The sequence below is a fragment of the Canis lupus genome, chromosome 34 (genome assembly GCF_011100685.1).
Source record: "Canis lupus familiaris isolate Mischka breed German Shepherd chromosome 34, alternate assembly UU_Cfam_GSD_1.0, whole genome shotgun sequence".
Lineage (NCBI taxonomy): Eukaryota > Metazoa > Chordata > Mammalia > Carnivora > Canidae > Canis > Canis lupus.
In genome coordinates, this window is record NC_049255.1 from 4,571,486 (window position 1) to 4,643,574 (window position 72,089).

The 72,089-nt window shown below is 42.8% G+C and overlaps 2 long non-coding RNA genes and 1 pseudogene across 3 annotated transcripts; 1 reads left to right on the forward strand and 2 right to left on the reverse strand.

The window, feature by feature from the left end:
• The first annotated feature begins 22,198 nt into the window (after nt 1-22,198).
• LOC111093882 lies at nt 22,199-43,696 on the forward strand. Its single transcript, XR_005383671.1, has 4 exons — nt 22,199-22,356; nt 23,405-23,552; nt 38,675-38,864; nt 43,133-43,696. It is a non-coding gene; the product is annotated as an uncharacterized LOC111093882 (long non-coding RNA).
• LOC606906 (nucleophosmin (nucleolar phosphoprotein B23, numatrin) pseudogene) lies at nt 34,375-35,554 on the reverse strand (annotated as a pseudogene).
• Nucleotides 43,697-60,623: 16,927 nt separating the features above from the next.
• Nucleotides 60,624-71,705, reverse strand: LOC111093931. Of its 2 annotated transcripts, XR_005383673.1 has the most exons (3): nt 71,154-71,705; nt 67,831-67,980; nt 60,624-61,066 (listed from the first exon to the last, which is right to left on the reverse strand). It is a non-coding gene; the product is annotated as an uncharacterized LOC111093931 (long non-coding RNA). The 2 variants fall into 2 exon arrangements; XR_005383672.1 differs by lacking the exon at nt 71,154-71,705 and having other exon boundaries at nt 67,831-68,018.
• Between the last annotated feature and the right edge of the window lie 384 nt (nt 71,706-72,089).

Below are 72,089 nucleotides of genomic sequence, written 5' to 3' on the forward strand. Positions count from 1 at the left end.
GAACTACCTTTTACTGATTATCTCTTAACACCACAGATAGTATTGAGTTGTTTTGCAAACAATGATTCCCTAACATGGGTGTTTTATTCCCTTTTATCTTTACTTACCTTATGTAACTCTTAATTTCTACATTGTAGCTCAGTACATGTCCCATCTCTGTGAACTCACTATGACTCTCCTCCCCAAAAAATCCTACAAAGGAAAAAAATGCTTCCATTCTTATCAATAGCTCTACTTTCTGCTCTCTCTTTTCAAATTTTCGTCTGCTGAGCATGGGTGGTCCTCTGCAGAGTCTCTTGGCGGCCTTCACACTCTCCTTGTAGACAGGCCAGAGGAAAGTGGGCTTCGTGAGGGTGGTCTTTAGTGCTGTGCCATCCCCACCAGCACAATGAAGAAACTTGAGCTTCTCCCTTTTAGCTGTGGGGTCATCTTTCACTGCTGAGAACATATGGTTGGATTTGACGTAAAATGGATATTTCAGATCAGAATATCACTAGTTTAGAGATGAAACGTGGAACTAGGTGAAGGAAGAAATATCATAGGGGGGCCTTCATCCTCTTACTCCCAGTGAATCCAATTTTTTGTCTCCCAAAGTAGAAGCCAAGATTCATGTACAGATGGGTTTTTTCATTATGCTTACCACTTTCCCCATGAGATTAATGATCACTGCCACGCTTCCTCCTCCAGTGTCAAGCAGGAGTAGGCATTAGGGAATGTCCCAGAGATGTAGTATTGACACCTGAGCAAAGAAATATGGGCAAGCCAACATTCATCCTCACTTTTGAATTTTTTAGTCCTTTTGGATGAAATTTTGGATGAATTTTTTATCCTGTTGTCAGTAGCTCCAGTGAAAGTGATTTTTTTCACTTCAAAAGTCTGGATGATTGTTGCCAACATTTGTAACCCAACCTAAGATGGTTAGGCATTTCAAAGGTAGGATATATGAAGAACGTCTACTTGTTCCAGTAATGATGCCATCCTCTCCAGCATTTATATTTATAGACACCCAGACAGGACGGTGGGTTCACTCCATGTTTATGACTCTGACAACACAAGAGGCTTTTAAAAATGGCAGAGATTCACCATCTCCTCAAAATTACCACCTGTGATTATGAGTCTTCATGCATGTGTGTGTCAACACGCACATGTCTGAAACTCTCTTAAATTGTACTGCTTTAACTACCTGCAGAAGCAAGTATTATCGATCATGTATACGTAGTAAAAAGTCCTTAAATGGACAGAGAGAAAAATGATAATAACAACAAAACAAATAGCATTCCAAAATCCTGCCCACTTGTGGTAATATTTTTACTGCTTATTTTCTAATGTAGTTTTAGGCTTCCCTTACATAGAACCACACATGTCACCATAAGATGGAGACATAAATTGGAAGCTGAAGAAGACAAACCAAATTCAGATAATATATCCTCTTATAAGTTCATTACGGTGTGGAAATAAAAAATTGCCAACCTCCCACCCCAACAACAGCAACCCTAGATGTACTTGAAAAATACTTTGTGGAAGCCAAACTTAGTAAACTCCAGCGCCTCAAGGAATCCAGTTGGAAACTCCTAATTTTGGCTTGTTTACCCACATTCAAATGATATAAGGTAAAAGGCAACCTCTTTTTTTTTTTTTAAAGATTTTTATTTATTTGAGAGAGAAAGAGAGAGATAGAGGGAGGGAGAGCATGAGCAGAGGGAGAGGGAGAAGCAGACTCCCCGCTGAGTGCGGGGCTCAATCTCAGGACATTGAAATCATGATCTGAGCTGAAATCAACAGTCAGATGCTTAACCGACCGACTGAGCCACCCAGGCACCCTAAGCCAATCTCTTTTTAACTTAAAATGATCAATAGCTCTTTAGAGGGATAAAATGAACTAAAAACCATTCTAAAAATGTGTCCAAAAAGTAACACCTTGTCTCTCTATGGCACCTTAGGAAGCTTCAGGTCATAAAGAGCAGTTCTGTAAACCTCAAAAAGTATGGAGGGAAGACAGCAAGTGGCAGTTATTACTTTTAAGCCCATTTTAACAAAATGGGGCACTGAGGCTTGAGGGCATTTAGCTGGTTTATTTAGGAATTAAAGAAGAGATAATCCGAGTCTTTGGACTTGAAGTTAGTGTGGTTTCCTCACATTAGGTGTGGATGGGCTGTTTACACATGACATTGCATTCATATCAAATCCAGAGTCATTATGCTACTCTGATCCTAACTCCTGTCATCTCTAAACCCTATGTAACACATCTGTCTCTCTCCTGCCCCTAATTTGGGACCTATGCACACAGTGGCCCCCATGAAGGTGAGGACACTGATGCTCACAAGAGAGCTTGACGGCTCTGCTCCTAGCTCACACATAGACCTTCCTTCTGTGCCCTGTTGCACGCAGACCTCTGAATAGAAGCCCACCTGTACCCCATGTTAGTCAAGTGTTTGGTTTGGATACCCCAAACCAAATGAATCTCTGAGAGTGAAGCCCAGATATCAGTATTAAAAAAAAAAAAAAACTTCTCCAGGTGATTTTCATGTGTGGCCAGGGTTGAGATATCCAATCTGTCCTTGTCACCACACTCATCTTGTTGAATGGAGTAACCTCTGACACTCTCCTCTTGCCCCATATGCTGGAGCTCCAGGATGCAGGGAGGAGTGGGGAGGCAGCCCATTGTCTCCATGATCTGCGTGCATGCAGGTATGTGTGTGTTCACTCTGGTAGGGGGCACTTACAAGCTATGACACCAATGTCACTTAAAATACTACTTACCACTTAAATGGGCATGAGATCATCTGCAGATTTTGTTAATGTTCCAAGTCAGTGCGTCTTGGTTGCTGTGGGCAATTTTGCATTCCTAACCAGCAACCCAGGGGCATGAATAGCTCTGAACCACAGACTACACTTTGAGAAGCAAAGATGCAGAACATTTCAGAACTGATCACCCAATCTCCTTTTATACACAGCTACCACCAAATATCATATTTCATTGATTTTAATATACCTTTTTTTCACATCTCAACAAATGTGCAGTTGAAACACGTCTTCCAGATAATGATGTCTCAACACTTGGTGTTGACCAGGAAACAGCCGACACAGTTCCCATGGCCAGAGTGTGAGCAGACTTAGTCTTGGCTGTCACACTGATGGTGCTTCAATAAGTCCTGAGTGTGTTGGTAGCTCATGAATGGGCTTAAATGACACTTAAAATACCTCCAAAAATCACATATAATTTTGCATTTAAAGGAGAAGTTATGAAATACATAGAAATGTGTTATTGGTAGAGCAAATATTGCTCTTTGGTAGAATGATCATAGTCCCTAATTTCTTGCAAAGTGACCACCAGAGGTATATTGACAGATTATAATATTTGTTCAAAAGATTCGCTCCCCCTCCATTGGACCTCTCCCTATAGGGCCCCTCCTTCTAGTATCCACCTGTGGGAGGCACAGACTCCACACCCAAATCATGTCATGAGCCACTGACATGTCAGTAGAGTCATGTCCATAATTCTGAGCAGAATCCACAGGAGCCACCACACCCCTCTGCCCTTTCTCTTTCCTGCTGCTCTGAGGACAGTGTGGACCCCAGGATGAGGATCTGGGGAGCAGAGGTGCAGCCAGTCTGCAAAGCACATTTAACACAAATGAGAATGAAACCTTTGTTGCATTAAGCCTTTGTAATTTAGGTGGTGCTTGTCAGCATGGGATGATTTACTGAAAGCTGACTAACACAAGGACCTAGGAAACAAAGGAGGTGAAAGGGAATTAGCACTGTGATATATGCAGAAGGATTGCCTAGTGCAGGGTGACCAATGCAAGCAAAGACAGGAGAAATCCCTGAGGAAAGAATAAAGGTGCTTTGTTTTGCTTCTTAAATATGAGTGAAATCATCTGGTATTTGTCTTTCTCTGACTGACTTATTTAGTTTAGCGTGATACTTTCTAGCTCTACCATGTTGTTGCAAATGACAAGATTTCACTCTTTTTTTATGGCTGAGTGATATTCCATCACACACACCACACACACACACACACACACACACACACTTCAGCTGCTCCCATAATTTGGCTATTGTAGGGCAGCCCCGGTGGCTCAGCGGTTTAGCACCGCCTTTAGCCCAGGGCGTGATCCTGGGGCCTGGGATCGAATCCCACGTCGGGCTCCCTGCATGGAGCCTGCTTCTCCCTCTGCCTGTGTCTCTGCCTGTCTCTCTCTGTCTCTCATGAATAAACAAAATCTTTTTTTTAAATCTGGCTATTGTAAATAATGCTGCTATAAACATCAGGGTACATGCATCCCTTTGAGTTAGTGGTTTTGTATTTAGGGGGTAAATACCAGAGGTGCAACTACTGGATCATAGGGTAGTTCTGTTTTTAACTTTTGGAGGAGACTCCATACTGTTTTCTGCAAATGGCTGCACCAGTTTGCATTCCCACCAACAGTGCACAAGGGCTCCTTTTTCTCCACATCCTCACCAACACTAGTTGTTTCTTGTGTTGTTGAATTTAATTTTTCTGACAGTTGTGAGCTGATACTTTATTGTACTTTTGATTCGCATTTCCCTGAGGATAAACGATGTTCATCATCTTTTCATGGATCTGTTGGCCATCTGCGTATCTTCTCTGGAAAGATGAAGACATGAACAAAAAACATTTTTTAAAAAAATCTATTTTTAATTGGATTATTTGTTTTTTAGGTGTTGAATTGCAAAAGTTCTTTATATATTTTGAATACTAACACTTTATCTGGTATGTCATTTGCAAATATCTTCTCCCATTCTGTAGGCTGCTTTTTAGTTGTACTGATTGTTTCCTTTGCTGTGCAGAAGCTTTTCATCTTGATGAAGGCCCAATACTTCATTTTTTGCTTTTGTCTCCCTTTCCTCAGGAGACATATCTAGAAAAAAGTTGCTATGGCTAATGTCATAGAAGTTTATGAACACTGCCTGTGTTCTTTTCTAGGATTTTTATGATTTTGGATCTCTCATTTAGGTCTTTAATCCATTTGAATTTTTTTTTTGTTTATTTAAAAGATTTTATTTATTTATTCATGGGAGACACAGAGAGAGAAAGAGGCAGAGACATAGGCAGAGGAAGAAGCAGGCTCCATGCAGGGAGCCCGACGTGGGACTCCATCCCAGGACTCCAGGATTATGCCCTGGGCCGAAGGCAGGAGCTAAACCGCTGAGCTACCTACCCATGGATCCTCCACCCCCCCCCCAACTTTTTAAAAAATATTTCATTTATTTATTCATGAAAGACACACACACACACACACACACACAGGCAGAGACACAGGCAGAGGGAAAAGAATTTATTTTTGTATATAGTGTGAGAAAGTGGTCCAGTTTCACTCTTTTACATGTTGCTGTCCAATTTTCCCAACACTATTTGTCAAAGAGATTTTTTCCCCATTGTACATTTGACTCCTTTATTGAAGATTAATCAACCATATAATTGTGGGTTTATTTCTGGTTTTTCTGTTCTATTCCATTGCTCTAGGAATCTATTTTTTTTTTAAGATTTTATCTTATTACTTATTCATGAGAGACACACACACAGAGGCAGAGACACAGGCAGAGGGAGAAGCAGGCTCCATGCAGGGAGCCTGATGCGGAACTTGATCCCGGGGCTCCAGGATCACACCCTGGGCTGAAGGCAGGTGCTAAACCACTGAACCACTCAGGGATCCCCTTTATGAACCTATTTTTGTGCCAGTGCCATACTGTCTTGATGGCAATAGCTTTGCAATATAACTTCAAGTCTGGAAATGTGAGGCTTCCAGCTTTGCTTTGCTTTATGGAGATTGTTTTGGCTATTTGAGGTCTTTTGTAGTTCCATACAAATTTTAGGATTGTTTGTTTTAGTTCTGTGAAAATACTAGTGGTATTTTTTTAAGATTCTTAAAATTTATTTATTTATTTATTTATTTATTTATTTATTTATTTATGAGAGAGAGAGAGAGAGAGAGAGAGAGAGAACGGCAGAGACATAGGCAGAGGGAGAAGCAGATTCCATGCAGGGAGCCTTGATCCCGGGACTCCAGGATCACTTCCTGAACTGAAGGCAGACACCTAACCGTCAAGGCACCCAGGCATCTCACTAGTGTGGTATTTTGATAGGATTGCACTAAATGTGTAAATTGCTTTAGGTAGTATAGACATTTTAACAATATTTGTTCTTCCAATCCATAAGCATGGAATGTCTTTCCATTTCTTCATGTCATCTTCAATTTATTTCATAAGTGTTTTCTAGTTTTCAGAGTATTGGTCTTTTGCCTCTTTGGTTAAATTTATTCTTAGATATTTTATTTTTGGTGTGACTAAATAGGATTGTTTTCTCAATTTCTCTTTCTGCTGCTTCATTATTGGTGTATAGAAATGCAACATATTTCTGCACATTGATCTTATATCCTGCAACTTTGCTGAATTCATTGATCAATTCTAGCAGTTTTTTTTTTTTTTTTTTTTTTTGCAGAGTCTTTAGGGTTTTCTGAGAGCTTTTCCACTAAGGTCAAAGACAGGGACATCCACTCTCACCATTTTACTCAACATAGTACCGGCAGTCATAGCCACAGCAATCAAACAAGAAAAAATAAATAAAAAGCATCCCAATTGATAAGGAAGAAGTCAAACTCTCACTATATGCAGCGATATAGTACTATGTATGGATGGCAACTCTATTTATTTATTTATTTATTTATATTTTAATTCAATTAGTCAACATATAGTACATCATTAGTTTTAGATGTCGTGTTCCATAATTTTTCAGTTGTGTATAATACCCAGTTCTCATCATATCAAGTGCCCTAAATACCCTCCCAGTTATCCCATCCCCTCACCCACCCACCCTCTAGCAAACCTTAATTTGTTTCCCAGAGTTGAGTCTCTAATGGTTTGTCTCCCTCACTGATGACTTCCCATTCAGTTTTTCCTTCCTTCCGTTATGATCCTCTGTGCTGTTTCTTATATTTTATGTATGAGTGAAACCATATGGTAATTGTCTTTCTCCACTTGACTTATTTCACTTAGTGTAATACCCTCCAGTTCCATCACATCAATGTAAATGATATTTATCCTTTCTGATGGCTCAGTAATATTTCATTGTGTATATAGACCATATCTTCTTTATCCATTCATCTGTCAGTGGACATCTTGGCTCCTTCCAGTTTGGCTATTGTGAACATTGCTGCTATGAACATTGGGTTGCAGGTACCCCTTCAGATCACTACATTTGTATCTTTGGGGTAAATACTTAGTAGTGCAATTGCTGGGTTGTAGGGCAGCTCTATTTTTAACTTCTTGAGGAACCTCTGTAACATTTTCCAAAGCAGCTGTACCAGTTTGCATTCCCACCAACAATGCAAGAGGGTTCCCCTTTCTCCACATCCTCTCCAACATTTGTTGTCTCCTGTCTTGTTAATTTTAGCCATTCTGACTGGTATAAAGTGATATCTCATTGTGGGTTTGATTTCTATTTCCTGATGACAAATGATGTTGAGCATTTTTTCACATATCTGTTGGCTATGTGTATGTCTTCTTTGGAGAAATGTCTGCTCACGTCTTCTGTCCATTTCTTGACTGGGTTATTGTTTTTTTGGGTGTTGACTTTGATAAGTTCTTTATAGATCTTGATAGTAGCCCTTTATCTGATACGTCGTTTGAAAATATCTTCTCCAATTCTGTAGGTTGCCTTTTAGTTTTGTTGAATGTTTCCTTTGCTGTGCAGAAGCTTTTTATCTTGATGAGGTCCCAATACTTCATTTTTGGTTTTGTTTCCCTTGCCTCTAGAGATGTGTCTAGCAAGAAGTTGCTGTGGCTGAGGTGGAAGAGGTTGCTGCCTGTGTTCTCCTCTAGGATTTTGATGGATCCCTGTTTCAAATTTAGGTCTTTCATCCATTTTGAGTTTATCTTTCTGTCTGGTGTAAGAGAATGGTCCAGTTTCATTCTTCTGCACGTAGCTGTCCAATTTTCCTAGCACCACTTAGGGAAGAGGCTGTCCTTTTTTCATTGGATATTCTTTCCTTCTTTGTCAAAGATTAGTTAACCATAGAGTTGAAGGGTCCATTCCTGGGTTCTCTATTCTGTTCCTTTGACCTGTGTGTCTGTTTTTGTGCCAGTACCATGTAGTGTTGATTATCACAGTTATGTGATACAGCTTGAAGTCAGGCATTGGGTTTCTCTTTCAACATTCCTTTGGCTATTTGGTTTTTTTTTTCTGGTTCCATACAGATTTTAGGATTGTTACAGCTCTTGAAGAATATCAATGGCATTTTGATAGGGATTGCTTTGAATGTGTAGATTGCTCTGGATAGCATAGACATTTTAACAATATTTATTCTTCCAATGTATGAGCATGAAAAGGTTTTCCATTTTTTTGTGTCTTCCTCAATTGCTCTTATAAGTGTTATGTAGTTTTTAGAGTAAAGCTCCTTTGCCTTTTTGGTTAGATTTATTCCTAGGTATATGATGGGTTTTGGTGCAATTGTAAATGAGATTGATTCCTTAATTTCTCTTTCTTCAGTCTCAGTGCTAGTGTTTAGAAATGCAATTGATTTTTGTATCCTGACATGTAGAATTCCTGTATGAGTTCTGGCAATTTGGGGGTGGAGTCTTTTAGGTTTTTCACATAAGTGAGGTGGCAAATCTTCTTAGATGCTATATGCTTCATGGAGGTAGGAAAAGTTGGGCAAGAGGATAGTATCTGCTAACTTGTTGCATTTTCTTTAGAGTAGGAAAGGACAGGTAGTATCATTATGAAATCATGATACATATAGGACATTGAGATTTAGGGTACATGGGTGTGTGTATAAATGCATTTGTTGTCCATGCATGGCCCTTGTGTATGGGTCGAGGAGGCAATAATTAATGAGACCATACTTCCTTCTTTCTTTTCTTCTCATTTTTTCCTCTATTTGGTGAAGAAAACTTACAAAGAAATTTTTTCTAGTTTTAGAACACAAAATATTTTTTTACTTACAATTTCCACTCTGTATTCTTCTCTAAAATAAGCCTAATAGCTTTGAATGAGTTGTATGATGTTCAGCTGAAATTAAGCCACTGCTACACAAGACTCACTTTTCCCTCTGAGATGTAAGGCAAGACAAAGAGAACTATGATTATGTTTTCTTTGGTTCCTAGCTCCTCCTTTATCCCCCCCCCCTTTTTGTTAAAGAGACACAGATCTTAATAGAAGTGCTTCTCTCACATACCTGTTGGAAACTCTTTACATTCCAAGAACTAACTCTGGAAAATTTTTGGGTCAAAGATAAGGGTCGACCAGACTTGGTGAGCGACAACAAAATAACTGGATGCCGGCAGGGATTACTTGGTGGCTTTGAACCATATTAGGGATGCACAGTGGGAGCAACTGGATATGGACCATTCGTACAGCTCCAACTTGACTTGCCCACGTTGATAGAATCAGTTATCTCTAAGCTGCCCTCTAGGGCAAAGAATCAAATGAAATTCTGAAAATCAGCTGGTGTGTTTGGACAGTATAAATAGCCAATTTAGATTATGCAGGCAGAGGACGCCAGTTTAAGCTCCCACATTGGGATTGGACATATGTATACCTATTCATGTGATTCTCCAGCAAGAAACCATTATGCTTTCTGGTCCTAGTTTCTCTACAGTATGATGGGCCTGAATGAGATGATCTCTTAGCTCCCTCTGAATGCTGATCACCCCACAATACTGTTCCCTCCTCACCCTGGGTGGCTGTTGACAGCCCTCAGCAGGCTTGCCACATGCTTGGCATAGCAGAATTGCCTGGATTGTACCACATTAAACTTGACAGTGTACATAAAACATCTGCCATCCAGGCTCTCTTGGTCAAATTGCTGTCATTCTGCAAAGTCTAATTCAGAGTGCCACACGATTGCAAGAAACCCCCAACAAGAACTCCATCTTTCACAACATGTGCCGCACATCACTGGAGAACTTTGCCCTTTGCTTTGGCACCAGCACCATTTGCTCAAGTGCAGATACTCTCCAGGGGCCTCTTTCAGACTTGATTGTTTGTAAGGAGTTCTGACAGTGTCTCTTGTGAAGTTGCTGGATAGAGTAGCCTGAGGGTTGCTTAGCACACAGGAGATGCCAGGTCCTTAATTGTCTGGGAAGACAGTCAAGGAATAAATTACCAGGTTCTGGTATTTCTGAAGTGTCACTGCCATTTGGCTACTGAGCTTGCAAGAAATTGATTAGGGTGGGCAGCCAACATTTGCAGCTACATGTTAGAGGGCATTGCAATCTCCCAAAAGGAAGGGGTTTCTTCTGTAGGACCACTTGTAGAAACTATCTTGTGTTTCCTTCAGGCTGGAAAAAAATACTGTGGCTACTAGGACATCTTTATGTTACTTGACGTCCTACAATAAGAACAAAGGGGGAAAATGCAAACAGATTTATAAACACCATATAAGATACAATTAACTTTATATCGCCCCCTTTCCCCATAGTGTTCTCCTTTAAGCTTTTGGGTGCAATCATTAACAAAGCAATTTTTTTTCTTAAACGTGCATGCCTGTCACTCATACTAAATGAGTAACTGATGCATGCTTCTTACCCCTGCCCTGCTCCCAGGCTTCATCTTAAACTCATTTACTTTGGTGTTTGTGATCACCAGCTACTGGCCTAGGAAATGGGAACTCAAAATGAATGGGGCAGCCGCTTGCATTAATTTTTTTCTTTAAGACTTATTTGAGAGAGAGAGTGAGCAAATGGTGGGAGGGCAGAGGGAGAGGGCGAGAGAGACTCTCAAGCAGATCCCACACTGAGCATGGAGCCTGATGTGGGGCTAAGTTCCAGGACCCTGAGATCGTGACCTGAGCCAAAACCAAGAGTTGGCCACTTAACCCACTGAGCCACTCAGAAGTCCTGCAGTCTCTGTTTTTATGGTGACTTCTAAGGTCAAGTGGAGAGGCATGCACAAAACACATCATTAAATGCAATCCAGTGGGTCCAGACCTTAGGGGATCATAGGGAAGTCTCACTGAGATGGACCTCTTAGGCTGAACTGCAAAGAATGAGCAGGAGTCATTTAGGGGAAATTTCCTGGAAGACAGAAATCAGCAAAACAGCAGAAGGAAAAAGTAAGGTGGTTAGGTGGCGAAAGTTCACTTCCCCTGCAGCAAGAGGGCGCAGGGAAGCCCCGGACGGAAGGCTGAAGAGCAAGGTTGGGAACAGACCATGGAAGGCTATGTTGCCACACAAACGAAGCTATTTCTCACTCTCAATCTTATCTTTTTTCGTAGACAGCCCTTCTAATTTTTAGCAAATGTTATCTCTTCCAGTTGAATCTTCTAGGGATGTGGGTCTCAGCCTCTGCTGAAGGTTAAGAGCCACATGAAGAGCTTTAGAGACTCTCAATGCTCAGGTGCATCCAGCAGCAATTAGTTGAGATGCGGGCATCAGCTCTCTTACAGCTTCCCAGGTGGTTGCAGCGTTATCCCAGGCTGAGAAGCGCATCACTGTCTGCTATCTAAGGAAGGTAAGAAAGGCAAATTCTAGACACCACTCACTTTCCTTTGAAATTCACATCCCGTCCACTCAGCATTTGTCACAGTCACACATAAATTAATTGACAACTAAAGGAAACATAGACTGCAATGGAACTTTCGTTTGGGGTTTTTATCAAAGACTCTCGATGATCTTTCCAGGAACGACACTGCTGGGGAGGGCGGGCATGCAGAGGGGCGTCCTGGTATAATTTCCTAGGTCACCGCTGTCCTACCCCAGTTCAGTGCCTGGTATCCCTGGCTTCTGCCTCTCTCACCACTTCCCGATGACCCACTGCCCAGTCGCGTGCGAGCTGTTTCTCTTCCGTCCTTCAAAATTAGACCCTTACGTGTGACACATGTGAGTTGAAAGTTAAATCAACAATTTAAAATAAGCAAAGGAGGGTTAGAGCAGTTCTCTGCAGGATGGCTGGGGTCGTGGATTGGCTGAAATCATTTTTTTGGTCTGCTTCATTGCTTTATCTGTTTTTTTTTTTTTTTTAGGTTTTTGTTTGTTTGTTTGTTTGTTTATTCATGAGGGACACACACATAGAGAGGCAGAGACACAGGCAGAAGGAGAAGCAGATTGCCTGAGGGGGAGCCCGATGAGGGACTCGATCCCAGGCCCCCGGGGTCATGCCCTGGGCCCAAGGCAGGCGCCACACCGCTGAGCGGATCCCCCGCTTTGTCTGTTTTCAATGGTCATGACATTTCGGAGCATGGATTTGCAAACAGGCACATCTCGACTTGCCGAGCCAGTTCTAGCAAAGGAAATGCTGTCTCTTACGAAAGCAGGTGCGGAGGAGAGAGATGGTCTTGGCGGGTAAACAGACGAGGGTTTGAATCCCGTCTATCTGCGAGCTGCACAGCTTGGGGCTCAGCCCTCCGAGCCCGCGCTTGCCCGCGGGAACATTCTGACGCCGTCAGGCTGGTGGGGTGACGGATGTGATGGCGTGTTTAGAGCACTGACGTGAGCCTCCGGGATGCTGGAATGTCGGTGTCCTTTCTGGGCAGGGGTAGCTTCTGCCCGCGGCGCGGGTTCTGCAGGACCTTCAGCTGCGGCGGAGAGCGCGTGCCTGGCCCACACGTGCTCCCATCTCGGTTCCCCGGAAACAACGCGCCCGCCCCCGAGAGTCTTGAGATAAACGCTTAATTTTCAGCTAATGTCCACGCTGCAGAATATATCATATGCTCATTAAAAATAGAGACTTAGAGGTTTCTTAGTAAGTTTGGATAGCTTCTGCCCGATGCTGCTGTGTGAGAAAAGCAAGATTCAGAAAAGGCACCTGAAACGCTCTTAAAAAACAAAACAAACAAGCAAACAAAAACAGCGACAAAACCCTCCCCGGGACATGCACATTCACGTGAGTAGAGACCTACAAAGACGTGCGCAGGAGTCTTGGGTAGGTAGAGGCAGGTTGAGGACCTCCGCAGCCGGGTGTCAGCAGAGCTCGCCGCGGGGCGCAGGGTGGGGGCGCGGAGCACGGAGGCCTGGAGGATAAGCTCCGCTTCAGGAGAGGGTTACCTGCGCGCGCGGTTTCGGGAAGAGACGCCGTCGTTCGCTGTTGACAAGCTGCAGACTCCCCGGCTTCACACACGCCGTCACGGCTGAATCGCGTCTCCCAGAAACTCACACTGAAGTCCCGGCCGCCCGCGCCCCGGGCTGTGCCCTCGGGGACGGGGTCGCAGGTGCACAGGTGCACGCGCTGAGGCGTCAGGAGTGAAGGCGGCCGCGCACCCCCGAGGCCCGCGGGGGCAGGGCCAGGCAGGCGGGAGGGCGCTGGGCCTTGGGGGCAGCCCCGCCCTGCAGACACGGACTCGGGGCTGCGAGCAGATACACCTCCCCGTTCGCAGTCACAAGGTGGGTGGCGCTTTGTCACAGCCGCCCTGAGAGGCCCACAGAGACGCAAGTCTTGATTCTGTTCTATGACCTGGCTTTTTTATTTAACAAAATATTGTGAACGCCTTTCCGTGTCATCGAAGCTTCGGCCGCAATAGCCAAGATTGAATTTTATTTCAACTCTGAATGTGCGACTGCATTTTGCATCCTGTAAACCGACCTTACAAAGGAAACCCGACCTGGCGGCTCCAGTAGGGCTTCCCGAGGGCTGTCTGGGGGTTCGTGGCCGGGCGGGCGGTGCCCACAGGCCGGTGCGCGGTTCTCCTTTGCCTGCATTGAGCGCGGGCCACTCTCCGGGCCTTCTGCACACTAGTGGGAGGATCCCGCACGTGCCACAGTGTCCCACGTGTGCCCCGGCATGTGGCTTCTTGGGAAACCCGACCAGAGCCCAAGGCCCACACCAGCACGGGAGCCCTGGACCCACCTGCAGGTTGGGGGCCTAGCAGGGGTCTGTGTGGACAGACCCACTGACAGCCCAGCGCATCAAGGGCTCTTCCTTCCCCAGAGGAACCTCTGAAGACCAGAGCAGGTAAGCTTCCTGCTAGCCTGTTTAGACAGATGCTCAGAATCCCAATTATATTTACTTATAGAAAATTAAGAACTAGAGGTGCCTGGGTGGCGCTGTTGATTAAGCATCCAATTCTGATTTTAGCTCAGGTCATGATCTCAGGGTCTTGGGATCAAGCCTCCCCCATTGGGGCTCTGCGCTCAGCACAGACACTGCTTCATATTCTCTCCCTCTCTCTCTCAAATAAATAAAATCTTTAAAAAAAGAAAATTAAGAATTAATGTTCATAGTAGACTTTTCTATGGCACAAAATGTTTAGTACTACCTGTATTCTTAGTTTATTAGCTTATTTAACCTCATGTTATGCTAATGCCCTACATACCATTATCATCCTCATTCTACTGCTAGATAACTGAAGCACAGAGAGGCTGAGCCACTTGCCCGAGGTCACAAAACTAATAAGGGATAGACTGGGAATTTGAGTGCAGGCAATCTGGCTATACGGGCTGGGTTTGCAACCACGTGCCTATGTGTACTTTCAACAATATTCTGGGCTTTCTAATGTGCTAACATACAATTTTGGTCTTCACATTTTAAAGTGGTAGAAATAACCAAGAGGAAAATATAAAAGGAAAAAATGCAATAATGTTATTTCATTAAAAAGGTACAGAATAATTTTACTCTGGAGGAAGTCAGGCTAAAAGCTTGTCCAGTAATTTGAAGTGCAAAGGGGAGGGTATGGGCTTGAGGAATTTAGGTCAGACACGGGGAAGGACTTCCTGGTGGGCTGGAGCCAAAGGTCATTAAGTAGAACCCGGGGCTCCCCAGCCTGGCCAGCTGAGCTGAGATGGACACCCTCGAGGCCATCTGGTTCTGGAAGAACGAGTGTAGCTGGGGCGTTCTCCAGCCCCCGTGAAGCTGACCAGATGTTCTTAGGAGCAGCTCCTGTTTCAAGAGCCGGCTGGGCCAGTGGATGTCATGGCCTTTCTTACCTGCCAAGGAGCCACGGCAGCATCATCGACATTGTCTCTCCAGAGGTCTGCGTGAGATGAGTTGAGTGTGCGAGGAGCCACAGGACGTCCTAACGGTTCCTTGGGGTAAAGGGGAGCTAGGCCAATGTGAGCATTTAAATGGCTGGATGTAAAGGCTAACCAGGTGCTCAGAAGCCACTAGGGCGAGGAGGAGGCGGAGAAGGCAGCGGGGCTGCAGGGAGGGGACTTGGCGAGGCTGGTACAGGCCTCCTGCGTGGCCCGGGGTGGAGGGTAGGGGAGAGCAGTCCACAAGGTTGCACTAGGGCCCCCGGAGCTCCAGGCTTGCTTAGAAGCTCCTGCCTCCCCCTGGCCTCCTTCTGACAGCTCGTCCTGCCTTTTACTGCCGCTTGTAAAATATGGCCCTATTGGTTTCCAGATAAGAATCTCTCCCTCTTCCCCCAAAGGAATTTTTTTTTTTAATAACTAGGAGTCCTTTTCCTGGACAGTGCAACACTGAGTTCTAGCATGAGAGAGGGGAGAGAGGGCTTGTGCCTTCTTGCGTGTTAGGGAGTCATGGGTGAGGTGGATGTGAATTCTGTTACACGTAACGTTAGTGTCCGGCCAACACGCACATGGGTGTGGGAAGGCCGAGGTCCCGGTGACCCAAGTAGGAGCAGCAGCCAGACCCGCGGTTCTCGACCCACACCCGATTCGGCTCCGTGGTGCTCCCCGATGTGCCCTGGGGGCCCACGTCTCAGCGGGGTCCTGCCCATGCCCGCCTGGGAGAGGTCAGCCTAATGTGAGCATTCGGAGTGGAAGCGGAAACGGTGGCCAGGGGACATCCATGAACTGGTCACTGTGTTGTTAAAACAGTGCTCATTTCAAAATCTTCCAGAAACCAGCCGAGCCCAGCTCCCTGTGCTGGGGGAAGAAGCTGATGGGAGAGCATAAGTGGGAGCAACTGGGTCCCTTTTCATCTCTGAAGACCCCCAGTGGTTGGAGAAGCTCTGCCGTGGTCTGAAGGCTTGCGACACCCCAAATTCACGACCCTAGTCCCCAGAGGTGACGGCGATAGGAAATAGGGCCTTTGGGAGGCACTTGAGTCGTGAGAGTAGAATCTCATGAACGGGATCAGTGACCGTTAGAAAAGAGGGTCTAGAAAGATCCCTCACCTTTTCTGCCACATGAGGACAAGGTGAGATGTTTGCGACTCAAGCAAGGCCTTCACCGGACCGAGCCGCCTCGGGCACCAGACTCCATTTACAAGCCGCGCACTCTCGGGTTCTGCTGCCCCGATGCCGATGCGCTAAGACAGTGCAGAAAGACCAACAACTATATTCTATGGGGAAGGTAGACGGTGCCTGTAATGAGAGCACATGGTGCCAGTGAGATGGCTGTGAACCCCAGGAAAAGTGAGAGCAGGGTGACGACGGTGGGGGCTGTGGCCGAGAGAAATAACATGCTCCCGGGGCCTTGCTGGGACAAGACATTCAGGCAAAGGGCACCTGGGTGGTTCCGCGGTTGAGGGTCTGCCTTTGGCTCAGGTCATGATCCCGGGGTCCTGGGATTGAGTCCTGCTTTGAGTTCCCTGCAGGGAGCCTGTGTCTCCCTCTGCCTGTGTCTCTGCCTCTCTCTCTGTGTCTCTCATGAAATAAATAAAATCTTAAAAAAAAGAAAAAGACATTCAGACAAAGACTTGAAGGAAGCAGGGAGTTAGCATGTGGGGATCTGGAGAAGAATGTCCCTGGCAGAGGGAATATTCTGGGGTGCAGGCCCTGGATCACATCTGCTGTATTTAGGGAACATGAAGGCTCAGTGTGGTGAGAGTGGTCCACACAGAGGGCAGAAGGCAGTGGGGTCAGTCAGGAAAAGGGGATAGCTTCCTTGAGGCTGGCGGACCATGCTGAGACCTTCCCTCTTATTCTGGGCACAACACGTAGACATGGTGTGATCCACAGCAAAAGAATGGCTTGCCCCGGGTTGTGCAAGCACTGCTTCTGGGTTGAGATCGGAAGTGAAGGTGGGAGCCCTGAATTCAGAAGCTACTGCAGCAGTCCCGGGGAGAGGGGATGGGGCTGGGGGCAGAGGAGGAGGCTGAGGAGGGCAGGGGGCAGGGAGAGCCAACAGGACTGTGAAAGAGACTGTGGGCTGTGAAAGAGAAGCGTTAAGGATGACTCGGAGGCTTTGAGAACCGGGGACTGGGAGGATGGAGTTGCCGCCGAGTGAGGTGGAGAAGATTCAGCCTTGAAGGGATCCTTGTGTTGGATATCCAAGTGGAGGTGCCGAGCAGGCAGGTGCATACACAAGTCTGGGGTTCAGAAAACTGACCTGGATGAAAAATAGGAATCTGGGGGTCATGGCACATGGAAGGTGTGATGGTTATTTTGCATATCACCTTGGCTCCCCTACAGGATCCAGTTATTTAATCAAATGCTCACTAGCCGTTGCCATGAAAGTTTTCTGTAGATATAGCTAGACATAGCTGTGGTCACCCTTGGTACTGTGGGTGAGCCTAGTCTGATCAGTTGAAGGCCCTAAGAGCAAAAACAGGTTTTTCGTAGGAGAAATTCTGCCTCCAGACTGCAGCATCAACTCCTGACTGAAAGTTAGCTGATGTTTTATTCTTCTGTAGGATGAGATGACCAACAGCAAGTTTTTCAGGCTGATGGGAGTGAGCTCACAGAGAGGGTGAGGTTGGTGATACAGGAGCAGAAGGTGGCCTTGCTGGAGCGGAGAGGGGTGTAGGTCGGTTTCTGATTGAAATGTGGACTTGTCTCCCGCAGTAGTTGTCAAATTTGCAAGTGCATCAGAACTGACCCGAGGGCTTGTGAAAACACAGAACTGTGGACTCCACCCCAGGGTTTCTGGCCTGCGATCTGACCTGTGAATCTGCATTTCCTCCAAGTTCTCGGGGGGCCCCTGATGCTGTGGGTGCAGGACCACACGCTGAGAACCACAGACTTCCAGTGAGAACACGGGAGGCGGAACAGTAAACACAGATGCTCGGCAGCGAGGTGTGGTGGGGGCTGACGTCCCTCGGGGGCTCCCGATTTCCCAGTCAAGTAGAAAGCCGGGCCACTCGCTGGGCCGGGGGCACGAAGAGAAGGTTGTGGGAGCCTGAGGAGACAGGAAACCCTGGGGCAGAGGTCACTGAGGAGAAGCGGGACAGAGAGTAAACCGGGGCAGATAGATAATATGCTTGACCTCATGACAGTCCACTGGAGTGGCTCCATCCTGGATTTCAAGTGAGCTCGCAGCGCGCTGTGGTCTCTGCAGCGACATTCAACTGGCGGAGGGCTGCGTTTCAGAGTATGGCTCTGCTGAGTGAGAATGAGCGAACGTGATGAAGCATGAGGGCCAAGAAGAATGGCAGTGGGTGCTCCAGGAATGGGAGCTAATTAAGGAATTAAGGAGCGGGGAGGAGAAGGGAGGGAGGGAAGGGGGGGAGGGAAGGGAAGAGTGAGGGAAGGGGAGGAGGGAGAGAGGGAAGGGAAGAGTGATGGCTGGGCGGCGGTAGTGATGGAGGGCAGTGTGAGTTGCTCGTTGCTGGGCAGTGGTTCCTTTGCGGGTCGTTCCCTGCCTCTAGGGCAGGAGACGTGCCTGGAGGGGGGGAGGCTGCCAGGCTCTTGCGGGCGTGGGTCTGCGATTTTGCTGTCTGGTGCTTGCCGCCCGAGCGGATGGGCTGCGGCTTGAGCGTCGGGGAGGGGGCGGGCCCTCCCTTCTCGGGGGGCGTGCAGCCCGTGCGGAGGGACGGGCTGCTGGTGAGGAGGAGGGGGGGAGCGCAGTAAGGAGGGGGAGGGCGGATTGGGTTGGGGGAAGGGCAAGAAGAGCCAGGGACGGGGGGGAGCAGGGAAGGTGGTAGGTGAGGCCACCGGGAGGGAGGAGTTCAGGGAAGTAAGCAAGACCTGGGGGCTGGAGGCAGGGCCTCTGCAAACACCGAATCAGCCCAGAATGAAGTAGGAAGGAGCGGTTTGGGACCGGTGACACTGATGTCGGCCGGAAACTGCAGGAAGGGTCGGCAGCCTGTCTGGGTCAGCGGGTAACATGAGCGGGTGAGGTGAGAAGGGAGGCCGGGGAGGAGAGGGCCACCACACACAGCAGGGACGCGGAGGCAGCGCCCGGCCCGCGCAAGTGGCAGGGTCCCCGCAGGGCCCTCTGAGCAAGGGACATCTGAGCGCTGGGAGGAGGCGGCCGGGTGAGGACGGCAGGTGGCCTGGGCAGCAGAGAGGCGCAGGCTCCGGGAGGCAGCCGTGGGGGGCTGGCCCGCAGGGCAGGCCCGTGGCAGGTGGGCTCCTGCGCCCCAGGAAGCCGCGTGGACACGATGCTCCAGGGCGGGGAAGCCAGGCCGGGCTGTGAGGCAGGGAGCCCTGGTTCGGGGGGCCTGGCCCCGGCTGCGCAGAGGGGGTGCACTGTGAGGGGCCAGAGGACGCACAGAGCCATCCGCAAGGCCGCTGAAGACCAGGAGCCCTGGGGACGGGGCTCCCTCTGTGCCCCCATCGTGCTTGGGCCTGTCAGAACCTGGGAGATCCCCAGCTCACAGCTGGGGAAACGGGGGCACAGAGATTTTCCTCCACTAAGTGGCAGAACCAAGGCTCACGCCTGGGCCCACAGTCAAGAGTCGGGCCCCCAGCGAGGCTGCATCTCATGGGCTCAGATGAGGGAGGAGAGAGGAAGGCTGGCCCGGAGACAGCAGGGGACAAGACGTTTTGAGGACAGGTCCGGCCACTGTGTGGGTGGTGCTGCCACCAGCCAAGGATAGGAAGTGCAGTGAAAGGAGCAAATTTGGAGGAGAAAATGATTGGCTTTGAGTATGAAAAGGTAGGAAAAAAAAAAGAAAAAAAAATAGGAAAATAAGAAAAAAAAAAAAAAAGAAAAGGTAGGGATGCCTTCCAGAAACTTACGTGCATCTGCGGGGTAGACAGTGGGATACGCTCCCAGAAGCTGGGGAGCAGCAGGTGCTGGAGAGGGGGCCTGAGGCATTGCCGGGTGCGGGCGGGGGTGGGGGGGTGGGGGGGGGGGCTGTAGACTGTGGGAAGGGAGGGGCGTAGCAGGAGAGCGGAGAGGAGGACTGGGCCTGAGCACCACTGGCCTGAGCCAGGGACGCGAGGGGCTTTCAGTCAAAGACAGTGAGGAGGGGTGGCCAGGCCGTGGGGAGAAACCAAGGGACGACTGTGAGCTCCTGGCCCTGGCCAGCCCGCCCCACCCCGTGGGACTTGCTAACTCCCTGTGTCTGTGCTGTCACCTCTGCCGAGGGGCCCTCCAGCGGCCCAACTGCGCCTTTCTGGCCGTGGCCGGAACAGACAGCAAGGGCCACCGAGCGGAGTGGAGCCTCCAGGGGCAGCCGTCGCCAGAACAGAAGGGCAACGCAGGCTCGGGCCCACTGTGGGCATCAGCCAGTGTGCAAGGTCTAGCCCACCTGGGGAAGGCCGCCCTGATGCGTTTAGCTGCCTGCCCTGTTATGGGGGCCACCGCAGGCTGCAGGATGGAGACTGATCCTTGATCGTGGTCTCACTGGGGGTCCTGAGACCCTTCCCACCAAGGTGGATCCTGGTATACTTTGAGGGGTCTGGAGGAAAATCCTGCATCATGGGCTGTTTCATGTTTATTTTCTGCCTCTTACCTTCTTTCAACATCTCTGTTTGTTTTCCATGAAGAAATCCCCAGCGAGGAGGGCCTGAGGTCTGCTTTCGTCTTGATCCTCAGCCAGCTTCAAATATTCAACAATATTCTAGACCACTCTTCCCTACATGTTTTGGTTTCACATATAAGCTGATTTGGAATTCAAAGTAAGCATTTGTGAACATTTATTTAACATTGTTTTGGGTTAAAAATATTAAACACCTACATAGTCAAGATTATCTACATTGTTGAAGGTTTTCACTGACAGAATTTAAATATTCCATTATGTTGCTTCTCTGGATGGATGATAATTATTTACTCCAAAAAAATACATAAGATCTTTGGCTTTTGTGCTGCATTCCTGCATAAAGCTTAACTATTTTATTTGGAAATGCAGAAGAATAAATCTGAAAGGCTAAGTAGCATTCTGGCTATGAACAGTTCAGCCCTCTGTGATCACAGAACCCCAGACAACAAGAAATGCATTCAGAGAAAATATTAATAGAATGAAAAGAAAACATATTTCTCATCGCCTTAGGCCGCCTCTACGTGCATTTAACACACTGATGCTTCTGTCTTAGGGTGACCTAGTCTGTGTCCTTGTGGGACATGAAAACACAGTTTTAATGATACGCTCTAAATTTATTTCAGAGGTACTGATGTGATAATTTGCTATTGAATTAGGTGCTGGATCGTTTATTCTTGTATTAGGTCTTCCATTATTTTCATCTGTTTGTTTTGCTGTGATGTTTCCACTCTCGCCATGAAGGATCTCTTCATTGCTTTCCACGCCGCTAGCATCCATCAACAGGAGGGTTGTTTCCTGCATTTGGAAGCACCTCGCACATGGGAGGGGGTGCTACAGATCCACAGTGTGGGTGAGATATTTCTGTGCAGACAGAGAAGGAGCAACTGAAATACTCATCTGGAATGGGCTTTTTTTTTTTTTTTTTTTTTTGACAGATCACTGACTACTTCCATTGTAAGTATTTAGATTTGGCTACAGAGTATTCATACCTACTTTGTGCTAGAGTTGTATTCGGCACTTAAAATATGTCATTTTAATTGAATTATTCCACGTAATCTCATCCCAACCCAGGAGACGTCTATTCTCGCTTGAGATTCAGGAAAGAGCGATGAACTTGTCTCTGTCGATGCAGGAATATGTAATGGTCTCAGATCCAGGTTCAGTGTTGTTCAAAGCCTCACGATGGGCACTCCATTTGTGTTTTGTTTAAATAATTGAATACCATTTTTATTATTATAAAAGCTACATTATGCTCATTGTAGACAAATTTTAATGGTATAAGAGTAAAATTAAAGTTGTATTTCTGCCACCCAGAGACAACCACTGCTAACTCATTTATGTATTGACTCAGGCTTGTTCTAGGGGTGTGTTTTTGTGTGTATTGGGTGAGTGTGTGTGTGTGTGTGTGTGTGTTATTTTAACGTGTTTGGGTTTGTACTGTAAACAAATTTTATATTCTACTTTTTAATCACTTGAATCTGTATTGTGAGCATGTTTTCATGTTGTTAAATTTTTTCTAAAGCATGGCTTCTATAAGTAACTTCATGGCTATGTCATGATTTCTTAACATTCCCCTTGCTGATGATTGTTCAGGTGGTTGCCCGTTTATTTTTTGATTTTAAGAAGCTCCCATAAGCATATCTACCCATAAATCTTGGTCGAAATCTCTGGTTCCTTCTCTAGGTATGGTTTCTAAAACTCGGATTCCTGGATTCTATGCCATGTGGTCTTGTTTGAGACATCTAGAAAAAATGTTTATCATACACGATACTTCTCTGAGTTTGGACAGAGAGGCTGTGAATGACCTGGTGTTTTCTCATCTTCCTGGAGGTGGACAATGTTTGCATGTACGTTTACACATGTAAGGGACATACATGTTATGAACAGGCTAATTCTTCTCAGATTTCCCTCTTAGCAGAAATTTTTTCTAGACTGAAGTCATAAGCTGACTGTGAGTCTTCGTTTTGTTGGAAATGCAAGTTTTGCCTCAATAGATGGTCTTTGCAGGTATTTTCATAAGATGTTGGGAAGAGCTCAAAAACTCTAGCCAGAAATTATTTTAATCTTAAAAACCCCAATCCTACCAGGGCACTTTAATCTGAAAGATACTTTCAAAGGTGATCTTTGAAGTTTCCATAGAACTAAGCATTTTCCTAAAAAGCAAACATGTGACAAATATGAGAAGTAAGTCCTAGAAGGGTACAGAAAAGTGACTGGCACACTGACACACTTCTGTGAAGATTTCAGACACATAAGTGATATATAATCCTTCTGGAATTAGGGGAAAATACGATGAACTTTTCAAAACCTTTGTCTCCTGTACATTCTCTATCATCCCCGTTTTCCCCAGGCCCTTTGTTATCCTTCCTGTCTGACTGGTTAAACACATAACCTTTTAATTTCTTTTTAAATAAATCCCTATGGACCTCTAGGAAGGATAAAGGCTAGGAGGTCATTTCAATTTTCTCTTCAATCTTTGTGCCTTCTCTTTTATCCTCCCTAAATTGTAAAGTAATTAGATTCTTGCATTGTTTTGCTTTTTGAACTTCTACAAACATTCACTTTTATTTTCCATATTGTTTTACTAGCTACACAATGCCTCTCTAGATTGGTTAGGAGTGCACAGCAATTCATTTGAAAATGGCCTGTTTTATGTTTATTTCCTCCTCCTCTTTTCCTTGCAGAGTCTAATGCCCCATCACTGTGGTTTTCATGGCTTTAATTCTTTGTGGTATGCTGGGGTTCACAGCACTTTGCTCTTCCCCATGCTTTCCTTTGTTCTGGTGCTTGCCTTTGCTTCCCACTCTGCCCCTTGGCAGAGCAGGTTTTCAGCTGTTGTTGCACATCTGGTCCATTTATAGACAATAACTTCCGACTGTTTGTTTCCTTTTCTAGGTTTTCGTTGGGATTCATGGAGTCATAGAGTGAATGCTGGGGTTGCTGTTTTCCCTCATACATAATATTTCTCACACCACTTTTTGTGACTTTCTTGATTCTACTTCTTCAATTTAAGTTTAAATCTACAAAATGAATCCTCCAAAGGGTAAGCTTAAGCAAGATTTTGATATGGGCATTACTTAGGGAGAGGGGCAATTTATACTTGCTCCTCAGTGGCTTCCTTCTGTTTTTACAAGTTCGTATACTTTTTTCTGTGATTTGGCTATGTATGAAGAAGGTTCCTGGAATATTATCTTTTGTTATCCTGGTGTGCATTTCTACAAGAGTATTCCATTGAGAAAAGGCAATAGGACATATTTTTTTCTTTCTTTTTGATAGGAATTCCCCGAAGAGAATTCTTTTCTGTTTCCAATTCAGACAAAGCCTCTCATCCCTGAGGAAATATTTCCTGTGCAAGGTTAGAGACAAGGAACTCTCACAAATTGCAATTCATTCTCCATTACCAGAAGGGTGTTTTTTGAAAGACATCCTCTCCCCTAGTGGTGTGAAGTTTGTCACCCTTTCTTTTCTGGATTCCAACAAGTAGGTGTCAAGCCTAGATTTGTTAGCAGCTTTTGTGCTATGTTTTAAAAATGAGGAATGAAAGGAAAAGATTCAGATCACTGCAAACTTTCACACAGAAACCCATTTTGGAAAAATGAAAGTTTTCAGGACAACTCATCAGTTCTATGCTGTGATGTACTCAGACACTCACCCACGTAGTAACACAAATGGTGTCTTTGTTCTGGTTGGGAAGGGCTGCATCACCAGCAATATAGTTTAGTTTGAAATGCTGTGAAATCTAATATTTTTCCCTTGGGAAGCTGGTGATATGAACCAGGTTTTAGTGATATTAATAACCCAAATTTGGGATCCTTTGACTCTCCCGAGAGATATAAAAGGTACGATATCATGTTTTGTGCATTTATATGCAGAAATTCTTTGAATAGATCTTTTATTTCTTAGGGTTATTTTATTTGAGAAGCTGTGTAGGTAGGTGTGAGAACAGTGAACAGAATGTTGGATAGGCTGAAGACCCACCTCTGGCAGGATCAGCATGCTCAGTTAAGTGTGGAAGGAATTAAGACAGGATATTCTTCTATTGTTGTCAAAGTGGGGCTGGTGAAAGGGTTTCCACATTCTTATAATGGAAGAGGAGGATGTGGTGCTCTGCTGTACACTTTTCACTTTTCAAAGGCTCTGTGCATCCAGGAAGATGATGGCGGGTGGTGCGAGGCTCATGGGAATGCACATGAACCAGCCCAAAGGTAGTGTCACTTAAAGTCATCCAGGTTCCCCTTGCTCAGTCTCTCCAGAGGAGTACATGGGACTAGCCTCGGGATTTGGAAATGTTGTCAGATCTCAGGGTTCTGGAAGATGGTTCAGTGGAGCTCCACAAAAAGCTGGGTAAAGTGGCCTTCACAAGCAAACACTGTCTGGAGCCAGAGCAAGGTGTAGTCTGAACAATTATGCCCAGTTTTACTGCAGCAATTACTAGCTGTTCAGTAACAGGGTAGTAATTACTATTGCAACCCTTGCAACTCTTATATTTGATGACACACACACCGTCAGGGAGTGAGCACAGAGAATCACAGCCCCCTGGATAACAGATAAAAGGCTATATAAAAATATTTCAAAGGGCAGAAGGAGTTTAGGGAAAATGACAAATAATTCTTCTTTAAAGTGAATACATAGCGCTGTTTTCTGGCTGTCACCATGGTGGGTGCAGAAGAGAAGAAAAAGAAGTTTCCTGCTGTGCCAGAAACCTCTAAGAAAAAGCGAAGGAATTTTGCAGAGTTGAAGATCAAGAAGCTGAGAAAGAAGTTGGCCCAAAAGATGCTTCGAAAGGCAAGGAGGAAGCTAATCTATGAAAAAGCTTAGTGTTACCAAAAGGAATATAGGCAGGTGTACAGAACTGAGATTCGAATGGCGAGGGTGGCAAGAAGAGCTGGCGACTTCTCCATACCTGTGGGATCCTAATTGGTATTTGTTATCAGGATCAGAGGTATCAATGGTGTGAGACCAAAGGCTTGAAGAGTTTGGGAGTTTCTTTGCCTTTGCCAGATCTTTAATGACACCTTTGATAAGCTCAACAAGACTTCAATTAACATGCTAAGGATTGTGGAACCATAAATAGCATGAGGGGACCCAAGCCCGAAGTGAATGAATTGATCTACAAGTGTGGTTGTGGCAAAATCAGTAAGAAGCCGATTGCTCTGACAGATAACACATTGATTGCACGATCTTTTAGTAAACAGGGCATCATATGCATGGAGGATCTGATACATGAGATCTGTACTGTTGGAAAATGTTTCAGAGCCTCAACTTTTTGTGGCCCTTCAAATTATCTTCTCCATGAGGGGGAACGAAGTAAAAGACCACCCGTTTTATAGAAGGTGAAGATGCTGGCAGTAAGGAAGACTACATCAATCAGGCTTATTAGAAGGGTGAATTAAGGTATATACCACAATTATTTTTGTAATCTGGTGCATGACTACTTTCAAACTGAAAAAAAAAAATAAAGTGAATACATAGGAAAGAAGAAAAGTATCAAAATTATTTTGCAAAGGTATTAAGGTAATATAATTAATTATATTAATTTCCTCTACCCTAAAATTTTAAAGTGACATAGAGATTTAAGTCTTCCATTTGTATAAAGGAAGGATAAGTTCCTATTTTCCTGGATCAAACTGTGAAGGTTTTTTTTGTTTTTTTTTTTTTTCCTGATACAAAAGTATAACCATCAAGACCATCATTTTTAGTTAGGATATTTTCCCATTGAATCTTACTCTTAGATGACATCCTTCCTCTCATCCAATTCCAAAAAAAAATCTGAAGTGAGGAGTATAAAAAGAAAGAGCATATGTTGCACTATTTCTTTCAGAGGATTATTAATTTGTCAGGGTATTTTCTCCTCAATTTGGCCACAGCCTTCTCAGAGTGGCATGCCCATTTGTTTGGATTAACATTTTTCCACAATGAAAGAGAAACTATTAAAGAGAAAGAAATTTGCCTTTTGTGTATTAATTTTCTATCCTATTAGTTTGTTATGTTCTCTTATTAGTTCCAGGAGTTATTTCATGCATTCTTTGGCATTGTCTATATAGACAATCATACTATCTGTGAATAAAGACCATTTTATTTCTTCCTTTTCAATACATATAACCTTTATTTTTTTTTTCTTGTCTTATTACACTATTAGGATTTCTAGTATAGTGTTGAACAGGAATGGTGAGAAAGAACATTTTACCTTTTTACTATTTTTAAAGGAAAAGTATCCAATCTCTCACCATTAAGTATGATGTCAGCTACTGGTTTGTTGTTGTTGTTGTTGTTTTGGAAATGTTATAAAATAAAATTGAGGAAGTTCCTCTTTCTTTTCAGTGTGCTGAGGTTTTTTTTTTTTTTTTTAATCATGACTGGATGTTGAATTTTATTACATGCTTTTTCTGTATCAACTGACATGATTTTTCTTCTTTAACCTGTTGATGTGGTGGATTACAATGATTGCTTTTTATTTTTTTAAAGATTTTATTTCTTTATTCATGAGAGACACATTTATTCATGAGAGAGAGAGAGGCAGAGACACAGGCAGAGGGAGAAGCAAGCTCCATGCAGGGAGCCTGCTGTGGGACTTGATCCTGGGACTCCAAGATCATGCCCTGGGCCAAAGGCAGATGCTCAACTGATGAGCGACCCAGGCATCCCCACAATGATTGCTTTTTAAATGTTGAAAAAGTGTTGCATATCTGAAGTATTTTCACCTGGCTGTAGAGTGTAATTCTCTTTACACAATTTTGGATTTTATTTGCTAACATTTTGTTGAGGATTTTTAAATCCGTGCTCATGAGAGATATTGGTCTGCAGTGTTCTTTTCTTGGAACGTCTTTGCCTTGCCTGTTTTGGCTATTATGATAATGCTGACCTCACAGCATGAGTTAGGAAGTGTTCTCTCTACTTCTATCTTCTGGAGGAGTTTTTAGAGAATTAGTATTATTTCTTCTGTAAGTGCTTGGTATAATTCACCAGTGAACCAATCTGGGTCCAGTGCTTTCTGTTTGGAGAGGTTATTAATTATTAATTTAACTTTTAAGAACAAATATATGCTTACCCAAACTACTTCTCATATAAGTTTTGATAGTTTGTGTTTTTTAAGGAATTTCTCCATTTCATCTAAGTTATTAAAATTGTGGGCATACAGTTATTCATAGTATTATTTTATTCACCTTTTAATGTCCATGGGATCAGGAGTGATGGTCCCTCTTTCATTTCTGATATAGATAATTTCTGTCTTCTCTTTGTTTGTGTTGGTTAGTGTGGCACAGGACTTATCACATTTATTGGTATTTTTAGAGAAACAGAATTTGTTTTTATTGATTGTCTTTAAACCATTTATAAGAAAGAAGGAAGTAAAAAGGCAATGTGGATGAGCATAGTGAATTGCACATTTATTCACAACTATTCTTTAGTGAGGCTGAGTGTATGGCTCAAATCATATGCCAGATATAATGAGCCATGTATCATAGAAAACTACCACTTTTGTTTATTTTTTATTTTTAAAATTATCTATCTATCTATCTATCTATCTATCTATCTATCTATCTGAGAGTTATCAGCATAGAGGGTAAAGGGAAAAAGTGAATCATAAGCAGGCTCCATGCTCAGTGTGGAGCCTGACACGGGCTCCATCTCATGACCCTGAGATCATGACCTGAGCCAAAATCAAGAGTCAGACACTTAACCAAGGGAGCCACCCAAGTGCCTCTGAGAACTACCATTTTTAAAATAGTGACAAACTTATTTCTTCTCAACATTATTTCAGACATGATTCAATGTAGACGACCTGGGATCCCTGGGTGGCGCAGCGGTTTGGCGCCTGCCTTTGGCCCAGGGCGCGATCCTGGAGACCCGGGATCGAATCCCATGTCGGGCTCCCGGTGCATGGAGCCTGCTTCTCCCTCTGCCTGTGTCTCTGCCTCATTCTCTCTCTCTCTGTGACTATCACAAATAAATAAAAATTAAAAAAAAAATGTAGACGACCTTTGCTTTGAAGGCAGTGAATAGTGTACCATTTACCAGAACAATTCCATAACTATTCTTTGATCATAACTGTTTTCTTCTCAGGAAAAAGTCAATACACTAAAGATTTTCCAACTTTAGTTTGTATAAGAATAATGTGGAGATTATTTAAAATGCAGATTCCTGGATCCCACCCAAATTCTGTTTGCTGTGTCTGTGGAAGGGACCAGAAATTTATTAATTGCATGGGCACCCAGGCATATACAACAGTTGCCTGATGACCTTTCATTAACAACATTCCCATTGACCTTGGAGCCAGAAAGGCCCTCAGAGGCCGTCTATGATGACTTTCATTTTATGAATGAGATACTAGACCTCTGGAGTTGGCCATGTAGAGTTTGTCAGTGTCAGTGTTGGAAACTGAGCCCCCGATTTCAGCCTCCCAGTACAGTGATGTATATCACTGCAGAACACTGGTGATGCTGGTTCAGCTTGATCATCCAACTTATTTAGTCAAACTTTGAATGTATTTTGATGATTAAAAAATCAAATTTTACATAATGAATGTTTTTAATTACTGCCAAAATTGCAAAGAACATGTGATAGATATGATGTTTCACACTAGGATAAGGGAATGGGTCACCAGTGCCTGCTCTAACATCTTCATTCCCAGTAGCTACAATTAAACGAATCTGTGCAAAATTTTGTGGCTTACCAATCTGGCTGAACATTCTAAGCATTGATGCTTAACTATCAGAGTTCCCTCATTAATTGAGGAGAAAAACAAAATCTTTCACACCTGTTTATATTTCATGAGAGTCATGATTTGACCATTTGTATTATTATTTACTAACTTGAAGACACCACTTAGACATGAAGATTTACCTGACAAACTATTGATGGAGAGGTACATGTCATGGACTGTTCAAGCCTGTATGAGTTTTTCCATAGTTTCTCATCTGAGTTCAAAGTGACTTTAACATTGTGGATGCTCTATTTTATTTTATTCTTTTCCCCTGATTGAGTGTTTTTTGTTTCTGGTTCACACAGGTGGTCCACATGGGTGCTAACTTACTCTCCAAAGGAGACAGCAGTGATTGGAAATTTGGATCTATCATCTAGGATTTGTTGATTTCTACAGGTGGAGGATAGTGATCTATTTTCTGTTGGGTGACAGACAATACGGAATTTTGTTTATTCACCTCTTGTGTTTGTCTATTCTGAGCTCTAATCAATTAAGACTTTCTGGAAAGGAGAACAACTCTTTGAGATCGAGGCCATAGAGTTTTGTTGTGTGTGTGTTTACTTAAGACTTGAGGCTGCTATTGTGGAACTGAAGCTACATATCCTCTATGTTTCTTCATGTCCATGTGTCTGAGAAGTAATTGAGAAAGGCTTCTTTTTGTCATGTTAGTCGGATTTTTATCCATCTCCAGAGGATATTAACAAATTAGGTTGTCATGTATCTTAAAGCAAAAGAGATCTCTTCTGATCATTTATTGAAATAAACACATACTTACATAAATAAAATATTTCTGAATCTTCCCCAAATGTAATGAAATTGAATTTCTAATAATTTAAGAAAGTTATAGTTAAAATGATTATTCTGCTGGATCAGAAACATTTTAAGAACTCAAGTTTACATAATTAAGATAAATCTTTGGTGAATTGGACTGGTTCAATCATTATGGTTTTCAAAAATAAATCTATGTTTGGTCTGATTTGTCAGTATTAAGCTTATATAAGCACATTTGTTATTTTACTTGGTTATTTTCTCATTCATGAGGAAAATAGTCAGTCTGAACTTCCTAAAATTATGGAGGTTTCAGGATCAAATACTCTAATAATACTCCTAACACATTGTTAAAGATTACAAAAAGTAATTTGTGCTCAACTAAATTGAGTCATTATTCTAACAAACTTTTTATATCAATAATAATTATGTTTCGTAGTGTGTCAGGTCTTCAGTAATTTAAAGCTTTAAACTGATATTAAATTGAGCTAATTAATACCTTGGGTATTACTTTGATATTTTCTTGGACACTTTAATATTTTCTATGTAATATGGAATCCTGAAATATTAATATCTAAGCATAATTTTAAGCTTCATGTGTTATCTTTGGGTCATGTTACTGAACAAGTTCACTTTTACCACTTTAAGAAGATATAAAAGAGATGGGTGTCGGTGTAGGATGTGTGTTGAACATATTTACAAGTTGTTATTCTGCTTAAACACTGCAAAATGACAGACAGTTCTCAATCATATACCCTCTAATTTTCTCTGTGAAATAGGAAATTTTCACATTGATACATTATAATTAATATACATGGTTGAGACTATACTACAAGCAATAATGACATTGAAATGCAAATGGATATGTGGTTTTGTTTTATAAGAAAAAGGAATAATTTTGTTCTACTATAAGAGTCTGTTTGTTCTAGAATATGAAAGAACTTCGTGCAAGACAAGACCTGGGCAATAAATTCTATTTGCCTTGATTTAAAACAGCTGAATCTAAAAAGAAGTCTTAAAATAAGTTAAAATTTTAGCTATGTTTGCTCATTCTTTGATGGGTTTGTTTCACTGGTTTGCTGATTAATACAATCATTTACAAGATAAAAGAATATTCTTTACTTTCTGTAAAATCTGTCTACATAGCAGAGAACTTGGGCCTCCCAGAACAATTTTCTGTGCTTTATGTTGACTTTATTATGTCCTTGATTGTTTAAAAGAAAAATCCAAAGAACAAAGTTCTCTCACTTGTGAAAGAGCTAAGGTTCTTTATGAGTGTGTTACCTTTTATGTGTATTTCAAAATATTTTGTTGTCACTTTGATTAAATAGGTCACCATGCAGTTGGTTCTCAGGCACCTGTGATCCAACCAAAATCAAGTGCCGTAGCTCTCCTCTGACCACTCTTTTGACTTTTCTTTACTAAGACTGGTTCCTAGATTTAGAAAAAAAAATAAAAGAAAAATTTCAGGGTATCTTTTACACCTAAAACTATCATTGAGATTTCCCAAAGGCCCAAAGCAATCACAAAGATTTAGTTTTTACCATATAAAAAGAGAAATACTAGAAACAATTAAGTTTGTTTAATGTGCTAGGTATCTCTTAAATTAGTGCAATGCTACTGCAAGAGCTACAGGGGAAAAGTCATCAAATTAGAAGAGATGTTTAGCCTTTACTTGCATTTGTTCAGATGCAGTGTTACTAATATAAATATTTCAGAAAGTATATGCTTTATGAGAAGACTCTGGGGTTGGTTTTACTCTCAGGGGACACATTGATCAAACCCTTATGAACTAATTATGCATCATACTCTGATAGGAAGTTTATCCTGCTGCATTCTGGTATTATTGATGACAGTAATAAATTAACTACAATCATTAAGTATTTGTCATCTGCAGATAATTTTTGTTTTTTTCCAGTGCTTGCCTGAAGACCTTCTCATAAGTCTCATTAGTCTTAGATCCTCGTAGAACTATAGCAGGTACTTTGAACTATTGATGCTTCTAAGTAGAGATACTTGGCACAGTATGTCTATTTCTGAACAGACATCACTTAGATACTGTCAAGCTGTACCACCAGATTGAGACAAGTTCACCTGGTTTCTCCCTCATCTGAAAGTAAATGGCTTCCTGAAAGCAGGCTAGTGACCCATGATCTAGCAGAACAAAAGAACAACGGAACCAATGACAAAAATTTTGTTGTGATTAGTTGCTTGGAATTTTTTGATGTTTTGTTAATGCTCTATTTTTGTATGTATATATTAAGAAGCACTTTTTCTGAATCATTCCTAAAGACATTTAGTTAAGTAGACTCTTCTTATGTAAAGGGAAGTGAAACATTTTTATTTATTTATTTATTTATTTATTTATTTATTTATTTATTTATTTATTTTTGTGAAACATTTTTAAATGATATCTGATTCCCACTGATCCCCCCAAATTCACCAACTCCTATCAAGTGCCTTTACTTCTTTTTTTTATTTTAAAGATTTTGTTTATTTATTCATGAGAAACACTGAGAAAGAGTCAGAGACACAGGTAGAGGGAGAAGCAGGCTCCCTATAGGGATCCCAATGCGGGACTTGATCCCAGGACCCTGGGATCACGACCTGAGCTGAAGGCAGATGCTCAACCAATGAGCCACCCAGGCACCCAAGTGCCTTTATTTCTCATGGCGAAATAATTAATTAGCTAGGTTTCGCATAAATCTATCCACTGTTTGACCAGAATATGACTGAATTGTGCAACCGAAGCCATTGAAGGAGTGTAATGTCTGAAAAGAATTCTTGCTTAATCAGGAATAATGACCAAATTTAAAGAAAAAAAAAAAAGGGTATCTTTCAGGGTTTACTTGGCTTAGGGTCCAGACCTACAGATGGTAAGGAAGGTCACTTCCAGGCAGGCCAAGAACCCTAGCAAGTTTGAAGGACTGTGAAGGGCGGAAGTCACCCAAATTTGCAGGTGCGGTAAGTGATAGTTGGTGGACAGTGTTTTGGATCTGGTTTCGTAGCTTCAGGATAGCAAATGGCACAGGCTTTAAAAGATAAAATTCCATCTCCTTATGAAAACTTCCACACAAGATTTAATTCTGTGGCCTTGGTAGTAACTCAGAATGGCATGGTTCTCAATTTACAAAGCAAATATATGGCTAATTAGCATTCCTGCAACAGCCATGGAAATAAGCAGGCCAAACCCAATGAGACCAGCATTTTTGTGATCAAGCGTAATTCTAGGAGACGGTGTTTATGATCTCCTGGGCAAGCTTATTGGGAAAATTTTTGAAAGCCTTTCAAATGGGCAGCAGATTACAGATTGCCATTTTAACAGTATTATGGAAATTGTCTAGCAGATCTTCCAGGGTTATCTCATTCTATAGGGGGCTGTGCTTTTGATTGTCTTTGACTAGACTATACTACAGCTCTGTAAATCATATAAAACTCGTAGAAATGCAAATTAATTTTGTCTGGTGGTGAGACAATTGATTTCTACCCTGCAAAAAGAAATGATCCAAGCATCATTAGAAAGATTACATTTTGTGCCTCGTTTTGCATCTATCAGAAATTCATTTCAGTATTTTTGATGTTTTAGATCTGTTTATCGCATTCTTCTTTGAGTCAGTTCAATATGTCCATTTAATATTTGCACAACAGTTATTACTTTGTGAATTTTAAAGTGATCCTTTTGAAAAATCATCTTTAACCCTTTCTAAGTAAACAAGGGCCTCCAGTTAATGGTCTGGTTGTACAGAGAACCAGAGGCCAGGCTGGAGCATTCTGATGTCCTAAATCATAATCTGGTGATTTTGTCTGGTTCACACTGCTCATCCAGTGCCAACGAGCTCACTGAATTTGCATGTTAGTCCATTCTTCAAGCACTCTTCCAATAATTCTGCTTTTGAGGCATGTAGGATTGGGGTAAGAACTCATAAACTTTGGAATTAACCCCCCTGACCAATCCAATGGCTCATCAAAACAACTTTAAAATGTAAGGTGGAAATTATAGGAAGATAATGGACAAGATTTTATAGATGATATTTTAGCTAAGAACACCCAAGTGGGAGTTCTGTGTTCAATAAAAAAAAAAAAAAAAAAAAAAATGTGTGTTAAGTGAGAGGCTTGAGCTGTGACACAAAGACCAATATTCACATGGGGGGTAGGAAAACAGAGAAGAGGAAAACCAGGTCAGAGAGAAGAGAGTGTAAAGGAAAAACAATTTTAGTCTCTAATGTATGTCCGTGGGTCCTGATCCTGTGTTTAAGTCACTTTATTTATTTATTTTTTTACTTTATTAAAATACTGAGTTTATTTCACACGTATATTTTTGTCTCCCCACCATTTCCATTTGTCTGACCACCACTACTACTATGTCCTATCATAACATTCCATACATAATTAAAACCAAGCAAAGGGTGGAGTTCCATCTTTAAAAACCAAACAGGCATTTTGGACAACACATTCTTGGCAATGGAACCTGGACAACATTTATCAGACAGGGTAGGGAAAGTGCTCACTCTGCATTATAAAAGGGACAGCCAGATATCAACTGTTACAGAAATGAAAGAAGACGGAAAATTTTAACAAACTGTTTAAACTATTTTCTTAAAGAGACTTCCTCCACTGCCAGAGATCTTGAATAGCCTCTTGGTCAGTCATCCGGAAGCAATTCTTCACATAATTGATGAACTTGGCTTCCACTTTGGGAAGAGAACCACCTTTTTCTATACTTGCTTGCATTTTTGCTTTAATGTCTTCTACAGAACTAGATCCTTTCGGTGTTTTAGGAGTCTTTTCCTGTTTTTTGAAAGATTCTTGACCTTTTGTTCTTGGTGTTGATGGTTTTGAGTCTTTTCCATTCAGGTTTGATTTTTGTGCATTTTTGGCTGGAGTATCTCGTATAGATTTCTTTACTGGAGCCTTTTCTTCAGCTTCCTCATCATCAAAATCATCATCATCATCATCTTCATCATCGTCGTGATCATCATCGTCGTCATCATCATCTTCATCAGCAGCAAGTTTTACTTTTTTCTGTGGAATCTTGCTACCACTTCCAGGGACAGAATGCTTACTAAGAAGTTTCACATCCTCTTCTTCTTCATCTTCTGACTCTGCATCTTCCTCTACAGCTACTAAGTGCTGTCCACTAATATGCACAGGACCAGAACCACACTTCAACCGTAAGACCACAGGTGGTGTTATTTCAAAGCCCCCAAGGGACACCTGGGTACAGACCTGTACAGTTGGCTGTACAGACATTTTCAAAGTTGCCAGTGTGACTTTAATTGGACTGCCTTCATAATTCATTGCCTCTGCTTCAACAATGTGCAATTCATCCTTTGCACCAGCTCCCAAACTGACCGTTCTTAAAGATAACTGGTGCTCATTTTCATCATTATCCACCTCAAAGTGGTAATCTTTGTCAGCCTTTAGTTCACAACCAAAAAGATAGTTCTGGGGCCGCAGGGGGCTCATGTCCATGTCCATCGAATCTTCCATGGGGCGGTGGCACGCACTTAGGTGGGAGAGAAGGCGGACGGAGATACACGACTACTGTTCCTCAGAACAGCCACGCAGGACGGAATCACAGCAGGGAATTAAGTCACTTTAAACTTTATCATATTTCCTTTGTTTGCTTGGGAAACTATCAGCCATAATAATCTGACATTTTAAACTTTCCCAGATTGAAATTGGGGGAAATGAAGGCTGTGTAAGATTGTCTACACTGTTCTGCCAAGTATTTAATGCACAATTAGTCAAGGACCCAATTAGACTGCAAAGCAAAACTGAACCTATGGTTAATTAAGGTAAGTGGACAGTGACACGGAGAGCTGGCAGTTTAGGTACCTCAGGACATTGAAGTTAGAAAATTTGGTCCATTAAGAGTTGCTCATAACCATTTTAAAGTTTGTTCTTTGGAGAAGAGTTTGTGCAGAACAATCGCTAGTTATTAAAATAGGTGTTTTAGAATCTTGGCTCAAATTTGAGTTGCTTAACTAAAATGTGTCCTCTACCTTCATGTGGACGAGATTATCATTAACCTCTTGTTCTATAGTCCCTGGGAATAAAATGGAAATGTGGGATGTGAAGCAAGTGAAGGACTCATTATTGAGTAAATAATCAGAAAGAAAAACCCAGAAAAGATCATTTATATCAGATGTTTCTATAACCTTCTAGAATGACATATTCAAAAATTAGGAAAAATCAGATGCAGATTCAGGCTTACACACCTCTATTGAGCACCAACTGTACACTGAGTCTCCATACTGAGGCAATTTCATTGTTTTATGAGAATATATTGTGTGTTCTCATCGGATGAATATATTGACCAGAAATGACCAAAGGATCATCAAATGTTGGATCTGAAAGAACCAGTGGAAACCATCTAGCCCACTTTGTAAGCTTTTCCTTGAGGGGAGAGGTATGGGATGTTTTGGTGTCTTATGAAGCCTATGATTTTTTTGTTTAAAAAAGAAATACATATGCAGACATATTCTAAAATTTGCAAAATTTTACCAGAACTCATAAAATATATCCACTGATCTCAGGTTAAAAAACCCTTGATCCAGTTGCCTCAGCTTACATGTAAGAAACCAAGCTCATTGTGGCCCAGGACTCCCTGCTAGTTCCTGGAGAGCATGGACTGGGATCCAGAGTCTAGCACAACTCTCACCATCCTGCGTGCCTTCGGCATTTATGGACTATTCAGTGTTGGGTGTTATGTTTACCTCTGTTAGATTGTTTTAACCAATCAGCAGATAAAATATTTTAAAGATAGCGTTGTATTTCTGCCCCTCTGTGACAGTTGTATAATAGCTAAGTGAAAGCTACTCTGTGGCATTTTGTATGTGAGGACACATCCAATCAATATTGCATAAGGCCTGTGACTTGCCCTGCTTATTCTTCTAAAGAGCTAATGGGCAATCTCCTCTAACCTGAGAGGAAACAGCTATCTCAATCTGATTGCCAATTGGGTGGTTAATTTGGTAATTTTGTATTTGATCACTGCTTTTGGAAGTGCTCCAACTGTCTGCAGTCACACCAAAAAGGAATTATGATGAGTTATGTGCTGTTTCTAATGATGAAAATGGCAAAGTGACCATTTTTTCTCTAAGTATCACGTAAATCATGTTACATCTATTGCCGGGCCTCTGTGATAGAGACTTCTGGTCTTCACCAATATTGGGTTCTTTTTTCTCCTGGGTTATTGAGAGGATTCAACTTCCCCATCCCATAGGAGTCAAGCAGGGCATGTCTGGTCCACGATTCCAAGTGAAAGTGATGAGGGTCATTTTCAGAACAGAATATTTAAAATCTGGGTAATGAGGCAGGGGGCACCTGGGTGGCTCAGTAGTTGAACAATTGCCTTCGACTCAAGTTGTGATCCTGGGGCCCTGGGATCGAGTCCCACATTGGGGTCCCCATAGGGAGCCTGCTTGTCCCTCTGCCTATGTCTCTGCCTCTCTCTCTGTGTCTCTCATGAATAAATAAGCAAAACCTTTAAAAAAAATCTAGGTAATGGGAAATAGTTTAATAAAGGATGGGCTGGATTTTAAGTTGGCAATGGTTTTTGCAAAGGTGTGGGCTGGGTTTTAAGAAAATAATAAGGGATGGTGGTACACACTGGGTTGGCGACATTGGGGAGTCATTACAGCATCTAGGCTTTAAGAGGCACTAGAAAAGGCAGTTACCAGAACACAGAGAGAGAGGGAAAAAGAGAGCAAGCTCTGGTGCTCAGAAGAGGGATGCAGCAGGCTCCTGTGACCCCAGGGAGAGTGAGTAGAGAGATAACACCTGAAGTCACTCAAGTTCTGTCCTTGGATATCCTGCTGGAGTTCCCCACTGGTCAAGTCCAATGAGGACAAGATCACACAGATCAGACTTCTGTAACTCAGAACAGGCTAGAGAGTACTGGTGAAGGGTTCTGGAAGGGCAAAAGGAAATGTCTAGCACAGAAACCCTTCGTGCTCTCTTCCCCTGGAGACTCAGATTCACAGCAGTTGGAGGGCTAAGCCCTCACGTGGAAGATGGAGGTCCTGAAGGATGGTTGGATCCACCAATGACTTTGCACAAGCAAGAAATACTCCTGGTGTGTTAAGCCAGTGAGATTTTGTTATTGTTTGCACTTGACTGATAAGACAACCTCTCTGCATTGGCACTTTGATGAGAAGGGCTTTGATGTTCTTCTTGTTAATGTGCAAAGACAAGAATGCCTTCAATGCCTGGGTGGAGGAGTTAAATGCATCTTCTTATTTCTCTGTGGATTTACTAGCTTTATTAGCCCACACAGGTATTTTGTTACTGGTCCCACATAACCTCAAGTCTCCAATGAGTCATGTGGTCAATATTCTTGTTCATTCCTTTTGGAACCTTTTAGTACCTGGAGATTTAATGTCTAAAAAATGCATATGCCATACATGGTCAATAATTCAAATTTTGTCCAGTGTCAGCCACAGCACTGTGCCACAGTCAATTTTTCAGAGTTATTGATCACCTTTTATCCACTTAACCCCTGTCCTTCTTTGGAGGCAGCCTTCAGGACTAGGGTGTACACTCCAGTGGGGATGACCATGCTGGGCCATTCTCCAACACTGACATCATATTTTACAAAAGCAACTCTTGTCATATTGATGAGATGGATGTGCCACAACTTAATAATGTGTGAGTTCTTTTTCCCTGTTCATTCTTTTTACTTTCTATCCCAGGCTTCCAGAAAAAATTCTATACCTGTTAGACCTGTTCCTGAACCATCCATGATGCAGATCTTTGAATCTGGAAAATGGATAGAGAGAAGCAAGTTTGAGAAGTAACGGAGAGAGAAAAGGATTTCATTCAAGAGCTTCAGTTTATCTTCATAATTGAAAGCTAAAGAGCAGGAAATGGGAGGAGGGTAAGGTAAGTGATCTCAAGCTGGATTATGGGGGACATTTTTAGGGTCTGATATTTGAGAAGCTCTGGAGAAGCTATGGGCATGAAAGATCTGTGGAGGAGTAGAGGGATACGAAAATTTTTTTCTGAGTATTGTAAATGAGTTCTTCCATAATGCTGAGCATCACATATGTTTGGAATCCACTTTGAAACTACATCAAACCATTGTATTATGGTTTTGAAAATTCGAATCTGTGCTGAAACGGTTATCACCTGAGAACTTTGGATTTGTTTTAAAAATTTGGTTTATGTGTTGGAACACCTCTTTTTGAAATTAAGCATTTAGATAACTTCATCATCTACTTAACAGAAGAACAAAAAGCCAGAAGATAGCAATGGCTTCAATTTTCCTCCATCAAACCTAAAAATTCACCTCTGACCACCTATATCCATCCTTTCCTCCCTCCCTCTTGTTACAGTGGAAGACAGATCTTATACCATCAGCCATAGCACATCCCTCCATCTCTGTTCTGGATTCATGCCATCTCCTTAAGGACCTTATGACACCTGTTGTCTCCTTGATGACATGAATTGTCAACTTTGTCCTCTCCACTGGCCCCTTCAGATCAATACTTTTTCTTCTTCAAAACAAATTTTCTTACAATTCCCTACCATTCCATTTCTTGCTGCTCTTTTTTAGTCCAGCTTCTTGAGAGAGGTGTCTCACTTGTTTTCCCTACTTCCTCACCTTATACTCACCCCTCCTTAACAAATTCTGGGATAATCTCCTTCCCCATTTTTCTACTAAAAATATTCTTATTCAGGTCCCTAATGGCATCAGCTTCATAAAATCCAATGCTCATGTTTCCACCTTGCTCCACCTCTTAGCATCATTTGGCACCTTGGATTACATCCACCATCTTGAAATCTTGTCTGTTAGCTATCATGACACTGAATTTTCCTGGTTTTCTTTTGCTCTGGCCATGGACTTAGTCTCCTATGTAGATTCCCCTGTTGTCCTGCCCCTTAAAATTAGTGTTCCTTGGAGTTCTTTCCTAAATTCCCAATCTATACACTTATCTTGGGTGTTATCATACACACTGACCTTTGTCTGCATTCACATATTGATGACTTCCAAATCTTTGTTGCTAACAAAATCTCTCCCTTGAGATGCAGACTAATATATCCAATTACTTATTATTATCTACAACAATCACTATCACCTCCCCATTACAAACACAACACGTCCAACAGGACTCAACTTGTATGACCAACCATAACATAGCTCATAGTCCACCTGAATATCCCATACTCTGCACTCATTGAATGGCCATCATCTACCTGGTTGACCAAAGCCACTGTGATTCCCATTGACTATTTTTTTTCCCTCCTCCAGTTGCCAACCCCTGTCAATATCACTTTCTAATCTTTCTTAGAATTTATCCACATTTATCCATGCCCTTGGTCATGATCCAAGGACAGGCCACTACCTCTCTCATCAGAGTTCCTACCTTGTCTGCCCACAACCTTTCTCAACCGAGTCAGTCTCTGTACTGTACCTGGAATGAGTTTCCACTAACACAAATATTATCATATCAGTTGCTTGGTGATGAAGTTTGCAACTTCTATTTCTGGCCTCATCTCTTAAACAGAAATCTATATTTTGAACTCTGAACAAGTGGATTTATCCTTTATCTAGTACAGTCACAGATTTCAAAGTTTCTCTGAAACTTCACCATGACATTGTACAAGTATTTAAAAGACATAATAATTGAGTCAAAAATGGAGAATTTAAACATGATAAGCACTGAATTTTGAGGTAGGGGTAAAATTGTGTTTAGGTTTTATTTTTGCCTAACATGTAACCTAACCCAGTCACAGGATCCAGGGTTTAGGACATGGGCATCTTTGGACATCATTATTCTGCCTCCCATAGCTATGAACAGTCAAACAAAACTTTCTTCCCCAATGGAGCTGTAATCTAGTGATACTATGTGAGATTCAGCTGCTTCTCCATGTACACCCGAGCTTATAATAATTGATCTCCTTGATTACAAAGGTATTTCCAGACCCACATTGGCAAGCTTCAGTGAATATACTATGATGTGTGTGTGTGTGTGTGTGTGTGTGTGTGTGTGTGTATCTGGTTTTCAGGGTTGTGATCCCACCCTGCTGAAAAGAACACCTAGGCTTTAGCCAATATTTTTCTAGTCCTATTTTATTTCTATAGGATCTAAAGAATATGACATTTAATTTAATAATTTTCCTTACTCATACGTAATGAGTACCTCTGGCCTCTGAGCCCTATTTTGGACACAGAGGAAAGAGTCTGCAGAAGTATGGAAATTGCAAAAGATGCAACAAATACAGACAAAAACAGTTTGATAGTTATATCTTATAGAATATAAAAAGTGTCCAAGTGTGTGCTTCCCAGAATCCAAGCTGAAGAAGTTCAAAAATGAGAGAGAGCAGTGTGGCTTGAGCTGTTTTGGGTCAGACAGGAAGAAGGAAGACCATCGTGGGTAGAGGAATTCAGGCAACTGGGATGGGGTTGCAGAGTGTTCTGGCCCAACATTTTCGGCAAAAGTATTCAAACTTGAGTGATCCCGAGTAGTAGGTGATAGCAAATTAGATGCATTTGGCTTTAAACTCTGTTATTTTAAAAAGACTTTCTTTCGAAATTATATTCCATTTAGGAGAATATAAAAATGAAATTGCATGTCCTAAGCATAAAAGACACTGGCAATTTCATGTATTTTAAAATCGATTACAAAGAGAATATTTTCCCCCTCTCCTCCTCCTATTCACCTGCCTTCTGTAACATCTACCCAGGATATCTTTCTAGATTTCTAAATTGACAGGGTTTCCTTAGTCCAGAGGAAAAATCTTGGGACCCTCTGGAGGCAATTGCCAATTCCATGTCATGTACAATTTGTGACACTGCATAGGTCACATGAAATATTCATATTTATGCAATTTTGTGTTGTATAATCCACACTCATTTATATTTCCATGACTTACTGGTAATGACACTAATTATGCAGTTGGCAGAGAGGCGTGAAGTGACAGTTATGATGATTTTGTCAACAGTGGGGTGTTTGACTGTAAACTGTTCCCGTCAAGAAACCCTCCACGTTAATTTGTTTTTTTCCTTATTGCCATTTGAAAAGTCTCAACAGAGACTGTGAAACTTAAAATCTCTTACTTCGTTAGCATCCAGAGTGAAAATCCAGGGAGAGAGAAGAGGGAAAAGAAGGGAGTTGCCTCTGGCTCTAATTAATGCTAAAGACGAACAACATAGTTGGTAAAGTTAATCTGGAACTTTTTGCAACTATAGTCTCTTTTGTGGATTGTCTGGTTGGAGAAAATGGAAGAGAAATGAGCTCAGGTGTTTTTCTGCATTACCTGTTGTCTTCACGCATCAGCGAATGCGGGCATCTCTTCTGAGTGGTCCCTGCCAGGATCCTGTTTTTGCTAATCCTATCGCCCAGGCAATGCCCACAGTTGAATTTGCCACTCTTCCTTCTGCCTCTCTGACTCTACCTCACTGACTTCTTCTTTTCAGGTCGAATCTAGACACGTATCTTTCCTTTATCTTTTGGGTTTTCTCCTCCCCTGCCATGTACAGCTTCAGGCAGGTGAAGTGTTTTAGGCACTTCTTGTGAATGACATCCGGTGAGAATCAGCCAAACCTCCCAAGACTGATGGAAGATTCCTTTTTAAGTCTTCTCAGCCCACAAGGTTATTAAAGTGGCACAGCAGGAATTTGAGTTAAAATAAAGTCATCTATGGGAAATAGAACAATGCAAGTATTTTTGTTTTTGTTGTTGCTGTTAATCAACACTAAATCTGTGGTAAATCTGTGTTGTTTTTCTTAGCTATAGAAGTGAGAAAAACTAGGAGCCTAGGGTCAAATTCAAAGTATTTGGCCCTTCTGAGATATCTGTCCCCAACCCTGAAAGCTTAGTGTTTTTTTCTGTATTAGCCTGTGACTGTATTTGCCAAATATTCCATTAGGAAGACTGAGGTTAGGTGTACGAGTATTTCCAGGAGAGTACAACTGTTTTGCGAAGGACTCACAGTCTGTATTTTGCATGATGCTTCAGGGGTAGGCATGCAGGTAGGAGTTTATCTCTATGGCACCTGGCTAAAATTTCGGGGTGGAGGGGTGATTCTCAGCCAGTGGGTGAGGTGGGTGAGTGCCCCCTTTCCATGCCTATTCATCCGAGATCATGTGTTAGCAAAACACTGAGAAATTAACAGGAAATCTTTTCTTTGAAATCTTGTTTGTGCAGCCATATGTTATGCGACCCAAGGGAGAAAGCCTCAATAATGATGTCATTTGCTCTGAAGACACATTGCACCTACAGACGGGAGCATATCTGAGGACCAGAGGAGCACCTGCAGCCTGAGAAGCTTTCTGGGGTTGATTGGCTCATTTCCTCCCTCCCCAGCTGCATTCGAGTCAGAAACTGGTTGGCCTATTTCACAGATGTGGGACTGAGACCCTGACAGGTATGGCATTCGCTGGGTAGCCTGGACCGGGTGAGGATAGATGACAGCACAGGTGTCCTGTCGGCCCTAGACGCCGCCAATCAACTCATAGTTCTGTTTTCCAATGTACACACAATAAAATCACTATTTTTTTCATGTGAATCTTCCTTTTGGTAATTTCCTAAGATCCCACAAATATCCTCATCTATGCATGTTATGTCAACATTCACCATTAATAACATTTTTCATTCTGGAAAAAGAATGGATGTATTGCTGTAGATCAGCAACTTAGAATGGCTCAAATCTGCTTGGCAACTTCCAGGCACTGTTTCACTGAGACACTTTGGAGGGTTGTGGGCTGAAAAATTCACTGGAGCAGGAGATGGAGGGTATGGGTCACATTGACCATATGTGGGCCTTTGGGGAGTCTCTTAATCATTTACTTGGATTTCAGTCTCTGATGAGTAAAACGAGGAGATTAAGGTAGACGGTCCCCAAGATTTTCTTCCGATTTTAAAGTTCTGTGAGTCCATGGATGTGGAAGGAATGTATGGTTGTCTTCTGGCCACCCTCTGGGACTCTGCATTAGCAGTGATTTGTGGTATTTTAGTGGAAGGAAAGATATAATGATCCTACACAAATGGCAGGGGCTGGCTGATGAAGAATGGCATGGGAAGAGAGAAATACCCAATTCCTGTTCAGGATTTAATGAGAGGTTGCTTTGGGGCTAAGCTCTGCTTATAGTGAATCCCACCTGGGACTGATTGTATTGTTAATAAATGTCTTTGACTTCCGCTTTTGCCACCAGGATGCATCAAAAGAACTAATTACTCAGATTTTTGTTTAATGGTGCTTATCTAAATAACTTAGGAGCTTTTGAGTGAAAACAATAAAAATGCAAATGATTATGGTGCAGTGCAGTGTAATAAGGATATTTTCATAATCAAAGGCAGCGGCAGTAACTGGAGGGTATTCTCAAAAGTTTTGCCAGATTCAAGGCACTAGGGACCTGTAGTAACAGGAGGTATTTCTGACTGTCTCTTAGCTTCTGCCTCTTAACCTCCATCTGCTCCAAAAAGCATGGATGCTCCCAAAACTGCCCTTGGGTCTTCGGAGGCAATTGGGTGACAAATTTCGTGGATATCGCATGAACTAAAAAAATTCCACAACCTAAGTGGTTGTTAATCTCCAGTGTAAATATGTCTTTAAGTTCCACTAATTTGAGATTCTTTGAAAAGTGCATTAGCAAAGAGACATCTATACCAAGGTGCCTTCCTTAGCTTCATTGAAAAATGCGTGAAATAGTGCGCGTGATGGAAGCATTGCTGGCTTTCTTATTATCTGAGTGTTTGGGGCAAATTGCATAATCTCTTGGGCTTCTTTTTCTCAGCATTTCTATTCACTTTCAAATTGGTCCCGGGAAAAAGGCTTAGTGGTAGGGAAGTCCTGAACCAGAGAACACCCTGTTAACAAACACCTAATTTATTTCATTGTATCGTGGTGATTGAGAAAACTGATACATTTCCCGAACTTTGTAAACAATGGGATCTCTGAGAAATGGCTGGATGGCCTTTCCAATCCCTCTCAACGCCATGGGTTGGTCCAAAAGGTGAGATTTCTGCAAGTTTTGAAAAAAGCTCCTGGGAGATTAATTAAATCCCATACCAAAGTTAACCTGCTTTTAAAAAGACCTTGAATTCTGGAAGGACTCATTTAGTTACTGTATTTCATAGAATGTAAAATGCCACTGGTTATAAAAAGCACCATTATTTTACGTACTTCTAAGAAAAAAAAATTCTGCTAGTTAAACTATGACACGGCTTCGGTTGTAAGACTCGTCGTGATTTAGAGATATCTTAAAATCTCCGAATTCAAGGAGTGCTCATGGATTCAAAGTCAGGAAAGCTTGTGCCATCAGGCTTGAAAGGAGGAGCATTGGAGGGATTCTAGCACTAAAAGACCTTTATGCTCACATCTTCTACATAAAATTCTTGCATGAATGAATTTCACCATAACTCTACGAATCGCTGGGCATCTTCCTGGCCTTTTACGGGTGAAGCCATTAAGGTGTAACAAGGTTGTGCAGCACCAAGGATGACGGAATGAACTCCAGCGGGTTTTTTTGGATGCTGGTGTGGGTTGATGTGGCTTGGTATAATTGTAGCTACTTTAAAAATATCATTGTTTATTGGGGCGCCTGGGTGGCTCAGTTAGATGAATGTCTGACTCTTGATTTAGGCTCAGGTCATGATCTCAAGGTTGTGGGATTTGCCTCATGTACGGCTTTTTTTTTTTTTTTTTTTTTAAGCACTCAGTGCTTGACTTACTGGCAAGATGTCACAAAAGTAGCATTCTCCCCTGTTTTTCACTGATCTGATTCAGAACATCAATAGTATCTCTGATTAAGGTCTCAAAGATCCCATCAGCTAGCTGCATATTCACACACAACTCATCCTCCTCATAGTTCACCCACGCACCCTGTCTCCTCTTCATGGAGCTCCCGGACCAGGAGTCATGGTGTCTGCTTGGGATTCTTTCCCTCTCCCTCTGTTCCTCCCGCTGCTCGCTTGCTCTCTCTCTCTCTCTCTCTCAAATAAATAAAATCTTAAAAATATATATCATTACTCATCAGTCCTTAGCTTTACTAATTCCTTCTTCAAGTGAGTAATCTGGAATCTAGTTTAGATTCCCCACTGTCTAAAAAATAAAGTCCCTCCTAGGGCAGGTTAGGGAATGCCCCTCCGGGGAACGTTAGCTGCCCAACCTGGGGAAGTTGCCTGGGGTCCCATGAGTCAAGAGGCCACTCCCTGTTCTCTGTGAGAGCTACCATTCACCAGGAAAAAACGCCAGAGGTAAGACAGCTTGATTTGAATGCATAGGGACAAAGGGGCCTGTGCTCTACAAATCAGGGAATATTAGTTGGTCTCTTGGGAAAGGAATATGAAAGTAAAGTGACCAAACTTCATTACCACAGCAGCTAAAGGCAGTCTTCTGTGTTTCTAATTTCTAGTTAGCTTTTTCTAGAAATAAACAGGCGTTGAAGAAAATTTGGTGGTTTTGTTTGTTTGTTTTTTCTGAACCAAGTTAAAATAGCTAGAAAAACATGATGACGTTAGATTGGCTTTTTCCAGCAGCTTGACATGGGAATTACTGATGGAGATTACCTCTATAGCATGAGGGAAAAAAATTAAACACAAGCTTTGGCATATGTGAACAGAGGGAGCAAGATTCCCAGAGGAATATTCGAGGGTCTAAAGACCCATCTATGCTGAAACTCGTTCTCTGTGGGCCTCCTGCAGCTACCATTTGGTTTATAAGTAATTCTTTTGAATCAGGACATGAGAGTTTAAGGTGGGTATGATTCCTATTGCTACCTTAGCATGAATTGGTCACCCACTAGTGCACTGAAGAAATAGAAATGATAAGTTTGAGTAATATGATAATCTTTGCTAGATGGGCTAGTGACAGAAGCCATTCTCAATTAGATGAAACAAATATGACATTACTAAAATAATTGTGGATTCAATATGCGGACCCAAACTAAGAAATGTGCTTTGGCCTCAAAAGACCATGGAGTGAGGGACGTGAAGGATGCAGGGGTGTTCTTTCCCCTGACTTCCTCTCTCCGGTCGGCTTCTTCCACTTCTCTGGTTCATTTATCAGAAAACGAGGCATCTGCCAGGGGCCCTAGGGCTCCCAGCCCAGCCCAGGGCACAGAGACTGGCTTCTCCTTTCCACTCGGTGCTTCCACCTGGCCCTGCTTGGATTAGGTTCTCATCCTTGAACTTAGAAACTCTGATGAGGGGTTGGGGATAACTCCTGGAAAGGCAGTCATTTCCCAGGAAGCAAAAAAAAAAAAAAAAAAAAGGAAAAAAAGGAAAAAAGTGGACTGCCAAATCGGATGGTGAAGAGAAAAAAACTTCGAATCTTGCAGGAGGAGAGAGAGACAGAAAAGAGGAAAAAAGGCAGAGTTAAGGGATGATGGATGTTCTTTCAACAGGAGAATGAAGGCAGCTGGAGCATCGTAGGTCTGCCACCGGGTGGGAGGGTTGGGGACAAGGCTGCACTGTGCATGCTCTTCTCTGTGCTGTCTTGGGCTTGCAGTGGTCCGGATATGGGCTGTGGGGCAGGTGGGCCAGGCTCCCAGTCCTGGCTGCCTTGGCCTCCCACGTACAAACCTGAGATAAAACTGCATGTCCCTCTGGGGACTTGGGTAGTGAACATCAGGTGGGGATTTTGTGTGCTAGCACTTGGTAGATCATGAGGGTGTCCCACATGGTAGATAAATCACCAGAGTTAATATTTGACCAAGTATCGTGGGGTGTTTTGTCTTTTATAAAAAAATAATTTTATTTTATACCGCTTCTGCGGTATATTGTATTTTCTTACACCTTGGGGATAAAAAATATCTTAGAAACTTCTCTTTCAGTCCATATGTACAGAAGTTCTCAAACAGAATTTTGGTTCAAATACAAGGTAATGAATTGAGATATCGATGTCGGTTCATTTCAGTGAAATCTATGCCAAAAAAAGAGCGGTGCGGGGGAGAAGTTTCCATTGATATGACAAAATGTTTCAAGATATCAAGTGGTAGATGAAATTTGGGAATAATTATGTGGCAAAACTACCTCATTACAGTTTAAAGCTTCATAATATGCTCTTACCAGAAAAAAACAGCAATGTAATTTTTTTTAGTTTTTTTTTTTTTTTTTTTTAGCAATGCAATTTTTTAAAGGCTATTTTCTCCCCCTTTTGGAGATGATGATAAGCTGCTTAAAAGTGGAGTGAAAACCTGAGCCCACTTGCTACTTGCAAAAGTGAGCATGGTAGCTGTGGCTTGCCTTCAAGTGCCATTTTCATGCTCATGCAAATCTCTGCATCCTTCCTGTGAGATTTATTAGGGATCAGATTTATGTGCCAGAGGCCCCAAGCTTCAGCTTTTGAGCAGCAAGCTAATAGTTGCTTAAAGGTGAGCTGTTTTGAAGTCAAACGCAGACATTATGGGTTTCTTCTCCCCCAAAGTCATGTTTCATTATTCTTTAAAAGTTTTCTCAGATCTTAGCTGGGTTCAGACGTGCTAACTACTTTTATTTATTTATTTATTTATTTATTTTTAATAATAGGCTCCATGCCCAGTGCATGATGAGGGGCTCAAACTCATGACCTGAGATCAAAACATGAGCCAGGATCAAGAATCAGATGCTTAACTGACTGAGCCACTAGGGTGCCCCCAGACCTGCTAATAAGTTTGAATCCTGAATCTTGTCCACTAAGCCTCACAGTTGCTGTAAAGGGCCAGAGAGTAAATATCTTTGCTCTATGGGCCTCATTGCGCTTCTATCACAACTATTCAACTCTGCCGTTGTCACACAAAAGCTACCACAGACAATGCCCATATGAATGGGCGTGTTTGTGGTTCCAGAAAATTCCATGTGATAGGTGGTAGGGGGAATTTGGCCCACTGACTGGAGTTTGCTGGCCAACCCTGGAGTTATACCATCAGTAAAATGTAGTGGTTTCTATCATACAATCACTTGGAGCTGTGTCGATGCAAAATAAACAAACCTCTTAGAATTTCTAAAAAAAAAAAAAAAAAAAAAAGGAAGAGAGTTTGATTCAAGACCAAGTGAGGACAGCTGCCCAGGACATACTATCTTCACAAAAGAGAGAAAGCCCCAGGGAAGGATGCTTAATCTGGGTTATGTATGGTTTTTTGTTACATCAAGAGTTACACTCATCACGATGAAGGACATTCCAGAAAATTACAAACTTTATCTTATGCTTCTAGTACGAGCAAGGTTGCAGGCTTTGGAAGAAGGATAGCAATGGAACCTCATCAGATTTTCTCTTATCTTCAGTTTGAAATGTTTCTTTTAGGTGATTTGCTAACCACGCAGATGTACAATGTGTGCCCTGCAGAAATAGACACATGCTCTGAAGTTTGGTTAAGTCACTCTGACCTTGGTTAATGTTGAAGGGTAGCTTCCCTGGGAGCTCAGGAGCAGGATCCAGGAACATAACACGTTGAGAATTTCCTTTATCATTTCTCTCTTTTGAGCAATAATCTTTCCTCAGAAAGCATTAATGATCAACCTTATTTTTTTATGTCCCTTGGTGCCAGAGTGACTGCCTTGTTGCTAGAGTTCACCACTGTGGGGAAAGTCACGTAAATGGTGGGAAGCTTAAAAAAAAGATACATCTTTTCCTATTAAGTCCAGTTGACAGGCAAACACAGTACACATGTGCTTGGTTTAGATCCTCTAGTTTTACAGTTGATACAAAATTTATAATAAAGATACAGGACAGTAAAATAATTCCAATAGGTACAGTTTGAAGGAATGAATGTGGTATTGGAGTATCCTTTATCAGCTGTGATGCTTTTTCTTATGGGTCAACTTAGCTAGGCTATAGTATCCAGTTATTTAGTCAAACCCTAATTAAGTTTTACTGGGAAGGGCATTTTGTCTGTCTGATGTGGGTAACATCTATGATCAGTTAATTGTAAGTAAAGGAGATTACCTTCAATAATGTGGGTGGGCCTCATTTAATCAGTTGAAGATTTGATTGAAGGAGAAGAAGGAGAAGAGGAGGAGGAGGAAGGGGAAGAAGAGAAAAGAAGAAACAAAACAACAACAAACCCTGAGTTCTCTCTAGAACTAAAACTTTTGCCTCAAGACTGCGCTGTCTGCATGAGTTTCTTGCCTGCTGGCCTGCCCTAGAAATGTCGAACTTGTCAGCCTCCACAGTCACGTGAGCCAATTCATAGATACATCTCCTATTGATTTTTTTCTCGGGAGAACCTTGTGTGATATAGAAGAAATATGCCTAATGAATTACTTCTTATCCTGAAGACTCATTCTCCTCCGCTGTGTTATTATCTTTACATACTCATTTGTTTACTCATCCAGCCACCCCTCCATTCTTTTAACAATCTTTTCCATCTCAGTAAATGGAGCCACCATGTACAAGTTATTAAAACCGGAATCCTCAAAGGTACCCCAGTCTCCCATCTTTGCCTCTGAAGCATATCTCCTTTCCACTGTCATCTCATTTCATGGCGCCACCCTCTTCCAAGCCCCCGCTGAGCTCTGTACTTCTTCTGCTGCTCTGCACAGGTGTGGCGCACCTGCCTGCATTGGCTGCTCTGTAGCCATGTGTAAAACACATTTGATATCAGGCTTTGTGCTTTCTTTCCAGAAGGTCATCTTGTGAAGATGGAGCATTTGTCTTAATTTCCCTTTATGCAAAGCCAAGATATAAATATCTTCTCTGGGCCTACTTGCCAAACTCACTATGAGAGTCAAAGACAAGGCAATGGTTGCCATCCAAACCTTGGAGGAAAGAGCCTCGGGTATGATTTTTTCTCTGGGTTCTGTCTGAGACTCTTCTACATGTTGCCATGACATTTGGAATCCATATGCATTGAAATCACCCTTACATCATGTGCAAAATTAATATCTAAAGACATATGTAGAAGAATAGCAATTATTAGCACCCTAAGCTATGATCTGATATTAGTATATTGCACAGTATGCCTTCTTTAAAAAATAAAAATAAGGAGGGATCCCTGGGTGGCGCAGCGGTTTGGCGCCTGCCTTTGGCCCAGGGCGCGATCCTGGAGACCCGGGATCGAATCCCACGTCGGGCTCCTGGTGCATGGAGCCTGCTTCTCCCTCTGCCTGTGTCTCTGCCTCATTCTCTCTCTCTCTCTCTGTGACTATCACAAATAAATAAAAATTTAAAAAAATAAAAATAAAAATAAGGAGTTAGTATTTGTATTTTTGTCATCTAAATTTCCTCCCCTAGGATTTCCTCATCTGAATTCCTGCCTCCTTTATCTACCTGTCCACCATTAGAACATTTGGCACAATTTTTTTTTTTTTAAGATTTCAGTCATCTAATTCATGAGAGACACAGAGAGAGAGGCAGAGACACAGGCAGAGGGGGAAGCAGGCTCCCTGCAGGGAGCCCAATGTGGGACTCGATCCCTGGACCCTGGGATCACACCCTGAGACAAAGGCAGATGCCCAAACACTGGGCCACCCAGGTGCCCCATTGGGCACAATTTCATCACCCAAAATTATAAGACTAGGTTCATGGGTGTCACCACCAAAAGTGAGAAGAGGGAAAAAAGCTTAACTCTGCTCAATAAACTGTAACTCAAAACATGATACACTTTCCACTTTTCAGCAGAGGGGTCACTGAATCAGCCCACACACTGGCAGATTATCTTGCTCTTTCTGTCAAGTGAGTTGTTGAGGATGGAAGGGTCAGTGTCACTCTAAAATAGCAGGCAACCATCACTAACTTTTAAAAAGAACTGCTGGGCAAGCTGGACTTTCAAAAAACATTGGAAACAATGTGTGTGCCTACCTGCCACCTACTGTCTCTGGCTTTACTTACGTTTATTGTAACCTACTTGTCTCCATGCCAGTGAACAAAGGACCCTTTCCTGATTTTTGGTTTCTAGAATCTTCTTTACAACTTCCCAAACATTCTCAGCAAGGAGGACAGTGTAGCACGTCACCGGGGGCATACCCAGGAATAGAAAGGGGCTCCCTATTGAGGACAAAGTGGTGTCACATATGGTCAGAAAAGCAGAAATTAAAGCTGGCCATGAGCATCAGTTTCTCCAAACTGGTGTCTGGTCGAAGACAGAGCCCAGGCTACTCTGCCTGCCAGCCCCACCCTTGGGACAGACCCTCACTCTTGAGTGATGACCCTGTGATGTTGGAGACCACAGACCTCTCCTTGGGAGAGGCTGCCCCTTGGGCAAGAGGATGAGTTCCTTCTTTCTTAGACCTCCTGTTTCAGTAACGGACGGCCACCCCTGCCAGACAAATGCACACATTCGCGGTGAGCTGGTCTGTGGGTCGGTCAGACCTGGGTCCATCCTGGCTTCACCTCTGAGTGTGAGTTTTGTAAGATTGGATGAAAAGGCAGGGGTCAGAGGGTAAGAGAGGTGGGGAGACCTCGGTGGCACAGGAGGATGCTTGGTTTCCTCCTCCTGGCACCTGGGCGGAGTCCTGGTCTGGTGTCGCTGGCCAGCACTGCTCTCCCTCCTACCCATGTTAGGGGCGCTTTTAGGGTAGACAGGAGCAGATCCGAATGCCCCTGAGGGCCATCGTTTCTCTGCTGGATTCTTCCTTCTCTGCATTCCAGGAAGCCCCTCGGTTCCTCCAAGAAGCGAGTGTGTAGAGTCTTTCAAACTCCAAGCTCCTGGATCTTGCCACTCGGAGCTGGGAAGAGCACAGAAGAGGACACAGCTCTATTTCAGATGTACCACCTCTCCTTTGTCTCCACCACTTCTGGCCTGGGCCCAGCTGGGAAGGGGCTTCTCTATTCTTCACCCCCTGCCCCCCAGGAAGCCCCCACACCACATTCACTATTGCCATTTGCACAACATGGGCCACACTGAGTAAATAAGTTTTGTGCAAACTTGACTCCTACCAGACTTCTTAAAGAGTGCTGATCTTTTTTCTCCCTCGAATATTTGAAAGCACAAGCCCCACAATGCATCTTTGGCAGTGATGGTAGAGGGAAAGTTGGACTGTTCTGTCTACAGGTACTTGAATGTCAGGTAGTGAAAATCCTACGTAAACAGAATGCTGTGTTAGGATGTTGTTCATCCTTCCTCTTATTTTTTAAATGTCTCAGTTACAACTCCAGTGGACGCTGTGCTCAAATCAGATCTGATGTACCTTCATTTGCATATTTCAGGCGACATAGTTGTCATCACCATGTGGGTGTATTTCCATCAGCACAGTCCTTGTGTGCCCAAAATAGTATTTTGTTATTTTTATGATTTATAATTTAACTTTGGGACTCTGTTCCATTGAGGTGGTAGAAATTTTCCCAACCTCAGGCTACCTCAACATTTCTGGGTTGTACTTAAGCGCTGATTGTGAGAGAAGACGGGGGAGAAACTTCCCGGCATTTACTCATCCAGAATTCTCAGCATCTCCTGTTGTATCTGGCCCTTGCATGCCAGCCCCTCCCTCCTGCTGCACACCAGCCCCCCACCTGCTCCTCCCACCCCCGTTTGCATGACTCATCTGTAGATCTAACGACGGCCTTACATCTGTAGCCAGGATGTGGCTGTGAGGTGACTTCTATGCCACACTTGGGTGCACGGAGCACTCAGCTGTGCTGCACCAGAACCCAGGGGCTCTGGAAGGTGCTGTGGGCCCTCGAGCAGGACACCTCCTGCAAGCATTTCTATCCTGGCTCTGGCTGCTTCCTTGGCCTCTGCCTGGGGCCACTCAAACCCCCAACCATCAGGAATTCTTGTCAGCACCCCTGAGGCTCAGTCTGAGGAGAGCACCGTGCCATCCTTTGCTCAGTGTCCGGAGGCTTGCCCTGACTGTCCCCCTGCAAGCCTGGGGATCCTAACTTCTCCCAGGTGGGGAGGGTAGACAGGCTTTTTTACTTGGAACTTTGACTTGTAAAACCCCAAAGCATTTCACTGCTTTCTGCCATAACATGGCTCTTCCCTGAGCTCACACGCCCTGCACCCCCGGGGCCTCAAGGGGTCCCAGCCAATGTGGGGGGCTGGGAGTTGGGTCAGTTAGTGCTGAAGATATTATCTGAGACAGTTTCTCTCCCTCCTCAGCTCTGTCTGTTAAATGACCTTCACTGACGTCCTCTTCCTAATGGAAATGTACTAGAGTCTCAGAAAACACAGGTGAACCTAAGACAATCCCTCCATTCTGTAAGGCGAACAATTCAGGATGAAAATAAAAAAAAAAAAAAAAAAAGCAAACCCAGCTGCCTCAGTGAGACAAGCCTGATGAGAGGGTGTAAACCAGCACCCCGGTAAGCAGGTGAGGCCCCCGGCGTGCTATGCGAGCGTCTGCACTGTTTCTTAAGTATCATTTGGTGCTCGGGAATCGCTGTGTCCAGAATTCGAAATTACTGCTTTCACCGCTGATGCAAGGCAATTGGGTCATTCTTCCTGAAGCGATGGAGCAACACAATTTGCAGATCCCTTTTAAATGCTGCAAATGTGTCCCGCAGCTGCTCACGGTTTGCATGAAAAACTTTACCCGTAAGTAGGTACCCCAGCATGGGAACGGGTCTTGAATGCGTTGAGCAGATTAACACTTTCTTAGCAAAGAAAGCCTGCCTGATGAATCCTTAGTGTTGAGTCCCTGGTTTTAAACTTGAAAAATCAATGAGAGATCACAACCACTAGGTTCTCGGATGCCATCACCCAGCTTGCCCATTTGCTCGGGGGTCCCCCATCACTGTGTACACCACATATTTAGGCAACTCATGGACCCAGGTGACCCATGACACTGACTTATTACAAAATCACACAAGCACCACACTGTGTTCCAAATGGACTGCCCAGTACAATGCCTTCCCTACTCCCAGGGATTAATATATACCTTCAGAGGATTCCTTAATTCTGAATGTATTGATTTTATCTCTGCTTCTGGAAGAATTACATTGCAATCAGTGGAAAGTCCTTTGAGAGAAGTTTCTCAGTAACTGTTTTCCAATTCTTTGCCCAGCATCTAGCCAGGTGGCTGCACATGGTCTGTGCTTCGGATTTGGCCCTGAAGCCATACTAACAGAAAATGCTTGCTTGTAAAACTCCCTCGAGGAAAAGTCATTTATGTTGAAGAAATGAGGTCATTCTTGTACCCAGTCTGATTCTGTGATACCAGGGACTTGTCAGTTACTACCCGTGTTCTGCACAAGGATATAATTTGCCTCAGTGGTTCACTAGAAAATGCTATATCTCATTGATAGATTTGCTTAAGAACAACACAAAGACTACATTTGTAGCTTATACATGAGGCAGAATTTAAAATAGATTTTTCCCTTGGAAATAACAGTTATGGAAACAAATTTCCTTTTGCACCTCCAGTTACTTATTTATGTTCTATCTCATTGCAAAGGAAGATAGGAGATGGCTTAAGAAGATACAATATTTCAACATAATAAAAAATTTAGGAATATCTAAGAGGCATTTTTTAGAAAGCCAAATAAAGGATCAGGAGTCTGAAATTAAAATAAAGCCAGAGGGAGGGTCACCTGGCTGGCCCTACAATCTCATATCTGGTGGGAGGTGGACCACAAATTTGGTTCTAACTCTGAGGCTGGCGAAAAGATGAAAATGAAATCAGCCACAGTGTTGAATTTCAGAAAGTGCTTGAGTCAAATTTTAAAGGATGAGTAGAGTTTGCCAAAGATTCAAAAGCAAGGAGCATGGTTAGTGAAAGGTGGAGGGACCAGATTTTAGCAGAGGCAAGAAATATGCAAATGTCTTACAGCCATTCAGAGTAGGGAATAAGTACGACAATCCATATACAACACTTACACACTTAGTATAGTACCTGACAAAGAAGACATTGGTTTTATTTTCAATGGTACTGTTTGATGGTGATTGGTCCATTCGAGTGATGATGGTAGTGGTTGTGCTGTTGTCGTGGCTATTGGTGATTTTATTGCGGTGGTCAATGGAGGCCATGGTGGTCTTATTGTCAATGATGAAGACCAGGGTGATGGCTTTGTTATTGCTGTTCGTACTGACGGTTTTGTTACTGGTTTCAGTGGTAGTAGTGTTGGTGGTAGTTGTGATAATAATGGTGGTGGTTTTGTTGTTGATTTTCTTGGTTTCAGTGGTGATCATTATGTTATTGTTCTTGGTGGTACATACTGGTGGTGGTTTGGTTGTTCCTGTCATTGCTGCTGATAATGGTTGTGATGGTAGAATAATGAATTCTCCATGGCTGGACCATAGGGCACAAGAATGGCTGGGATTCAGGTTGGTTCAGGTCTTCAGTTTGATTGTCTAAATGTTCATAAAAATGTGCTGTTGGCCTATGTGACACGATGTGAAAATGAGTAATAAGATTTTGTGCTTCATGATCAGCGGCCCCGCCCCCGGAGCATCCAGGCCCCTGCAGACGGAGAGCTCTGTAGTTACTGCGGGAGCTGAATCAAGGGCTCCAGAGCTGACCGCTGCCACTGTGGTTGTTCCTCCTGGGGCCTCACGGGGTAAACAACCTCCACTGAGCCCTGCACCAGGAGGGGGCAGAGCAGCTCCCCCAAGTGCTAACACCTGAGAATCAGCACAGCAGGCCCCTCCCCCAGAAGACCAGCTAGACGGACAAGTTCCAGGGGAAGTCAAGGGACTTAAAGTATACAGAATCAGAAGATACTCCCCCGTGTTTTTTAAAACTCTTCAGAGTGTAGGGATAGAGGGAACATTCCTCAACATCTTAAAAGCCATTTACGAAAAGCCCACAGCAAATATAATTCTCAATGGGGAAGCACTGGGAGTCTTTCCCCTAAGATCAGGAACAAGACAGAGGATGTCCACTCTCACCACTGCTATTCAACATAGTACTGGAAGTCCTAGCCTCAGCAATCAGACAACAAAAAGACATTAAAGGCATTCAAATTGGCAAAGAAGAAGTCAAACTCTCCCTCTTCGCTGATGACATGATACTCTACATAGGAAAACCCAAAAGCCTCCACCCCAAGATTGCTAGAACTCATACAGCAATTTGGCAGCGTGGCAGGATACAAAATCAATGCCCAGAAGTCAGTGGCATTTCTATACACTAATAATGAGACTGAAGAAAGAGAAATTAAGGAGTCAATCCCATTTACAATTGCACCCAAAAGCATAAGATACCTAGGAATAAGCCTAACCAAAGAGGTAAAGGATCTATACCCTAAAAACTATAGAACACTTCTGAAAGAAATTGAGGAAGACACAAAGAGATGGAAGAATATTCCATGCTCATGGATTGGCAGAATTAATATTATGAAAATGTCAATGTTACCCAGGGCAATTTACATGTTTAATACAATCCCTATCAAAATACCATGGACTTTCTTCAGAGAGTTAGAACAAATTATTTTAAGATTTGTGTGGAATCAGAAAAGACCCCGAATAGCCAGGGGAATTTTAAAAAAGAAAACCATAGCTGGGGGCATCACAATGCCAGATTTCAGGTTGTACTACAAGCTGTGGTCATCAAGACAGTGTGGTACTGGCACAAAAACAGACACATAGATCAATGGAACAGAATAGAGAACCCAGAAGTGGACCCTGAACTTTATGGTCAACTAATATTCGATAAAGGAGGAAAGACTCTCCACTGGAAGAAAGACAGTCTCTTCAATAAATGGTGCTGGGAAAATTGGACATCCACGTGCAGAAGAATGAAACTAGACCACTCTCTTGCACCATACACAAAGATAAACTCAAAATGGATGAAAGATCTAAATGTGACACAAGATTCCATCAAAATCCTAGAGGAGAACACAGGCAACACCCTTTTTGAACTCGGCCACAGTAACTTCTTGCAAGATACATCCACGAAGGCAAAAGAAACAAAAGCAAAAATGAACTATTGGGACTTCATCAAGATAAGAAGCTTCTGTACAGCAAAGGATACAGTCAACAAAACTAAAAGACAACCTACAGAATGGGAGAAGATATTTGGAAATGACCTATCAGATAAAGGGCTAATTTCCAAGGTCTATAAAGAACTTATTAAACTCAACGCCAAAGAAACAAACAATCCAATCATGAAATGGGCAAAAGACATGAAGAGAAATCTCACAGAGGAAGACATAGACATGGCCAACACGCACATGAGGAAATGCTCTGCATCACTTGCCATCAGGGAAATACAAATCAAAACCACAATGAGATACCACCTCACACCAGTGAGAATGGGGAAAATTAACAAGGCAGGAAACCACAAATGTTGGAGAGGATGTGGAGAAAGGGGAACCCTCTTACACTGTTGGTGGGAATGTGAACTGGTGCAGCCTCTCTGGAAAACTTGGAGGTTGCTCAAAGAGTTAAAAATAGACCTGCCCTATGACCCAGCAATTGCACTGCTGGGGATTTACCCCAAAGATACAGATGCAGTGAACGCCGGGACACCTGCACCCCGATGTTTCTCGCAGCAATGTCCACAATAGCCAAACTGTGGAAAGAGCCTCGGTGTCCATCGGAAGATGAATGGATAAAGAAGATGTGGTTTATGTATACAATGGAATATTCCTCAGCTATTAGAAACGACAAATACCCACCATTTGCTTCGACATGGATGGACCTGGAGGGTATTATGCTGAGTGAAGTAAGTCAATCAGAGAAGGACAATCATTATATGTTCTCATTCATTTGGGGAATATAAATAATAGTGAAAGGGAATAGAAGGGAAGGGAGAAGAAATGGGTAGGAAATATCAGAAAGGGAGACAGAACATAAAGACTCCTGACTCTGGGAAACGAACTAGGGGTGGTGGAAGGGGAGGAGGGTGGGGGGTGGGGGTGAATGGGTGACGGGCACTGAGGAGGGCACTTGACGGGATGAGCACTGGGTGTTATTCTCTATGTTGGTAAATTGAACACCAATAAAAAATAAATTTATTAAAAAAAAAAGATTTTGTGCTTCAGAGTCTACAATGGCCCGTGAGCTCTCCCCTTAGGAAAAGACTGCAGGCCCATAACAAATAGGTGGTAAAGTCTTGGAGCTACAGAGCTCTAGACCTCAGCTGTTGTTTGATAAAAATATGCACAATCTTTGTGGCAACAACCGAGAACCATTGAAACTCTTCCCAAGATCTAAGAAATTTTAAAATGTCAATCGATCTGCAAGATGGCTTAGCAAGCTCGGAGCCCTGGGTCAGCAGATGGTGACAAGCTCCCAAATGCCAATTTGACCCCAGACTGACATATTTCTGTGCACGCTCCTGATTTCCATCTTACTTTCATTCAGGTCCATCTGTTTCGGAGGCAAGTTGTTCACTCAAGAAGTGGGCGCTATCTTTGTAATGCGGCAGAGGCACAGAGCAGCGGCCTCTGCAGGGATCTGTAGGCCCATTTCGCAGCATGAGTGGCAACTTGTGTAGGCAGGGTAGGGAAGGCAAAACGGACAGCAGTTGTCCAAGACCTCATCCAGAGCAATGGTGCCGGGCATATTCCAGGCACCAGTTTTTCAGCCTTGGCATCGCTATGGGCTATGACTATACTTGCTCAAGTGTTTCTGATTTTCTAAACACTAGGTGGTATTTTTCTGTAGTGAGCTTGGATGATCATGCAAAGGATAAATAATGTAGAAAACAGCTCAAGCAGTGAAAAGAAAGAAGGTGCTGAATACATAGGTACTGAATACAAGTAAAAAGAGTATGGGAGTTTAAACTTTAGCTTTGCAGGGTTGAGGACCAAGGTGATGCAGAAGCGTAGCATGCCTGTGTTTCAGAAGAATCCTTCTCCTTCATGACAGGCCCTGCCCCAAAGGCCAAGCATGGCAAGTGTTTTGGTGAGAAAGTGGTCTACTGGGTTTCTCCAGGAAGCAGCAAATCTAACTTCATCATGTCTTAGAAATTAAACTCAAACTTTCCTATAGTGCTTACTACAATGCCGATGGTTCGTTATCTACCGTTGCAAGAAAATCACTCTCAATCTGCTAGCCTAAAATGACAATATTTGTTGGCTGACTGTTTCTGTGGGTCAAGAACCTGGGCATGGTGAGGTTGTGTCCAGTGGCTCAGAGTCTCCGAGAGGTTGCAATCCGGGTCTTGGCATCAGCGGCAATGACCTCACAGCTCAACTGGGAAGCATCCTTCTGGGCTGCTGGTCTGAGGGCCTCAGATCCTCCACCCTCGGGCTTACAAAATGGCAGCTTGCTTCAGCACAGCAGACAAGCAAGAAGAACCAAAGAGAGATGGTGGAGACAGGAAGGAAGTCATAGTCTTTCAGCCTCATCTCAGGAGTGATACACCATCGTTTTTGGGACATTCTCTTTATTAGAAGCCAGTGATTGCCCGGGCCCACCCGCAAGGGGAGAAGAGCAGCCAGGGAGGTAGGGATCCTTGGGAGCCATTTCAGAAGCGGCCTAACAGAGAAGCGGGTCAATATTTGACTGTGATTATTATGATTCCTTACCAGGTGCTATTTCGTGTAAGCTGAACATACAGCAAAGCAGAACAGTAAAAATAGTTCTTTCTTGAAAAATAGATTAAATTTTATTGAAATCATTTGTTGGACTTATTTGATAAATCTTCGATTATATCCTATTTCTTTCTCCTTCCTTTTCCTATTCCCTTACTACCCAGGGCAAGAGAAGGCCTTTAACCAGTGAATGTAAATTCTCCCTTGATTAGAGATATTCACTGTCCTTTGTAGTAGTGAGTTAAAATATTCAAAATCGAATTTGTCAAAATTGAGAAACACATCTGTGGAAAATAAGCAAGAAAGGAAAAAAAAAATCCTGCAACACTCAAAACATGATGATGATGGTACCTTTTGTTTGACTTTTTTTTTTTTTTTTTGAGATTTTATTTATTCAGTGCATACTATAGGTTAGTCTGGACACTAAGAGTTTTTGATAATCTTTTGTTTCACCCTTGCTAGAGCTCTGCAAGGTTAGGAAAGGCCTTATTTTCTAGATGAAGGAGTACAATCTCAGGAGAGTTAAGATGTGGTTAGCATCACAAGTGTTGTAACCCGGCCTAACTCCAGAGGCATTGTGTTCTACAGCTCCTCCACATTCTGGTTTGGGAATACACTTTCATACACAATTTCACGTGCAATTGGCTTCTTGACCATTTAAAAAAACAAAAACAAATGCATTTAAAAATGTATGTAGCCCCAGTGTCAGACATGCTGTTTTCACAAGAACCTCCAAGGAGCCACTTCATGAAAAGCTCCTTTGCTCTTTCCTGGCATAGACTCTGCTCCTGGATGTCAGAGAATTTCTGCCAAAAAAAAAAAAAAAAGCTTAATTAGTTATATAAATAAGCATATTACTCATTGGTAGGAAAAAACTCTCACAATCCTGGTTCTCTGCTACCACCATGGCAGAAAGAAAGGGCACCCAGAGGCCTCAGCCAAGCAGCTGTATCACCCTCAGGTTCCAGAGCATCACAGCAGCCACTGCACCTGCCTAAGGGAATGCACAGCGTCAGGAGAGGTGGGCGCAGCAGCCCCCCAAGTGGGGTATAGAACTCAGGAAGCTCCCCAGATATCTCCTCATGATTATGATATCAATTCCTTCAGTTATTTAGCCAGGAGTGGGATTGCTGGATCATACTGTAGCTCTAGTTTTAATTTTTTGAAGACTCTCCATACTATTGTGCATAGTGACTACATGAACTTACATGCCCACCAACGGTGTGCAAGCATTCTCTTTCTCTGCACCCTTGCCAGGCCTTCCTAGATCTCTTGTCTTTTTCATAATAGCCGTTCCAACAGGCATGAGATAACATCTCCTTGTGGTTTTGATTTGCATTTCCCTGGTAATTACTGGTGTTGAGCACATGTTCATATACCTGTTGGCCATTTGTATGTCTTCTTTAGGGAAATGTCTACTTAGTCTCTGTGCCCAGTTTTGAATTTAGTTATTTGGATTTTTTTGCTGTTGAGTTGTAGGAGCTCTTTATATGTTTTGTGTATTAAACCTTATCAGATAAATTATTTACAAATATTTTCACCCATTCTGTAGGTTACCTTTCCATTTGTTGATTATTTCCTGTGCTAAGCAGAAGCTTTTTACTTTCATGTAGTCCCACTTGTTTATTTTTGCTTTTGTTTCTTGTGCTTTAGTGTCAAGTCCAAAATATCATTGCCAGGGCATGTAAAAAAAATTTCCTTATATTTTCTTCTAGGAAATTTAGAGTTTCAGGTCTTATGTTTAAATCTAATCCATTGTGAGTTGACTTTGGACATGGTGTGATATAAGAGTTCAATTTCGTTCTTTTGCATGTGGATATCCAATTTTCTCAAATACCATTTATTGAAGAGACCATCCTTTTTCCATTATATTCTTGGTATCCTTGCCAAAGGTCAAATGGCCACATATGTGTGGGTTTATTCCTGGATTCTCTATTCTATTCCTTTGGTCTATATGTCTGTTCATATGCCAGCATTATATTGTTTTGATTACTGTAGCTTTGTAATATATTTTGAAATCAGGAAGTGTGATGCCTCCAGCTTTGTTCTTCTTCCTCTAAAACAATCTGGCTATTCCAGGTCTTCTGTGAATTTTAGGATTTTTTTTCCATCTCTGTAGGAATTTCCATTATGATTTTGATAGAATTGCATTGAATCTATAGAAGATTTTACAACTTTACATATTTTTAAATAAATTAGTTATACAAATCCTTTATTTTATATGTGTGTTGTAAATATTTTCATTTAGTTTGTCATTTTTTGACTTTGCCTATGTTGTATTTACAGCATCCAAAATTTTTATTTTATTTTTATGTAGTTAAATTCATCAATCTTTTATTGCATTTAATTTTAAGTCATAATTTGTAAGCTTTTTACTATACTCAGGTTATAGGAGAATTGACCTCTATTTTCTTCTGGTATATGTAATTTATTTATTTATTTATTTATTTATTATTTATTTATTTATTTATTTATAACATTTAAATCTATTTGGAGTTTATTTTTATGTAAGGTTTGAGGAATGGATCTAATTTTATCTATTTTTCCAAATGACTACCTGATTGTATTGTCATTCATTAAAGAGATTATGGTTGCCCCTGTGATTTGAGAGACCTGTTTTGCATCTTTTTCTTTATTTTCAACTCCACTGTCCTGTCTGTTCACATGCCAGCCTTTCACTGTATAGGATTTGTATCATGTTTTACCGTCCAGTAGGCTTATTCCTCCTCCCACTCACCCCCACCCACTGAGTTAATTCTTCTGTGTTTTCCTGGCTTTCCTTGTGTGTTTATTTTTCTAACTAGCCTAGCTCCATTAAAAAGCTCCTTAGAATTTTTACTGGAATTGCATTACATGTGTAAGCTGACTTCCGGAGAAATGACATCTGGATCACATTGAGACATCCCAACCAGGATAAGAGATGTTATTCCGTTGGTTCAATTATTCCGCTGGAGACTTACTTTCCTCTTCTTATTTCCTTCTTTCCCTTCACTGCCTCATCTCCAAGGGGTACCATGTCTTCTCCATATACCTCTTTCTCTCCCACAAGTAATGCTTCTTCCAAGCTGCCCCCTCTGGTTCCACCCACTTGCCAGTGTCTTTTCCACAGCAGGACGAGGAACCTCCAGCTCCTAACTGGTGTTGAGTCATTTTGTGTGTATTGTTTCCCTTTCTCCTTCCGGGGGTGGTTTTGTCTGTAGTTCTTCTCAGCCCTCAGGTCCCTCTGCTCTCCTTTCTACTCTTTCTGGCCCCCTCTCTGCTCCTCTGCATTCAGAGGCTCTCAGCAGCGGCGAGTGGGTGTGGGAGCTCTGTGGGAATCTGCTGCCTTTTCCGTCTACGATCAGGTAATGCAAAGGTCGCAGCATTCCCTCTCTTCTGGTAGTGCCAAATGCATGAGTCCTTTTGAGTTTCATCTGTTTTCCTTATTGACTTCATGGTTGTTTGGGGAAGGAGGTTGCAAACCAGACCACCATTATTCTCCCAATCCTGAGGGCTGTATTTTAACAAGCTTGATATCTAGGCAAATCTAGGGGTAGATCTCACATCAGAAGATGTCATTTCCCATTAGATAACTTGAGTATGTTCATAGACTATGGTATAAAGAGAAATACAATTTCAACTCATGAAGAAATCTGTGCCCCAAAGGGAAAGGGGTTCGTTGGGAGGAAAGTTTGAGGGCAGAAAAGAGGGAACACAGTTCCCAGGGAACCTAGATTAGTGATTAAGAGGAAAAGAATTTTGGAAGGAAGAGTAAGCGAGAGTTCTAAAACATTGGGTGGAAATCTGATTTTGACTTAATTTGATTGCAGTCCCTGGGGCTTTGTTCCATTATAATATAATAATTTAGACATTCCAAGTTAGGTTGTGTTTCAGTTAATGTGATAGTCTCAAGTAAATGGTACAGAAGAACTGAAGAGACCCCCCCCTCCCCGCCATGCCTTGGTTGTTCACGATAAAAAAGTATCTGACCTCTGAATTTGGGTCTGCTTGTCCCTGTCTGGGGGCTGCCATCACAAGATGACAGTGTATTTGGGGACTGGCTTATTGTGGCCTCTGAACTCAAAATATACAAGCAGACCATGGATTTATTTTTCTCCCACTTCTATTTTTAATTCTGCTTTGTGGGATTTCCCTTCTCTGCCCATGGAAGACGCCTTAGACAGACCCATACAGCTTTCTCGATGCTTCGGCTCACGTGACAAAGAAGGTCCATTGCTGGGCATTAAAAGTTCTGGTTAGACTGAACTCTTCAATTTCACATCTGGTGCAAAGCTGCTCCCAACCCCAGCTCTCATTGCTTCTCCGCATGTCCCCAGGACAGAAGCAGGGAAAACTTATTGGTAGAAATGGGACACATCTCCCCATGCTTGGTGCCATTGTGATCTACCTGTCCTGCACACATGGTTGGTCCCCCAGAGCTGGCACTCCCTTGGGAGGTGCCTCTGTGATGGTCTGGCAGTCCCACAGAGATCACAGATTTGTGATCTTCCCTCTGCTTTTGTCCTGATGTATACCCACAGCCTCCTGGTGATGGGACCGCTCACCACCGTACACTGCCCTATCAAGTGGGTGCTTCCAAACTGCTTGGCTTGACCATCTTCTCTACATCCTTGCCATTCAAGGGGGTCATGCACTGGGATCCCAAATGGGTCCCTTCTCTTTAGCTTCCATAGTATACTGCACCAGCCAGCTCTCTTTTTTGGAATTCTCAGGAGAGAAGCAGGCAATAGTCTCTATCTACAGGTACTCTCGAATTCCAAGAAACATACATTTAGCTCTTCCAGGACCACCACCCCCCACTTCATGTTTGCTCAGCATGTGGTGCATTGGCTGTAGGATGCCAATCTCCTACCCTTAATTATATATACTCTTTTCTGATATCTCTGCTGGAGCCTCCTTTCCTTACTTTGAGAAGGTGGTCAAGCACCCTACTTCCCTCTCATGATGGAGAATACATACTAATCTGCCCCTGGCTGGCAAATCTTGTTTTGGCTTATTGCCTTCAATAAACTCATTTCTTGGGGGATCCCTGGATGGCTCAGTGGTTTAGTGCCTGCCTTTGGCCCAGGGTGCGATGCTGGAGTCCCGGGATCAAGTCCCACATTGGGCTCCCGGCATGAAGCCTGCTTCTCCCTCTTCCTGTGTCTCTGCCTCTCTCTCTCTCTCTACGCCTATCATAAATAAATAAATAAATAAATAAATAAATAAATAAATAAATAAATCTTTAAAAAAACCAACTCATTTCTTTCCATATATGTATCTGTGTATGTAAAGATTACATATTTTATATTACATACATACATTATATTCTGTATTATAACATTATGTTATATTGTATTATATACATATAGATATGGAAGTTGCAGAGTGCACACAAATTGAATACATCATGCTAGATACATAGTTGGGTTGCTAGACTGGCTTTTCAACATTTTGTTCATCTTTTATTTTTTAAATATTTTATTTATTTATTTACAAGAGACACAGAGAGAGAGGCAGAGGGAGAAGTGGGGTCTGTGCAAGAAGCCTGTTGTGGAACCCGATTTCAGGACTCCGGGATCATGCCCTGAGCCAAAGGCAGATGCTCAACCCCTGAGCCACCCAGGCACCCTGCTCTTCAATCTTAATAGGTCCTGAAGGAATGTGTTTAGAACTTTATTCTGGAATGGGAGGGGCTTTCCGCCTATTTGTTTGAAGCCTCCGCCAGAATCCTGGACCAGGGGGAATGGTGTCAGCCATATTTAGTTACCAACACTTTCTACCATTTGTGATCATCTACTGTGTGCCAATTCCTATTCTAAATGCTTGAACTAATTTCATCCCGTTCCTGTAAGAGAATGTTTCTTTACTTCCTTTTACAGAGTAAGGTATAGGGGTTCAGAGAGGCAGAACATCTTGCCCAAGATCACACATCTGGTGAGGCCAAGCCTGGGTAGGACTGGAGGGCTGTCTGATTGCCAAGCCTGCATTCTGTGCCTCATCACGGCGTCAGATGGTTAGACAGCATCAGATGTGTCCACTAAACTAAAACAGGCCTCATTCTCCCGAAAGTGCTGATTAAAAAGTTCAGTTGGGATGTTGTGTTGGCTATCATGAACATCGGTGTGGATAACTCTATATTCCCTAGAAACCATGGAGATATTATCTACATCCCGTTTACAAATGCAACCCCAAGCAAAGACTGCAAACTACTGCTCCTTAGGGAGGAAAACTAGCCAATCCATCACTAGAGACCTGTTCAAATTTCTAGTGTCTTAGTGAATGTCGGGTTTTGACATAAAGCTATTTGTGCACATGAGGAAGATGTTGTCAGTGGCCTGTGCTGCATGCAGGGCTCTGTGCTAGGTGGGAAAACTGTTGAATGTATAGGTCTGTCATTCAAAGAGCAGACCCAGTCACCACCAAAGCTTGCTTAATTAATTAATTAATTAATTTATTTATTTATTTAGGACATGTAGCTACCCCTCTATTGGTCTTAAATAATTTTTTAACAAGTAATTATACTTACAATAGGAACAAAAGGAATTCTATTTCTGAATTTGCTATTTTGTGGATACATGCCAGTACTTGGTCTTTAGTTGAAACAGACATTTAGCTATAAACCACTGGCCAGAAAGATCCTAAATGATCAATTTCCCCTGTTATTTTAACTCCCTTGTCTCTCCTAACTGTACCACGCACATTTTTCCTCACTGACCTTCCAACACATTCCCAGCTTTCATGAGCTTTGTACTTCAGTTATTAAATTACAAAAGAAATGGGGCAAAAGGACTAAAATATATTTCTCAGAAATACAGCTGTGCTAGCAACGGGCGCCGCATGTGAAGTATGTCTCTTATCCCACTTCTCCTCATCACATTTCAGCAAATAAATCCGACTCTCTGTGGAACAATTTTGGTGTTAGCACAAAGTAATTCGAAACAGTGGGGGGTGGGAGACGCATAATTATGACCAGCAGAAGATGCGTTTGCAAAAGCCGTGCATGAAATGATTGAGTTAGGAAAAAGCTTTGCCAGAGGCCCAGAAAATCCTTCTGTTTCCCCCTAAATTACAAAGCATTTATTCTATTCTGTAGTGATTTACATGATAATTCCATAAAACTACTTTGCCTAAAATTATTCTGTCTGTTTGTCCTCCTCAGTAATAATATGTTAGGATTCATCTGGCTTATTTATTCATTCATTGGATAGAATAAGAGAGAGTTCCTACTCTGGTGGGCCACATAAAGGAGGTCATTATATTTCAAGTTAGCACGTGGATCAAGAGGGCTGCAGAGCAAGCATCATCGGGGAGGACCACATATCCCCTGTCTGCATGGTCATGAGAAGCTTCCTGGACAAGGTGATGGCAAGGCCGAGTCCTAGGGGAGGAGCCGGCATTGTTGAGGGTGAGGTAGGACAAGGTATCCTGGGTGTAAGGGAGTGGCATGACCAAGGACCATAGATAGGCATGGCCAAGAACATGGAAGATGGAGTCAAGAAGTATAAGGAACACAGTGGGTGGGTGTCTTAGTTGGCTTGGGCTACCATAGCAAAATACCATAAGCTGGGTGGCTTACACAGTGACTTACACAGTGGCAATCTGTTTTCTCACAGTTCTGAAGACTGTCCAAGATGTCCAAGATGAAGGTGCCAGCAGGGTCAGTGTCTGGTGAGGTCCCTCTCCTTGGATTGCAGATGGCTGCCTTCTTACTACACCCTCACATGGCCATTCTGTGTTCCTATGGAGAGAGAGATTGAGATCTCTACACTCTCTAGTCCTCTTCTTAGAAGAACTCTAATCTCATCATGAAGGCCCCAACCTCATGACTTAATCTAATTATCTCACAAAGGCTCCATCTCTGGATACCATCATAGTGGGCTTAGGACTTCAGCATATGAATCTGGCAGGACACAGATCAGTTGATGACAGTGTGTATATTAGTCAGGGTTCTCCAGAGAAACAGGACACACACACACACACAGACACACACACCACACAGATTGAAAGACACAATGTGGGAGTTGGCAAGTCAAAATGTGTTGGACAAGCCAGCAAGCAGGAAATCCTGATATGAGTTGAGGTTGCAGTCTTGAGTGTGAATTCTGTGTGGCCGACCAGGTGGGCTGGAAACTCAGGCAAGGTTTCTACATTTGAGTCTTGAGGCCAAATTCCTTCTTATTCGGAAATCTTTCCTCTTCAGGGCTTCAACTGATTAGATGAGGCCCTTCCACATTATGTGGAGCAATCTGTATTTTTCAAAGCCCACCAATTTAAATTAATCATATCTAAACTATATCTTCACAGCAACATCTAGACTAGTGTTTGACTAAATAACTGGACACCATAGCCTAGCCAGGTTGACACATGAAACCCTCACGGTGAGCAGAATGGGATGAATCAAAGAGGGGTGAACATGAGAAATTAATGGTCTGGGGCTGGATTCCAGAAAAGCTGGCCTGTGCTAGCTAGTGAAACACCACTGCCTTATAGATCTGGGATCATAAACACAGATGCCTAAGGGACCAGACAGGTAAGACAAATGAATGATTTGAGACCTGCTTATATTTCTTATATACACACCAAACACATGAGAATATTCTATTCTATTTATAAAGAAAGATGTGCTTTCAATTTCTTTTTTAGTAGAGCCCTTTTGATTTATCTCTCATTTTCTCTCTTTTGATAGGGACAAGGATACACAAAAATATCTCTGTTATAACCAAATGATGGTATAGGCAAGGATAAAAAATGGCAACTGTCACATGCCCTGATTCCTGTTGATGGAGGAGTATTGGAGGACACTTGATATGTTGGAGGGAATCTGCTTTCTAAGGGGGATGGCCAGGCCACTGGCCCAGCTCATGGTACACTGTGGACATGTGGAGCTAGTGTGGCCAGATGTTCTGATGTTTATGTGACATGTTCTAATTTTGAAACATCAAAATATCTTAAAAGACTCTCTAGCCAAACTCCTCTCCTGGAAATGCCAAGCCTTCTGCTGTTCATGATGAGACCATTTTCAGGTTTTAGGTAGTGTGCTTTCAGGCGAAGTGAATTCAGTATCTATCACTGAATAACAGATTATCTCCCAAATTTTGTGGCACAAAACAATATTTATAAGCTTGCAATTTCTATGGATCAGAAATTGGAGCATTTTAGGTGGGTGGTTCTGGCTCAGGACTTCTTACAGGTGCTAGTGAAGATGTCAGCTGAGAGAGGCTAGAGGAACCACTTCCAAGCTCACTCACGTGGCTGTTGGCAGGAGGCCTTACTTCCTCATTATGTGGACTTCTCCACGGGATTGCTGAGCATACTTAGAACCTGGCAGCTGGCTTTCCTCAGTATGAGGAATGAGAGAGACCAGGATGGAAACCACAGTGCCTCTTATACTCTAACCTCAGAAGTGAAATCCCGTCATGTTTGCCATCTTCTCTTGACCGCATTGACCACCCTGGAACAATATGGGAGGAGACTACATAGCATGTGACTCTCAGAAGGCAAGGATCACTGGGGGCCATGCGTAAGGCTTACTACACAGTCGATTTGGGGTTGGTATGTGTGTATAGGATAGATTTGAGGTAGGGACCTTATTTAGGAGGATATTGGTTTGATAGAATGCTGATGAGGGCATATGGCAGTTAGAAAAAGGAAAAGAAAGTAAATTCACAAATACTTAAGGAATAAAATGTCTCTCAATTTTCCTGCCTTTGAGAATAACTGTGTGGGAACACAATGTATGGAGTTGTTGCAGTCATTTTGTGATAATGAGGTGACAAACGATTATGCTTGATGTGGTATGGTGGGCGGATGGACAGACCCTGGCTGCTTGATGACATTGCTGGGTCACCAATCATCCTTAAAATATCTCATCACATTAACAATAAAGACCTTAAGAATTTAAGCCACCATGAATGGGGCATTCTGTTATGGGCTGCTTTAAAAATACAGGGTGAGAGACAGAGGCATGAGTTCAAGCTCTGAGATTGAATGGTTTAGTGGAAAAACTATGAAGGTTTTCATTTCACAGATGATTAGATGGCAGTGATGCCAGAGGAAGTAAACATGATGGGAAGAAAGCAGATTCAGGGCCATGTGAGTCCTGTTGACCCTGGCCTGCTTGGGGGGGGTAACTGCACAAGAGGGACCAGCACGCTTCATTCACCTCTATATTCCTCGTGGTGAGCATCATGCTTCACATATGTGAGGCCTCTAATAAATGTGTGCTGAGGAAGTAAACAAGTGAGTGGTTGGAAGGACGATGAGGCCCACACAGAGGTAGCAGTCACAGGTCTATGAAAGAAAACCAGTTATCCGTGTTTGGTGACAGAGCCTCAGTGTAGATGGCATGTCACAGATCCTGGCAAAGCCTTTAATGGTGTATTAAAAAGTTAGACTGAGGGCACCTGGGTGGCTCAGTCGGTTGGGTGACCCACTCTTGATTTCAGCTCAGGTCATGATCTCAGGGTTGTGAGATCGAGCCCCATGACCGGCTCTGTGCTGGACCAGCTTGGGATTCTCTCGCTCGCCTTCTGCCTCTCTCCTACATTGCTCGTGTGAACACTCATGCTCTCTCTATATTTAAAAAAAAAAAGGTAGACTGTATGGAGAGACATCACTGTGTATGAAATGGATCATTCTATGGGGATGTTCATTTCTTTCCCCTCTATGTACGTATTTCTTTACATGGTAAATTGCCTTTGAAGAAAATACTGTCTCCATTTTTGCAGAAGAAAATTATATAGAAGAGAAGAAAATTAAGTGAACAAAATCAAACCTGCCACATGGCACAGGGTTTTCAAGGATTCTCATTTAAGAACAAAGAGAAGGTGATGGTCTGTAGCCACGTGGTGCCTGCCATCCATGCTACGCGCTTGCCCATGTAAACCAAGTAGCCCAGAAGCCTCAAAGTACCTGTTGGTCAGCTATTTTCATTTGAAGAGTATCCCATGGGTCCTTCTTTCTTCTCCTTTAGACTTTGAAGTTTATTTCCGTTTTCTGGGCTGCCTTCAAATGATGACATGCCCTCGCAGAAGCACGCGCCATAAAGACAGAATATTTATGGTTGAGTCCTTTGCCCTCATTTTCAGTAGACACTAGAAATAGGGTTTCAGACGGAGACCCCATGAAGGAGCTCAGCCAGCAGCCACGGTGAGCAGCACTGCAGGCAGTGCTGGCTGGGAACAAATGAGGTTTGGCCCAGAAAGTGCCATGGGGTCTTGGCAGGGTCTTTGCACTAGAGTTGGTTTCCATGGCTTCATTCCACAGTCAGCCCTGGTTCCAGAACTTTACATGGTGCAAAAGCTTGGAGGGCCTGAGCCAAGAGCTCCGTGGAGGCTGTACAGACATCACTTATCCCCCCATGGTTCCTCTGGGTGGCCAGGCTCTCTGGTCTTCTAAGTCTACTTGGGGTGTGGGCATGTTTGAGGCCATCTAGGGTCCTGAATGATGGGACCAGACTGCCTTGCCATAGTTCCCTCTCTGTGTCTGCCAGCTTGGCTTGGAATTTGGAGTGCCCTTGGTGGGGAGGTTCTCCTTGTGCTCCTATGTCCTTGCTCCTGTCCCCATCCCTGACTCTACCACCAACCACAGGGAGGGAATCCTTCCCTAGTCTTGAGGAAATCTTTCTCCTCTCAGGATTGTTGGCTATTCTGTCTCTGGATTCCTCTCATGGCTTTGGAGCAAGCCTGAAGACCCCTCCTCACTATAGCCAGGGTGTGTTTGGCCTTTTCTCTGCTCTCCTCAGAACTGTGGCCCAGCCATCTGAGGCTCCAGAAGTCACTTAGCATTCCCCATTGATCTACCTGGTGGTTCCTCCTAGGGCATGTCTTGGCCTCAGTGGAGCCTGAT